Raw genomic sequence first — 72089 nt, 5'->3', positions numbered from 1 at the left:
ATTTTTACTTTCTGCAACCTTTCTTCTACTTACCCATTTACTTACCCTAACATTTTTTCTTCACTTTATTGGGTGCATTTAAGCTAGCAACCCCTTGTCTTTCCTTTTTCTTTTATGAAACAAACTATCTACTTCTAACCTTATATCTTCCTAGGGATCATATTAAACTGATGAGCTCCTTTTATTTCTCTACCTATCTACTGGTCTACCAAGATTAAACAGTTTGGACAGATCTTTATTCTCTAACTATAAACAGGAAATTTAAAGCATGAAGTAGTCAAGATTAAACAATTTGACTATCATGGGTTGTGGCATTAATTACAAGCTGCACACAATGATTATTTTAGACAGTAAAGTAAAGAGTAGTGGCACTTGGACTTGCACACTTTCATGATCTATGTTTGGGGTTCATATTTTTTCACTTTTTTGATCTTTTCTTATTCTTTTTGTCCTTCGATATTTCTTTTAGGACATAACCTCTTTACATTTTTAAATTTTAATATGGAAAACATTTGCAGAAAGCAAAGGTATGTACAATATTACAAGACTTAACCTCAGCCAATTCAAAATTATGAATCCTATCACTATAGGACTCTAACAGCCCCAATGCTCTGATTTCTTCAGTAGTCAACTGCATGGATGCCCCAACATCCTAGACCAACCTACCACCCTGAAGTGTTCACAGGCTCCAACCTGTAGGCGACTTCATGCACCAGTCTAACACCTTCCTGCCACCCTATAATGACTGAAATGAGACAAGAGTGTTGATTCTCATACCAGGGACAACGACTACGATACAATATGATTTACAATGGTTTTGACCAAACACCCAATTACACTATGACCTGTAACCCAACCATGACATCATCCCAATAGAGACTCCTATACCTCCCAATAATGCCTTGTTGACTCTAGGAAGATTGACTCTTTTACAGTAATGACTCTTCCAATGATGACACTTTTACAAATGACTCTTTTACAACTTTACAATGATGACTCTTGGCCTTGACACTTCTTCACAATGTACGGATGGTTGTCATGTCTTCAAAGGATGTACCACTGCAATGCTTCCTTTGATTTGATACTTTTGCTCTTGAATTCTTTCTTGAATTTGTACTTGAATCTTCTTCTACCTGCATGCAAAATTTTCCCGGCGAAACCAATCCCAAAACAAAACAAAATACCCTTCAACTTACCTCTGCCTGCAAAACACATGTACGTGCATAATAATGAATAAATACAAATTAAAATTACAATGTGTACCTGAAGTGTGCTTGTCACTTTTGTTGTTGACTTATTGCAACAGTAGACAAAGACTCCCACTCTTGATATAGGACTGGACTCTATGAAAGACTATATCCAAAACCGACCTAAAGATAAATACAATAAAAACTAATGACAAACCCTAGACTTGTGATGGACCAAGTTCTAAGTACAACCAGAAAGACCATTCTATTTGTTGTAACATGCTTTATTTTTGATAAGTTAGTTTTTATTTTATGAAAGAGGGTATGAAAAAATAAAGAAAATATGAAAATATGAAAAAATAGAAAGAAAAAAAAAACGAGAAGAAATAAAATCCCATCAAAAGAAAATCAAAATATTTGCATGAGTGCACTTGTTTAAATGCCACTTCATGAATAAATTCCATTTGTAATAATAAAGGCGTGTGTGCAACTTGTTTTTAAGCCACAACCTTTTCTTCTGATCTAAATCAAACTGTTTAATCTTGATCAGATCATTTAAAATTTTGTTCTAGATTAGAGAATAAGTTCAACAAAACAATTTAATCTTGGTTGAAAATTAGAAATTAGGTTAGATTAGGACAAATAAAAGGCCTAATATGCTTAAAAATTGGCTTAGAGTCATATAGATTAGGTTTATATTAGTTAAATAGTTTGAAAGGGCATCTAGTCTAAATGCACACTTAGTTAGATTAATTTTCATTATTTTTTAATAACCTTGTTAAAGGGGTGATTAATATTTGTAAATAAACATGTTTTATGCTTTTAGCCAAAGTCATGCGACAAAATGTCTTGTTGGAAAGTGATAAACTTCAGGCAAAGATCAACGGTCATCAGCCTTCCCGCTGAGATCAATGGTGGGAAGCCTCTTCATACCCCCTCGCCACGAAACAAGATAATGACGGGGGCGGGTATGAAAAGTGGTTTTTCCCATGTGGGCCCCTCACGTATGTGTCACCTCCTCAATACTTCACACCCCCCTCACTCCAAACCACTTACAACTACCCCCCACCCCTCCGAAATCCACCATCCACACTCCCGTGCTTCTCGATACTACGCCAACGGTCACTCCTCCCATGTCATCCTCCTCCAATCACTCCATGCCACGTGCCCTCACTCAATATCTCCTAACTGTTCCCGCATATCCGTTGTCGCTATTAATGCCTTCCCGTTGCTCCTCTTCCTTCTCGTTACTGCATTTGTTTCCTAATTAGTCGATCATTAATGAACTCTATTTTAACGGTTTCCGAATTCATTTATAAAAATCCATATCCCCTGTTACAATATATTTTCCTAAACATATCTTCACTGTTTCTATTCATTGTTCCTTTATGCAAATTCTCGATTGAGCCGAGTCTGCAACTATAAGCTTCCTCTCATCTTACCTCTGCATTTTTATGCCATTCAACATTTTAGTCTAATACCATGGCTCCAAAGAGAAAGGATAAGCCCTCTGCCAGCTCCTATGCAACACAGGAAACCCCAAAGGCCTCTGATGCCTTGGACCTGGACCATATCCATTAGCTGATCAATACTTTAAAATTGCAGACATCGAATGTGAATTTGACATGTTCGAATTACACAACTGACTAAAGCAGAGATACTTTGATTCTGAGGATGAAATAAACCTTTGGGAATCCAATCTACCTCTGTATATGTTTCCTCAGACTTATTCCTTCCCTAATTTAGTTATATTGTTCCAATCCAAACATAATCCCTTATAGAGAACTATAGTAGCTAAGAATGGAGAAATTATGATAACTATTTCTGCAGAAACCATAAACAAAATGCTTTTGCTACTTGAGTGATTCCCTTATATTTTTCTCCACTGCAACCTTAATCGACCTATATCAAAAGTGGACCTTCCCTTAGAGAGCTCAAATATTTGAGATCTTTCTCCTTGAAGATGTTGAACTCCAAAAGAAGAATCCTCCTTACCCAACATTTATGTTTCCTGAAAGAGCCAAACATATAATTTCTCTTATTTCTATCTTATTAAGCTACTAATCAAACCAATAGATAGATGAAGCTATCCTAGGCTATCTGTCTATATTTTCCAAAGAAAATAGGCATGCCTTCATGTATAACTACAATCAATTTTTGGCTAAAGCTACGCATGAAAAATTGATGAACCTCACTACTAAAGGAGTGTTTAAATACTCCTCTGCCCTATTTCATATGTTTATTTTTTAGTAGGGAGACAGGTTGCCTATTGCTTTGCACAAGCAAGATGATCAACACGAGAATCAAGTAGTTATTCACTAAACTTCATTGATTAGAAAGAACTCAACTGAGTTCAGTTTTTCAGACTTATAGAATGTTTCATTCACCCAATTTCAAAGCTCCTCAACAGTCAGATTGAACCTAGAATCAACACTGAAATTAAAAGGATTAAGTACCTCAGTGATCACGCCGGAACAAGATATTGGTATCTTTACCAAAACTACACAAAGATCAGAGTATATGGCTGCGAGTTGGCTCCATATAAGGTTCCAAAATATGATCCAATGAGAATTTTGTCTCTGGAATATATTAGGCATATGATGAACATGGATGAGCTCCATTTCATCTCAGGGAAGAGGAGATCACAGTTCAATATAAAGGCGCAGGTTGGATCATTCATATGTAACACTAGATCGACTAGTTTAGAGGCATATGCTATATTAAAATAGATGGGTTTCCAACCCAGCTTCACCTGGTCCTATGATCCATTTATCTTTATTTCAAACTTAAGGGTGGAACTCAAAACCACTACTTTTAATCATACACCTATGCCAAAAATTGAGAAGTTCAGAAATCAGGAACAATGGGAAGAGAATACTCTTCAAGAAGCAGAACATGTTTTACCTCCTTCTACTCTTCAAACTCCTACTTCTAAAACTAATCATGAAAAGAGGCCTAGAGAAGGATAATCATCATCAGCAATTGGAGAAAAGGAATTCATCTACTATCAAAAGAAATCAAGGACTGAATCAAAGGGAACTACTAGTACTACAAATCAGGGTCAAAAGGAGCCTATTATCATTAAATTGGATGATTCACAGGTTTTTCTAGGGAGAAAAGAACCTTTAATTACTACTCCTTCTTCTTCTTCTTTTACTTCACAGAATTTACTATAAAGTACTTGATCAGCAGGAGCAAGTGAAACAGAGGAGTCAAATGTTTTCACTAACTTCCTTGAAATCAAGCAGAAGAATGAAGCTTTGAAAGCTAATGTTTATGCACAATTTTGGAAGAAGACTTCCGCATCACAAAATAGGTAATTGACAACATTTGATAGTGATAAGGGAAGGATGCAAATGGCCTTTTTGCAGGCTCAAGTGCCCTTTCCTAAAGGTTCTTCTGATTATAAGAAATTTTATTTACATTTGATGCTAATCAGATACATCAAATTGATCAAATGGAGATGCATAGATAGTATGGTGGGATGATGTTCTCAACCATGACCAACACTTCTATGGCATTGTCAAAGCTTAAAACTGAACTATCAAATGTGCAGTCACAATTAAAGATTGAGAAAATTTCATCTTTAGCAAAGGGAAACAGCGTTAAGTCATTGGAGGACTTAGTAATTAAAATTGGATATGACCCTACTGATGTCAAAGATGCTGAAGATGTTATTAAAAAGAAGAACACATATATTGCATTGTTAAGAAAACAGTTGAAACTGCCTTCTATAGAGGACCCCCAGACCAAGGAGATAGCGGAAAATGAATAGCACAAGGAATAAAATCTTAAACTCATAATTGAGAAGAATGTACAGATAAAAAATATGGAGGAGCAGATTGAGAAATTGATTAAAGAAAAAGAGAAATTTACTCAATTAGCTATAGCTCCCATCATAACTATCCCTATTACAGTATCTAGAACAATAGGGGAATATACATCAGCCACAGGGAAATCTACATTGAAAATAGAGGTTTTGAACAAACTCTCACATGAGCTCACTCACCAAAAGCAAGAGAATGAAATACTTCATAAGAAATTTCAAAATATGGAAGCTCAAAAATAAAGAATGATAGTTTGTATGTTGAGGAAATTCAGAAAACACACAGATTGGATAGGAGAATTGAAGAGTTACAAAGTCAGTCATTGATGGCTCAGACCTTAGCCCAAGCCAAGGAAAGCATATGGGCAGATATCAATCAGGCCAAAACTGAAGAATGGCCTTCCATTGAGATCATTTTTGAGCAAGAAGAACTCATAAACGGATGCCAAGTGGTCATTGATGAAGTCAAGAAGCTTCTTAAAGATAAACCAAGTGAGGCTGCAGACATGATCAGAGTTCTTAACTCAAAAACTAGGGATGAGTTGGAACAGATTCAAATTCTGGATAGAACATAAACCATCTTGGAAATCAAGAAGGTGTTGTAGAAAAAGAACTTGATGACTCAGTTAGAAACTAAGTGTCAAACCTTGAAGACTTCTATCCAAAGTTTTCATTTTAAATTTATTGAATCAAAGAGGACTGCTAGGATTAGTGGTCCTAAATGACAGGATGATCAGCCTGGAATAATACTACTAGAAGATTTATACCATAGCCACTGATAAATCAAACTTTGCAGGTATAAAGGGGCATATTTCAGGGAAACAAGCATTAGAAGCTTTAGATTTTGATTTGACTATTAAGCATGAAATTAAATATATTTTTGTAAATAAGCCCACTTTTGAGAAATACACCGAGGTTGATGAAATTTACAGAAAATTAGTAAATCTTTCCATACCAAGTGAAGACCAATGGGATCACTTGTGTGAAATTTATTAAGTAACTTTCATCAACAATTGAAGGAAAATTGGGCAACACTTTTTGGGGACCACATCATCAACAAATTGCAAAAGGATAGTGACAACACTTCGCAGTTTTGAAATTCCTACAATTTTGTACTATTTTTTTAATTTTGTTTTGAACATATCTAGTAGAAATTTTGTATAAATAGCTCCTCGTTTGAGTTATTAAGGGTTGAACACTTGGATGAGCGTTGAGAACAGAATTGTAACTGAGTTGGAGATTTTCCAAGTTTATGAAAGGATACGCAATTTTCCTTCTATAGTTCTGTCTTCTTGTAAGTTTTCATATGTGCTTATTTCATTATGTATTGCTTCATATATTTAAGTCTTTATACACAGATATGGGTAAGATCATAGTATCAGTCAGTCTTAAATCCCTTGTGAAGTTGTCAGCAATAACTCGGGACTAGCTTATAAGACTATTTGTTATTATAAACTCCCCTATATTAATTAATTATCACACAAATATGCATTCGTTTAAATATATCTTGTTCTACAGGAAACATTGTTTGCCTGTATTATTTACTTATAACCAAACAAATATTGTGTTTGAATATTTAGCAAGTTATACTTCATCAATATTCTGCTATTCATTCACTTTAAAGCAATTTAACTATAGCTAGACAAATAGAAGCCCTTTCATCTAGCTTAGTAATTGTTAAGGCTTAAGCACCTGTTTTAAATATTTCATATCATTGGTCATCCATAAAATTTAAAACCAACAAAATATTTTAGATGCTTTGAAATGACTAACTGACCTAGAGTCATCTCGGAGGACAACTTCAAACTGGCGCCATTGCTAGGGAGAGAAAATTGAACTATTTTCCTTGGGACAATGATTAATTTCTTTTTTCTTTAAGGTGAATAAAGAAATTGTAGGTTTAAAATAATTCACCCGGTGACTCCACTAGACTAATTTGGCTCCTTCAAAACATACCAGATCTCACTCTGACTCTCAAATTATATCTCCTTTACCTGATCCCGAGAGACTGATGAGAGAGGCCTCGTTTATAAGGAGACTTGAAGCTTCTGCTTATCCTTCTGTGCCATTACAATTTGAAGATATTCCAACTTCTGATCCCTTTAGCTCTGTTCCATCCCAATTATATTTGGTTTATCTAAAACCTAGGGTTTTAGGAATTTGATCTAAAGGAGTTGATCTACAGTCATCTCTCTTAGTCTAATCTTTGGAATCTTACAAACTTCTTGAAATATATTCAGATTCTCCCAAGTTCGAGGAATAACTAGATATACATATACTGGAGCAAAAACCAACTGATTTTGTCTCCCCACTCATTATACATTCAAATCCACTTCTGCCCAACCTATAGAAACTTTCTATGTATATTCAAACCCACTATTTGAAAGTAAAGAGCAGGTTGAAACAAAGGTTCAGAAGTTAGTAAAAAAAACACCTTTGAAAACTTTTAGATCTCCTCTTCTTTCCCATTATCCTCCTCCCACTTTCACACCTCCATCTTCACCCACTACTTCACCACCTGCCTCATCATCCTCCACTACATCATCTCCAACCTCTTCTACTGAATCATCATCTTCTTCATCTTTAGATATGGAATTTCGACCTATAATCCAAGCTAGATATGTTTCCCTGCATCTTCCCAACCAGTTAAACAATTTTCCTGATGGGTATTTGAAACACCTGCCCAGGTTTAATGGTGAAACTGGCTTATCTGCAGAAGATCATCTAGCTGCATTCCTAGATTTTGCAGATAATATGAATATAGAGCATGAGGATGTATATATGTGTTTATTTTTTCATTCTTTAGAGGGAAATGTTAGGATATGGCTTAGGCAACCAGGGGTTGATTCAATTCATTCATGGAATGATTTAACTACTATATTCAAGAATCAGTGGGGATTCAAAAAGGATGTAGTTTACTACCTTACTAAGTTTTAAGAGCTTAAAAGGAACCATGGAGAACTTGTGGTAGATTTCATTATACGATTCAATAAACTCTACCAAAAAATGCCTTTTGGTTGTAAACCTCCTCTTGCAACAACAAAGGTTAGGTTTTCCAAAACCTTTAATGATGACTTTGCGATCATGCTGAGGGAAAGGATATCTCCTACCTTTCAAGATATGAAAACTAATGCTATAGAGGTTGAGGCTAACGGATCAACTTCATCTAAACTCAAAGCCAAGGCTAAAAGGCTGAAAGAAAAATGAAGGCTAAGGAGGAAGGATCTTCCTCAAAGACCAAAAATGATGATAAAAAATAGATGAGATAACATCATTTCTTAGAAACCTATCTAATAGGATTTCTAAGATTGAAACTCATCCTAGAACCATACAACAAACTACTGTTAGACCACAAAATCAGTTTAGAAGAGCCCCTCAAACTCAAATTTTATAGAGGCCTAACACTGATCAATAGGTCGAACGTCCTCTGATGATTGATGACGAAAAACAATATGATATTGGTCCTCTAATTCCTGAAGATATAAATAATTTTGATTCTACATCTATACATAATGTTATTATTCCTCACCCGTCGAATCAGTCTTCCCAAAATCAAGAAGACAATCAAATTTCTAAATACCAGGGCTTCTCTGAATTCCTAATTGGAGAATTGAACAGAAGATACGATCTTAGACCTAGCACAGGGCTTGGTAGACCTCCAAAAGGTCCCATTCAAAATGAAACTCATATAAAATCTATTGAAACCCAGACAACTATCCTTCAACCATTGAATCAAACAGGTGAAACAAGTCAAATGAATAAAACTGTTTTGGAAACCTTCAATGTTAAAAGAGAACTAGAAAGGGTTAAAATACCAATTCCCCTAGATGAAATGTAAAAAAATATAGGGTATAAGAACCAAGTTTAAAAATGGATTCAGTCATCCAAAATGGATGCTAAAGGGGATGTGATAAGCTTGCAGGATGAAAAGCCCTCAATAGTTTTTGGTCCTAGTTCTGAAAAGATATATGAGAATGTGCCACTGTTTTATGTGACTCTGAAAATTCATGATTTCCTACTATATAATTGTATGCTATATTCTAGGGCTTCCCATAATCTAATGCCTAAAGTGATCATGGAACAGTTGCAATTAGAAGTCACTAGAACTTACCATGATATTTACACTTTTGACTCCAATAAAGTTCCTTTCCATGGACTCATTAAAGATTTGGTGGTAACCTTAGTTTAGATCCCTATCAAAAGTGTAGTTTTAGACATAGTAGTCACTGACATCCCTCCAAAATTTGGCATGCTACTGTCAAGATCTTGTTGTGCTAAACTAGGAGGGAGCCTACAAATGGATATGTCTTATGCCACTATTCCAGTTTATGGGGGTGAGCATCTCAGGCTATATAGAGAGGTCATATTTATGAACATTGTTTGTACAGATGATCAAGCTAGGAATCATCCTACTTATTCTATTGACCAAGACTTTGGGTTTTTGAACTATTTGTAAATAATTCACAAAATACTCAACTTACTATTGAAGATATTGTTGATCAACCTAAAACCATTGAAACTGATATTTGGAAAATGTACTTTGATGGTTCTTGCTCAAAGGAAGGAGCAGGAGATGGAATTGTATTAATTTCTCCATATAAAGAAAACATTACCCAATCATACAAACTTGAATTCAATGTAACCAACAATGTAGCAAAGTATGAAGCTTTTCTGCTAGGATTGGAGTTAGCAGGAATTGTTAAGGTGCAAAACTTAAGTGTATACAATGCTTTTGAGCTTATTGTCAGACAAGTTAGGAATCAGTGTCAAACCAAGCACCCAAGACTAAGATCTTATAGGAATGAAGTTTGGGATTGAATTGAAAATTTATTTTCAGAATTTAATATTACTACTATTCCTAGATATCAAAACATGCATGCAGATTCCTTGGCTATTTCTGCAAGTTCCTTTACAATCCCTGATATGCTTGTCCAATATCAAATTCAAGTCAAGTATAGACCATCTATTCCTGATAATCTTAAGTACTGGATTTTTTTTTTATGATGACAAGCAACTAAAATCCTTTTGCAAGTCATAGATGGATTCTAAAACATGAAAGTTGAGGAAGAACCACTTGATAATCTTTAAATTGACTACGAAATTCAAACACCACAATTTGATTCTACAATTGCTGATCATAACATTATTCAACTCTCTAAAATTTTTATTCCAAAAGGTTTAATCCCTCTTGAGAAGATATTTGATCATAATGATGTCCCCAAAAATCCAATTTATGATTCACCTGATGTAAATATTGAAATTTATAACATTTGAAGTTCTAAAGAGGTCAGAAACGTTAAAATTTCTACATCTCTGTCAATGTAAGAATAGACAAATATTTATCCCTACTTAAAGCCTACAAAGATGTTTTTGCTTGGTCTTACAATGAATTAAAAACATATGATACATCTCTTATTAAACACAAAATTCCATTAAAACCAGAGGAAAAACCTTTCAGACAAAAATTGAGGAGGATTAATCTTGTCCTTCTGATGAAAGGAGATTTTGGGGGTAAACCAATTTCCCCTTTCATTTAAAAATTTCGATCCTGAGGCCTGTGGGTTATGGCCCACAAAACTATCAGAAGCATTTAAACATTGCTTTTTCCTTAAAACCATGGGCCAAATATTTATCGGGATACACAGGATACATGGGAAATACATGGAAAACCTCGCTTGAACCCTTGGGTCGGACTTCAAAATCTATAAGCCCACATCTATAAATATTGTCGGGTCCGCGCTTATCCTTCACTTTTTGGCTACGCTTACTCATTCGAACTCTGATCTCTGATCGGCGCTATATCAGCCTATTGACGATATCGCTTATTGAACATCGACACATCGCATGTCGGCCATCGCTATTCCACTGTCCCTTCTCGTTAACCTTTGCGATATGCGATTATCGATAAAATCGTGACTGTTGATCTTGGCTCTTGATCCAATAGTTGACGTTTCATCACATAATCACAATCGCGTTGTTTCAAGGACTGGTTCTGATAATATCATAAGCTTTCCTCTGATGCGATATGAATGAATTACTCCATAGTGATTCCATCTGGGTCGTTGATCTTACAGATCTAACGGTCTATGTGTATTGTTGCATTTGTTCCTCCTTTGCTCTGTTCTCGTTTTATTGATGGACGTTGCACTTTAAAACATGGTTCTTTGCCATACTCTGCCTTCACACAGAACACTCATATATAACAATATTTTGTTAATCAATGGATCACTATTGATCCTATAATGATCAATGGTCAATCAACACACTTACAAACACTGGATTCAGCTCCATATATGAAATACACACAGGTGAACAATTTCACGCTGAACACACACTTTTCTATTATACACAACATAGTTACAATATAAGGCATTTCAGCCTTAGACACAAGTTCCCTCTCGACTACATTTTGATTACTCTCGGCTTACCAATATTTCTCTATCACTCTATCCCTATTGAACATGCAAGTTCATCATCATCATCATATATATATATATATATATATATATATATATATATATATATATATATATATATATATATATATATATATATCTAAGGAAACATTGGATCGGATCACTTTGAAGGATCCAATCACATCCCTTCTTCAAATCTCTCAACTAATCACATACATGGCAGAATACATTTAATTAAGTCTTCTAGAGACTTATCCATTCCACCATTTACTCTGTTTTAAACAAATTTGTCCCCTGTTCAGTTCCAATGGTCCACATCCTCTCATTCTTTGCTTTGGATTCCTCTTTTGATTAAGGGGGGGTTAGATGCTCCCGCATCAGACTCCCGAGGCACAAAAATTTATGACCTCCTAGTCATATGCTTCTCTTTATCCTTAGCAATTCTACTCACATCCCTGTGGAATTGCCTTTATGATCTTATGTGAGTTGCAACCAAACCTCTGCAATAACGTCTTCCTCTACTACACGATACCTCACCAAGCTTTCTCCTCTGAGCTTAGTCTTTTGCCATCCTTCTGGTTCTCTCCTCTTTGGAACCACTTGAGCACTCCATGCTTTAGGCTTGTTGCAAGTCTTCCCACCTTCCGCTGCCACTATCTGCATGACAGTAAGACCACAAACTCTCCAGCTTTAAACAACTATACCTCTTTCTCCTTCTACTTGCACTCTTTCTTCCTTCTCGCAGGAAAACCTTTCCCTTAACCTTTCCCTGCACTGATACCAAATGATGAAAGGAAAGTTTGGGGGTAAATGAATTTCCCCTTTCATTTAAAAATTTTGATCCTGAGGCCTGTGGTTTATGGCCCACAAATCTATCGGAAGCGTTTAAACATTGCTTTTGCCTTAAAACCATGGACCACACATTTATTGGGATACACAGGATACACGGGAAATACACGAAAAACCCCACTTGAACCCTTGGGTCGGACTTTAGGATCTATAAGCCCGCATCTATAAATATCGTCGGGTCTGCGCTCATCCTTCTCTTTTTGGCTGTGCTTACTCCTTCGAACTCCGATCTCCGATCGACACTATATCGGCCTATCAGCGATATCACTTATCGGCCATCGGCACATCACATGCCGACCATCGCTATTCCATTGTCCCTTGTCGTTAACCTTTGCGATATGTGATTACTGATCAAATCATGACTGCCGATCTTGGCTCTCGATCCGACGGTTGACGTTTCATTGCATAATCGTAGTCGCGCTATTTCAAGGATCGGTTCCGATAATATCATAAGCTTTCCTTTGATGTGATATGAATGAATTACTCCGCAACGATTCCATATGGGTTGTTGATCTTATAGATCTAACGGTCCCTGTGTATTGTTTCATCTATTCCTCCTTTGCTCTGTTCTTGTTTTATTGATGGAATCTGTGCTTTAAAACACAGTTCTCTGCCATACTCCTCCTTCACAAAGAACACTCATATATAACAATATTTCGTTAATCAATGGATCGCCATTGATCCTACAGTGATTGATGGTCGATCAACACACTTAAAAACACTAGATTCAACTCCATATATGAAATACACATAGGCGCACAATTTCACACTGAACACACACTTTTCTATTATACACAGCATAGTTACATTCTAAGGCATTTCAGCCTTAGGCACAAGTTCCCTCTTGACTACATTTTGATTACTCTCGGCTTACAAATCTTTCTCTATCACTTTATCCCTATTGAACACACAGGTTCATCATATCTATATATATATATATATATATATATATATATATATATATATATATATATATATATATATATATATATATATCTATATCTATATCTATCTATATCTATATCTATATCTATATCTATATCTATATCTATCTATCTATCTATCGATATATATATATATATATATATATATATATATATATATATATATATATATATATATAAGGAAACATTGGATCGGATCACTGTGAAGGATCCAATCACATCCTTTCCTCAAATCTGTCAACTAATCACATACATGGAATATTACATTTAATTAAGTCTTCTAAAGACTTATCCATTTCACCATTTACTCTATTTTAAACAGATTTGTCCCTTGTTCAGCTCCGATGGTCCACGTCCTCTCGTTCTTCTCTTTGGATTCCTCTTTTGATTAAGGGGGGGTCAGATGCTCCTACATCACCTTCTTCCTGTAATTGAAAAAGAATTAAAGAATATACTGGATGCTAAAATAATACTTCTATTAAGATACTCAGATTGGGTTTCCAATCTAGTTCTAGTGAGAAAAAAGAATGGTGAAACTAGATTATGTGTATATTTTAGGAATTTGAATAAATATTCCCTGAAGGACAATTATCCATTATCTAAGATGTATCAATTACTTCATAAAGTTTCAAGAGCCCAGATAATTTCCATGTTAGATGGAATTTCGGGATGTAATCAGATTATGGTTAGTCCAGAGGATAGAGAAAAAAATGCATTCACAACTCCATGGGGCACATTCATGTATAATCAAATTCATTTTGGGTTAACTAATGTTGGAGCAACATTTCAACATGCTATGGACCTTGCATTTGTAGGTAAGTCCAACAAATTTGTTGTTATTTATTTAGATGATTTAAATCTTTTCTCCAATTCTGATGAAAAACATTTGAAGCATTTGAGAGAGGTTTTTGACTGGTGTAGAAAATTTAGGATTTATCTTAATCCCAAGAAGTCTTAGTTTGCATTCCAAGAAGAAAAACAACTCGGTCACATCAGTTCCAAAGGAGTAGTCATTGATCCTAAAAGAGTCTCAACAATTCAGGCACTCGTATTACCAAGAAACAAGAAGGAAGTTCAAGATTTCCTTGGAAAAATTAAAATTTTAAGAATATTTATCCCTAAATATGCTGAAATAGCTAAGGACATAACTGATATGCTGAGAAAGAACCATGAAATCAAATGGAATTTTCTTGCTAGGTATGCATTTGATCAGATCAAAAAGGCCATTACAAAATCCCCCATCTTTGCCAGTCCATATTACTCTGAACCTTTCAGTGTCTTTTCTTTTGCTTCTGAAACCAAATTAGTTGTTGTTCTGTTGCAAAAGAACAGAGATGGAGATGACCAACCCATTGCCTTTTTTAGAAAGGTTATGAGAGATGTTGAACTAAAGTATGATATCATTGAAAAACAAGCCTATTCTTTAGTTCAAGCTGAGAAACCCTTTAGAGTCTATCTCCTCCACTCTGTTAGGGTCCTATAATTTATAGGATCTCAAGATGATTGAGTATTTTATCCCAGGAATCTTATATTGTAAATAATTGTCAATCTCCAAATGATTTCCAAATAAAAGAAAAATATAATAAAAAATGAAAAGAGGGTATAAATAAAAATAAGAAGAGAAAAAAAAAATTATTTAAAAAGAATGAAAGATAGAACCCCATCAAAAGAAAAAAAGAAAAAATAATAATACTCAAAGTGTTCCAAGTCTAAATGCCACTACTGATAGATAGTTTTCTTCATCATTGATAAATAAAGGTTGTGTGAAGCTTGTTTAAAATGGCACAATGACTAGCTATTTTTTTAATCATACAGTATAATCATGGTTAAACATGTTTAAATTTATGTAAATTAGACTAGAGAATAAAGATTTCTCAAACAGTTTAATCTTGGCAAATCAATAGTTAGGTAGAAAATGACATTGATTCAACTATTTAATCTGAATCAATAGGAGAAATAAGTGATAGGATTTAGATAGTTTTTCATTTTGTCATAAAAGAAAATGTGGGTATGCTAGTCTAAGTGCACCCCTTAGTAGAATAAAATGTTAGTTTAGTTAAGGGTAGGTAAAATAATTCATTTTATATGGATGCTTATACACCATTTTATCCTAAGTTTAAGGGCATTGTAAAAACGCAAACATGCACGATAGGATAAAGTATTTTCATATATTTTATATTTCACCTTTATCCTATGTTCGAAAGCAAAGCATAAAAAGTGCATATGGGAAATGGTTTCTTTTTCGTATTTGGTTAAAGGATAGTGCTGTCAGAGCATCAGGATCCTCTCGCCCTTATGATCCATGGTCCATATCCTTTTTAGGCCCCCCTTCTCCATCCTACCTTTACCACCGGGGGGGTCCGAAAAGGTTGTTTCTTCCATCGGGCTCCATCCTAATGTGGCACCCTCTCCCAATTTCACACCCCCCCTTGTGATACTACTTACCACCCTCTACCCCCTCTAAAACCGCCTTTCCCTTCACCCACTTTACCACATCCCCACTTCCATACCTTCGGCCTCACCTCTCATAGAAACTTAAAATAGATAAATTAAGTTTATTAAACTTACTTAACTTAGGAAATTCGAGTTGGAAGTATTTTGGAAGTCATGTATATGTTCTCCCTACTTTGTAGGAGTCTATTGTGAGTTAATTGTGAGTTGTAAAATTCAAGTTGGAAGTATTTTGGAAGTCATGTATATGTTCTCCCTACTTTGTAGGAGTCTATTGTGAGTTGTAAAATAGAAGACTCAGTTTAGTTAAATTAGTTCTCAAGCTGATTGAGAGAACTATTAGTGAGATAACAGTCAGTGGTGACACTAATGAACTCCACCATTGCTATTCTAGTTAACTCAATATTTACTCATCAGAAACTCATGCATGTCGATTCTGAGAAATACCCAGTTGAGAATAGAGTGCAGGGACAATGTACTATTTGTTTTAGATTTTTCTGAGTTGCACTGATAGTGCATGCAATTAGGAACTGATCCTTGAGGGATTGTGCTATTTTTAGAGGCTTTATTTACCTTTAAATACAAGCTATCCTTGATAGGAATTACACATTGGAATAGAGACTTGGAGAGCTTGTGAAGAGGCTAAGATTTGGCCTTGAGCTTTCTTATGAGTTGGACATTGAATTTGTTGAGTGTTGGGATTGTTCTAAAGAGAACAAGCATTGTAATTTCATCTCTATTTTCCGAATTAAAACAAAATAGATAGTGGGGTTTTGAGCTGTGTCTTTCCCCTGGATATTTATTGTGTTATGTGCCTTTGATTCTCTTCCTCTATTGATTATTTTTTACTCAATGTTTCTAGGATTCCCCTGTAAAGAGTAGAAGTAGATTCTTGTTTCTTGCTTTAGAAAATTGCATTAGCTTGTGAATCTACAGGGTTTTCTACATGGTATCGGAGCAATATTGTTTTTTGGGCCGAGAGTTTGCGGAGACGATTTGACAATTTCTATGCAAATTTTTTAGAAACAAATTCCATATATGGGTTTCTTGGGAAAATATACCCAAACTAAAAAAAAAAAATCTGCCAAATCGAAGTTTGGATGAGGGAGATATATTTGATTTAAAATTATCTCTCTAGAGGAGATTTCAAAGTTTTGAGTTTCTAGGTTATAGGTGAAAGTAAAATTTGCAATACATACTTCAGGATTGGTAGATGACATTCCATGGGTTGAGGCTTGACTATGCCTTGGAAGGAAGCTCAAATTTCATAACCTAGAGGGATAGGATGGAGGCTGTGCTAGAGGACAATGGCTTGAAGGAATTTGTTGAACAAGAAATTCCTAGGCCAACAGCAACAGATGCACAGAAGTTGGCCGAGTGGAAGAAGTGTGTGGCGAAGGCAAGGCAGATAATCCTTGAGGGAGTTTGAGATCATATTGTCTCAAGTCTCCATGGAAAGGAAACCCCGCATGTTATGTGGAAAACATTGACAAACTTGTATCAGAATAACAGTGGTCAAAGGAAGTTGGTACTGAAAGATAAACTTCGTACAATCAAGATGGAGAAAGGCGAGATGATTCCAAAGTACTTGACCAAGTTCACTCAATGTTGGGATGAACTTGGAAGTGTTGGAATCACGATTTTTGAGAAGGATATGGTGAACCTTGCTCTTCTTGGACTCCCAAAGAGTTGGCATAGTTATCAAGACTCTTTCAATGGTCGGGAGAAGCTTCCAGATTGGAAATGACTATGGTCGGATTTGATGCAGGATGAGATCAGGAGGAAAACCGGGGATGACTCTTCATCAAAGACTGATGATGAAGAGAACTGCACCTTAGCGATCAAGGTGAGGAAGGGGAAAGGTAAAATTTCCCATTCCAAATCAAATTCTTATCATGGAGGTAAGAAGAAGGACATGAAGAAAGTTAAATGCTTTCATTGTCACAAGATGGGTCACTTTGCTACAAATTGTCCATTTAAGAAGTCCAAGGAGAAGTCCTTAGGAGGAGCGACGGGTGAGGCTTTGGCCTCACAATTCGAAATGGAATTTTCCCTCATCACATGCATGGTGTCTTCAATGATGGGAAGTGTATCGTACTTAGACAGTGGAGCTTCTTTCCACATGATTGGAGACAAAGAGTTATTCAGCGAATTGGAGGAAAAAGATCTCAAGATGCATATTGATATGGGTGATGACAGTAAGTATAATGTTAATGGTGTCGGCACTATTACTTTTCAGAGGGAGCATGCAACTCCACTCACCTTGAAGAATGTTATGCATGTACTCGAATTGATAAAGAACTTGGTATCCATTGCCATGCTTGAGGATAGAGGCCATGATGTGATATTTTCAAAAGGAAAGGAATTCCTTTGATACATAGCCACCAGTAAAGAAGATATGGATTTGAGTTCAGAATCTCTATAATATAGAGGTAGCGAATTGTGCTGCTTTGAGTTCAAAAACAGAAAAGATGTTGAGCCGAGACGTCGGTAAGTTGTGGCACAGGCGATTGGGCCACTTGCATCATGGGGCTTTGAAGATATTGTAGAAAATATCTACCGTCCTTTTGAAAGGTACGCTTGAGCAAGTTGATACATGCAAGGGTTGTACTTGGGAAAATACACCAATTCTTCCTTTGGAGATAGAGACATTTGAGCAGAGTCTATTCTAGAGAGAGTCCATTTAGATATGTGTGGAACATTCTCAAAAACATCCACAACCAAACATAGGTATTATGTTATATTTGTTGATGACTATTCTCATAAATGTTGGGTATTTTTTTATGCAGGAAAAGGATCAAACTTTCACAAAGTTTGTGAGTTCAAATAATTGGTAGAGAAAGAGTTTGGCAAGAAGGTTGAATCTCTACAGAGTGATAACGATGGTGAGTATGTCTCCAATGAGTTTAAGAACTTCTATGCAATGGAAGGGATTAAGTGAGAGTTGACAACACCCCATAAGCCTCAACAAGTGAGCATAGTATGGGAAGAAAGCGCGATGTTGCATGATCATGGCCTACCACTACACTTGTGGGTTGAGGCATGAAACATAGTGGTTTATGTTCAGAACCATAGCCAACACCAGATACTTGAGATGAAGACAGCAGAGGAGGCTTATTCTAGTAAGAGGCCAGATGTTGGTCATTTCAAGATTTTTGGGTCATCGGTTTATTGCCATGTGACCAAAGATGCACGGAAGAAGCTTGAACCAAAAAAAAAGTTGGGGATCTTTGTGGGGTACACTAATACACCCCACAACTATCGGGTGTACATGTCGACCAGTCGGATGATAGTGGTTCGTAGGGATATCGGGTTCGATGAGGAGAAGGCCATGCGAGTATCCCTTGAGAGGGAGCTTGAGCTACATGTGGATGAGGATATTTTAGCTCCTAAGGTTGAGGGGCCTCAAATTGATGTGGAGTAGCCACATGCAGAGGTTTAGAGAGTGGAGACATCCACTAAGGCAGAGTCTTCCAGAGAGGGAAGAAAGCACCCTAGAGAGGCTGACAGATTGCTGGATGATGCATGGGAGAATGTGGGAGCACCCTCTTCTCAGCACATACTAAGGAGGTCATCAGAGAGGTACATTGGATACATGGAACTTATGGGTTTTTTGTTGTGAAAAATCCATCTTCCTTTCAAGAAGCAGTGTAGTAGCCAGTTTGGGTTGATGCGATGGTGGAGGAGTATGAATCCATAGTTCGAAACAGTGTCTGGGATGTGGTCCCGAGACCAGAGGACAAGTCAGTTATGAGCTCTCGTTGGCTTTACAAGGTAAAGAAAGGTGCAGATGGTAGTGTGGAGAAGCATAAGGCTAGATTTGTGGCCTGTGGCTTTTCATAGGTAGAGGGGAATAACTATGATGAGACCTTTACTCCTGTTGCAAGGTACTCGTTAATAAGATCTATTTTGGCACTATCAACACAAATGTGTTGGAAGATCCATCAGATGGATGTGAATACTACCTTCCATAATGGCATGATTGAGGAAGAGGTGTACATGGAGTAGCCTGAAGGTTTTGGAACCTTAGATCGTGAGTCCCATGCATGCCGACTGAAGAGAGCGTTGTATGGGCTGAAGCAAGCACCCCGTGCTTGGTACACCAAGATAGATAACTACTTCATTGGGTTGGGATTCATGAAGAATGAAGTGGATGTAAACATGTATCACATAGTGGTGGAAGGTAATTTGTTGATCATTTTACTTTATGTAGATGATCTCATACTAACAGGTGATGATAAGCTCACCAAATCTTGCAAGGAGGACCTTGCAAGAGAGTTTGAGATGAAGGACATCGGGCTTATGCATTACTTTCTTGGCATGGAGGTATGGCAAGGAGATGGGGATTTTTTTGTATCTCGGGGAAAGTATGCCAACAAGATACTCAGGAGATTCTACACGGAGAGCGGTAAACCCATGGAGACTTCTCTAGCTGGTAACTGGAGGAAGGAGGACGCTACTTCAGGGGAAGTAGTGGAAGCTATTGTTTACAGGCAGTTTGTGGGTTCACTCATGTATTTGGTGAACACACGACCGCATATGTGCTATGCAGTTAACCAGATTAGTCAAGTGATGGTTAGGTCTACCAAGCTGTATTGGAAGGTGGCAAAGCATGCATTGAGATACCTCAAAGGCACTACTCAGTTTGGGTTATGGTACAGACGGAAAGAGGGAGTGAAGCTTCAAGGATTCACTGATGCAGATTGGAAAGGGAGTCCATCTGATAGGAAGAGGACATTAGAAGGGATCTTTAATATTGTGTCAACAACAATTTCTTGGTACAATAGGAAACAAAGGTCGGTTGCAGTCAGTTCGGTAGAGGTAGAGTACATGGCCGCAAGTCAGGCAACATGTGAGGCTATCTGGTTGAGGAAGATCTTGGTAGGCTTTTTTTGTTAGCAAATGGATCTCATAGTGATTTATTGTGATAACCATAGTTGTACCAAACTCTCTGAAAATCCAGGCTTTCATGATTGGTCCAAGCATATTGATATCTGGTATCATCATCTCATAGATTATGTATTGAGGGGGATCATGTTGCTCGATTAAATTCCCATGGAGGAGAAATATGCTGACATCTTGAAAAAGGAATTGTCAAGATGTAAATTTGAGTTTCATAGAGACAGGATCGGGGTAGTTGATAATCCCTTTCTTGTTGAGAGGGAGCGTTGAGAAATGGCAACAAGAAATTCCAGTTTAATTTGTCCTTGAATTAAACTGTGAATTAAATTCAAATTCTATTCTCATAGCAACTAAAAATAGTTAAATTAACTTTATTAAACTTACTTAACTTAGGAAACTTGAATTGGAAGTCTTTTGGAAGTCATGTGTATGTTCTCCCTACTATGTAGAAGTCTAGTGTGAGTTAATTGTGAGTTGTAAAATAGAAGACTCAATTTCATGAGTCAGTGCAGTTAAATTAGTTTTCAAACTGATTGAGCGAACTAATAGTGAGATAACAGTCAGTGGTGACACTAATGAACTCCACCAGTGCTACTCTAGTTAACTGAATAGTTTCTCATCGAAAATTCATGCATGTTGATTCTGATAAAGACCCAGTTGAGACTAGAGTGCAGGGACAATGTACTATTTGTTTTATATTTTTCTGAGTTGCACTGATAGTGCATGGAATCAGGAACTGATCCTTGAGGGATTGCGCTATTTTTAGAGGCATTATTCACCTTTAAATACAAGCTATCCTTGATAGGAATTACACATTGGAATAGAGACTTGGAGAGCTTTTGAATAGGCTAAGATATGGCCTTGAGCTTTCTTATGAGTTGGAGATTGAATTTGTTGAGTGCTGGGATTGTTTTAGAGAGAAAATGCATTGTATAATCAATTAATTTTCCATTTTAATACAAAACAGATAGTGGGGTTTTGAGTTGTGGCTTTCCCTGAATATTTATTGTGTTATGTGCCTTTGATTCTCTTCCTCTATTAATTATTTTTTTCTCGATGCTTATGGGCTTCCACTGTAAAGAGTAGAAGTAGATTCTTGTCTCTTGCTTTAGCAAATTGCATTATCTTGTGAATCTACAGGATTTTCTACATAGATCACATCCCTTTAGCTGACAAGGATTCTTAGATTAATGAAACCAAGTGTGACTGTGATATTTTTTAGATCTACATTGTTGGCTGGAAAATAAGGATGTAGCCACGACTGATGAAATCAGACTCTAGTAGTCAAACCTTCCCCATTATATCTTCCCACTGACCTTCCAAGTCCCTGAATTCACTAGAAAATGTCAAGTCTATTATGTCCTTGCCCAAAGAGCTATCATGGCCCCATCCGTTGAAATCCTCTTTACCATTACTGTGTTGTCTATAAACCAAATGGTGTTAACTCCCCTTGGTGAAAATAATGTTCATTTCTCCTTGGAAGCCCTAACCCAGCTTTATCAGAAGTTGGATTTCGCTACAAGAGCCAAAATCTTTGAGATCTTCTTGCTTGAAAATTCCCAGTTACCTAAGAAGAATCCTTCATACTCTTCCTTTATCTTCCTTGATCAAGCTAAACAAATTATATCCATAATCTCTTACATTTTGGGTTATTATTTTGATCAGTGGGTAGATAAGCCCATTTTAGGTTTCCTCTCCTTATTTTCCATAGACAGTAAACCATCCATTGTATTCAATTTCAGTCAATTCTTGGCTGATAAAATTCATGAACAGTTTCTGAAATGTCCCATAGAGAAAGTGTTTAATTACACTTCCATTTTAATCTACATGTTCCTTTATTATCAAGCAGAAAAGTTCAATTTTGCAATGCAGAAGCTAGATGATGCAGGAAACCAGCAGCCGATGATTTTTTGGACTTCATTGGTCATGAAAGAGTAGAAAGAATTCTCATACAAGCAATTTATTGAAGAGTTTGTTCACCCAACAATGAACATCCTATACAACTCAATACAACCTAGAATCAGTGAAGATATTCAAAGAATTTTACATCTAATAGATCAAGCCAATACTGGAGAATCGTATTTATACCAAAACTACACATAAATCAGAGTTCATGGATGTGAATTGGCACCATACAGACTCCCAAAATACCTCCCTTTGAATATTTTTGCCTTGGAATACATCAGATAGATGTTAAATTTTGATGACATTCATTTTGTGGTGGCTAGGAAGAAGTCACAGTTTTGCATAAAGACAAATGTGGGCCTATTTATATGCAATACGAGGACAAAAGGTGAAGAAGCAAACAAACTTCTTAAAGAGATGAAATTCAACTTGAGTTTTACATGGTCTTATGACCCTTATGGTATTATTTCAAATCTTAGAGTAGAAATTAAAACTACTCCCTACATCCATACCTCAAGGCCTGAGATAGTAAACTATGAAAATAAGTTGGAATGGGCATAGAATACCTTGCAGGAAGTTGAAGAACAACTCTTTTCTACTTCAAGTTTACAGACTCCCACTCCTCAGGAGAAAACAAGTAAAAGACAAAGAGAGGAGGGATCATCATCAACAATAAATAGTGAGGCCAAAGAATTCGGGATCAGTTACAAGAAAAAGGAAAAAGTGACCCCTAGGACAGATGTTGAAAAGGAGACAAAAGAGCATGTTGCCATCATAATTACAAACTCACCTCCTGCAAGTAGAAAATTTGTAACATCTTCTACTCGACCTTCATCATCACAAGGTAAGAAGGAAATAGACCTAGATTCACAGAATGTCCAAGGAGAGAAGGAAAAGATTGTTTTTGATAGGTATAAAGAGATTAAGCTTAAGAATGAGATTCTTAAAAATAGTACCTATAATCAGTTTTGGAAGCAGACCTCCAGCTCACAGAGCAGATTGTTATCAATTTTTGACACAGAGCATGGAAAGATGCAGATGGCCTTTCTTGAGGCCCAAATTCCACATCCAAAAACATCAACAGACTACAAGAGTACTACATTTGAGTTCAACACCAAATATATCCATCCCATTGATCAAATGGAGATGCATAAGCAGACTAGTGATATGATCTCTTCTACATTAACTAATATTGCTATGTCATTGTCTAAGTTGCAGGTTTCAGTTGCAACCATTCAATCTCAGTTGAAAATGGAAAATGTATCCTCCTTAGCAAAGTAGAATAGGATCAAATCTTTGGAATATTTGGTAAACAAGATAGGATATGATCCTAAAGATATAAATGCTGTAGAGGAGATCATCAAGAAGACAAATCTAGATATTGCAACATTGAGAAAGCAGCTTAAGTTTCCAGCCATCGATGATCCCTTGACTAAAGACAATGAAGAAAATGAGGCACAGAAAGCTGACATGATGAAGCTGATCATAGAGAAAAATATAAAGATGAGACAGATGGAGGTAGAAATGGAGAAGATGATAAAAGAGAAAGAGCAAAGTAAGAAGATGGCCATTGTCCCCCTAGATTCCATACCCATTTCTCAACCTCCAAAAATAGTAACAACCACTGCAGCTACTTCTTTCACTCATACTACAAGTGCTGAACAGGTGACAAAGACACTGGAGAACATGTCAATTCAGTTCGAAGAGATCAAGACTTTGCATGGGTAGCTCAAATCTCTAGAAGAATAAAAAGCCAGAGTTGAAGCTTCTCCTATTACTGGAGTGCAGAAATCATAGAGACTGTTGGAAAGGCTACAAAAAGTAGAAAAATATACCTCAATTGGTCAGACCTTGGCCCAAGCCAAGGAAACCATTTGGATGGGTATTTTGGACTCTATGAATGAGATTTGGCCATCTATCCAAATCATCTTTGAATAGGAAGAATTGATAGAAAAAGCCACAGAAACCATTGTTCATGTAAGGGAAAAGCTTGGAGATATGCCCACAGAAGCCTCCAAAATTATCAAATTCCTGAATTATAAGTCTAAATATGAGCTTGAAGAATTAGGAATTAGTGATAGGACTGCCACTATTTTGAAAGTCAAGAAAGTTTTGACTAAAAGGAATCTCATTGATCAATTGGAGGAAAGATGTGAAACACTAGAGATGGGAGTGAACATGTTTTGTAACAGAATTGAAACATTAATCCAGAAAGGGCTTCCCAACATATATGTGATTAATGATAAATTGATCACTTAGGAAGACTATGTTTTGAAGATGAAGGAAATGGCTAGAAGTAGTGTCAAGTTTAATGGGATAAAGGGTAGTATGATAGTAAGAGAATTTTTAGAAACAATAGAAAATGACTTCTACATCTAGAATAAGGTAAAATATGTTTTTACAGTGAAACAAAATTGTGAAAAATACATAGAGTATGATAAAATTTACCGGAGGGTAATTAAATTAACCATACCAGATGAAAAAATATGGGAAGAACTTTGTGATTTACTGGATTAAAGGGCAATTTGGAGGTAGTAAAAACAACAGCCAACACAAAAGTCAGCACAACAACCAACACATTAATGCAACACAGTTTCAGGTTGATTAAGCGATTGAACCCACCAAAGAAGAGCCACCTTTCCATGCAGCTGTGTATGTGGCTGTTATTGGGAAATCTAGTGTCCACTTGGAGCTGCTAGTCCCACTAAGATTGGTAGCTATCTTAGAAACAAGCAAACTAAAACTACTTTTGTTTTCCATTATGAGAAGTAGATAAGAGTGGAACGAAGGACACCAACCTCAGTCTTGCACTTGGTTCCTTGCTCAATTCCTCTCCCTTTTGACAGATCCTTGCCGCTTCTCCTCCGTCTACCCAGCTTCAAAGAGCACTTGTGGAATCAAAACATCATAATACTATTGAAGAATAGAGATCTACAATCATAAAAAATATAGGACCAGATGTATATTGACCACACAAATGCATATATCATCAAACATATAGGAATTTGGAGGAAAACTTGGATAGATTTATTAATATCAAGAATAGCAAAGAGGATTAGAACCAATTGTTCTGACCCAGCATCATCCTCCAGCATGAAAGCCCTTCTTTCACCTCATGAAAAGCCTAGATCACCCAACACTATGATATTCCAACAAGAAACCAACAACACTTCCTTACAAGATACAAAATTCCAGCCTCTGGATCTCTGGGATAAGGGATCCATATATAGATGATTGCAGGGGGGTGAGTCAGCTTCTGGGATTTTGATTAGTGTCCTCTATCTGATAGTTCTTGATTCCACTTGGAGATTGATGATCTCTTACCCATCCCTGGGCGAATTCAGAGAGACAAGTGTCACAGGAGAAGTTTCTGGAAGATTCCATGATCATCCACCTCGCAAACTGTCTATGCCATTTGTCCACTCTCGCCCATCGCACCCTACAGAAGGGATTTTCAGTATGCATTGCACCCTTTTCACTGGACAGGTGGGATGCATCACACCCTTAGCGCTGAGCAACCTATATGGTCTAGTTTTGACCAGTTCTGAGTAGTTTCCTATGGAGAACTTCTGGGAGATGATGTAATTAGCTGACCTTGTTCCTTTAGGGTATGAAACAACACTTTTAGGGACTTAGGAGCCCTTGGTTTATGGACATGTTTGATTGGGGTTGTAGTATTCAAAAATGTCTATAATAGTTGCCTCCTAAAGCATGAGGTCGTTAATCTTTTGATGTTGGGTGAAATGCTTTATCATGAGGATCCGAAGTTTTTTCAAGCTAGAAGGCGACCTATAATAAGATACAATAAAATACATTATCTTCATAATATTTTTCATGATCTAGCTGAGGTGGGCATTCCCATGCTCAGCTTTATAAATTCATTTTCATGTACATAAGACAGACAACCGTCTATGTGGGAGACTGATGATTCTGATAGAGTCATCATCCTTTGATTCAGATGATCATCTGTGCAGCAACAATGTACGTTTGATGTCTTTATTTTCTTGAATATATCACAGCCTGGATGGATTAAACTAGATCCGGGGTCTTCAAACTCGTTCAATCTTCACTCGGAGTACAAGTCGATCCATGTGAAAGATGTCCTGGAGTTGAACATGGAAAGACATTGCCTGATTACCAGCCAATGATGTAAGCTCTTAACAGGCGCAAGAGGAATCACCGATAATGATGATGAACCTTGAGGTAATACAGTACAATTCGCGTTGTGTGAATAAGGGACTTGACGTCGAACACCACGCAAAATTTTTCGGTCGAAGGCCATTGATGTAAACTCGTCGCCGGAAGTGAGAAACTTGCCATTGAGGCATGCAAGCTTCAAAGTACTGAAAGGGTTGTTCCTAAGTCGACTTCTTGGATAATGAGCTGATGTCAACAAGAAGCGACTCACCATAGGAGGGCCTTAATTAATCCCACATCTACGACATGGAATGGAGTAAATGATTTTGGAGGTGAAAACGATCTGATGATACAGGGTTCAGGGTGGTGGTCATGAAAGAATGGAGCGTGAATGTATTGCAGCGGATGAGACACAGGTGAATTCTCTGAGCAACTTCTCTTGAACATACCGGTGACACTGACATGGATTGGTAGCGTTAACCCAAAATATGGATGGTGTGATGGACCAATGGTGATATGACCAGTGAATAGAACAACCCAACCCGACTCGGATGTGAAGTGAAAGTGTCATGTTCAAGAGCGACTTGCTACCAATAAAGTTTCTACAAGTTTTCTTCCCAATTTTTCCCCAGTCATTGCTGACCAGTACCTATTTATTTTTTTCAATCTTGAGGAGGATAACATATGCTTGTTCTATAATTTTCCCTTCAGGCAAACCCGTCGCTGTATTTTAACGAGCCTAGCGACAGTGAAACTCGTTCTTCTCTGTGTGGAAAAGTTTGTCGCTATTCAGTTTTTAACGAGTTTAACGACAAAGACAACTCGGTCCTTTTCAATTTTAGAGAGTCTGAAAGGGATGTAAAGGAAACTCCAATAATCCTTTTTTTTCATATAATCCCTTAAGTCTGAAAAAGTATAAAATAATATGAAAGGGATGAATTTGTGGTAATTTTAACGAGCCGAACAAGACAAGCGCTTGATCTTTTTGTGTAATAATCCTTTAGGTCCAAAAAGAATAAAATCTAGAGGAGGGATAGCACTTTTGGTCGCTTTAATGAACTGGAGAGGCCAATCACTCAACAATCTTTTCATATTTTACGAGTCAGGTGAAAAGAGCTTAAAGGAGATTCATTTTTGAGGAACGAGTGATAATTTCAGGTAGTAGCTGGTTCCAGGTAAGGTTTGGAATTTTCCAGTCACGGTAGTGTCACAAGGATGGCTAACAGGATCACTCTTCGTAGCTGTTCCTCAAAAGGGGTAAACAATCAAACGGAGGTGAATGATTTGCTAAAATAGAGTGGAGGTGATGATGAGAACACGACCAGGGCTCAAAAGCTGATGATAATGCTTTCACAATGGTTATTTACGGGAAATTGGTTCATTTTTTAATGAGCTTAAACTCTGGGGGAAAGTTTGCTCATTTCTTATGTTTAATTTTTAACGAGCTTTAACTCCACATAAAAACTGCTTGTGCCAGTCGTATAATAAGGATATCTCATCTAAGATTCCATTTTTTTATGGATCTTGCACCTTTCAAAGCTTTGCCCCGGATCCTTTCTTTATGCAAGTTAGGAATGACCAATCCTACGAGTTTAAAGGGTTGAGAAACTACAAACTATGAAAATAAATGGTCACTCTTCGCTTGCATGCAAAGAGGTTTGCATGCCCCCAGGTATAGCGAAAAGTTTCCAGGTTACCATATGAAAGCTCCCCATCTACGTTGCAGACAAAATGTTTCCTTGGCGATGTCTACCAAAATAGACATAGGGGAGTGGTGCGGTCGCCTCCACTCACATAACTTTGACGAGGGAATATTATTCCAGTCTAATCCCATTTTCCTAAATGGATGGGTGTGTCAGACTAGTCATATATCCTCCGCGGAAACCTACCCTATACCCAAGGTTTTCCTTCTGAAACAGACCATGGTGCATGCCCCCTGGGTTTCAGTCATGTCCTCCCAAATCACTCGCGCTCTTTAGGTGGACGGACTGGAGATTAATGAGACATTCCTTGCATGAAAATACCATTTAGGGATGGCATTTGACTATTTTCTATGTGTGAGTCAGGGAACGAAAGCTGGTCTACGAGCTTGACAACTCGGCCTTCATGCGGAAAACACATTACTCTAAAGAGTGAGGAGACAATGACTCCCATGCAATAAATATAGTCATGCCCAAGGAGTAGATTATAATCTAGAGGTCCTCAGACTACCATTACATTCATGTAAATATTTTTCCTTCTCAACGTTATGGGCACATTGGGATGGATTCCTAACGGTCGACTGGTTCCTTTGTCGAAGCCTGTCAGATTTCTCATCTCAGGCAGAAGCAATGGTGAACCAAGCACTTCCCAAGCAATTGAGGAAAGGATATGTTAGAGTCGGTCTTGTCATCCCTCCATCATAGATCATTTCTCTTATTGCATTTCATTTTTAGGCATCTCGCTTGATTCACTCAGTTGCATTCCATTTAGGAGCATGCCATAATCTGACAGAAGGGTTTTGTCATTCATTCCCCTCATGTCTTGTACCTGTTGGCTTAGGTCTTTTCATCAATGTTTATTAAAGCCCATGATAGTCAATGTTTGATCTTTTAATGGGCAAAGAATCATGTCAATCATAGGTCTAGGGTTTCACAAATTGAGTCGTTAAAGTGTCCAAATGCCAGCAGGACAGAGGGCGGTTCTACACATTTTTTATTTCGCGAATTTCATCGTCATATTGATGGATTATGACTGTTCTTCAAAACTCCGTTTTGAAGAAAAGTCAACATTTTGTCTTTTGTAACATTTTCTAAAGTTCTTCAGTTGTTGAAACCTCTAGGAACAGCCCTGGTCTCCTTTGCCAAATTCCATGTCAGCTATCCCTGCAAAAAATTGCTAAGAATTTCATCATTTCAGTCAAAAAATCAAAAAGGAAATTTAAAAACAGAGTTGTATTAAAGTGGAAAAAGTGCCAATGCCAAAACATTACAAAGATCGGTCTTGGAGAGTCAAAAATTAAATCCATGTCTTTATAAAGATATTTTCATGAAGATCAATGTCATTTGCATGCCAAGACCAAAGAGAAGCCACTCAAAGAATATTGGTTGAGTTAGTGCGCGATTTGGGTGAAGTTGGAGGAAACTTGGCCGGCGCGGCACACTGGGAGAAACCATACAGTGGAAATTGAAACAGGCGCAGCGCACTGGGATGGCGCGGCGCATTGGGTATGCGGCGCGACGCATACACCTAAAAGCCCGAATTTGCTTGAAATTTCTCCAAATTTCCCATAACTTGCGTGGATTTTCCAGGTAGGGTTTTTATCTTGCTATTTCATCCAATTTTGTTATAAGTTATGGTGGTTTATGGATGATAGCAATTGAAACAAAAATCTTAAACCCTACCTCCTGTTAGAGTCGGTCTAGTAGCCCTCCATCAGCGATCAAAGCTCTTTGCATCTGCATAAATAGGTGTCTCATCAGTGTCTTGCATTCCATTAGGCATGCCATAACCCTGATGGAGGAGCTGGTGTCTTTATTCCCCTCTTGGCATTGCTGGATCAAGTTGTTTTAGTCATTAAACGTTTTCAAGGTTACTTGTCTTGTCTTGAGGTCAAAATTTCTAGGTCTAGGGTTTAGGTCAAATTTGACTTCAAGGTCATGCCTCTGAAGGTCAATAAGTGCCCAGCAAGCCAGAGGGATGATTTTCGAAGTGTTTCTTCGAAAGATTCTATCTTGTGCAGCTAATTGTCACCTTGGATTTAAAAACCCTGTTTTTAAAGCCAAGGTCATTTCTCAAAATTTTGTAAAAATTGTAAATATTCAAAATGATTCAAAGGACAACATGTAACCCTGGCTCCCTTGTCAAGATCCCTCAGATGCTATCCCTGCAAAAATTATCAAAGAAAAGCATCAAATCAATCAATTTCAGGACAAAAGGAAACAAAAAAAGTCAAGTTTATAAAGTGTCATGGAAAAACATTATAAAGTGGGTTATGACATGAAATTAATTCAAACAAGGCTATAAAAGCCCTAATCTCCCTCCATCAAGCCTCATTGTGCATTCAAGTGATAGAGCAATTGTTTCCAAGAGAGTTTCAGCGAATTGTGTGAGTTGGGAAGGCGCGCGACCCGTTGAACCAGGCGTGCGACCCGTCAGGCGCCCCTTGCCAGTGTTAAGTTATAACGCGCGCGACCTGTTGAAGGTGCGCTACCCGTTGGGTGAGGCGCGCGACCCATCAGCACTCTCTCTGCCAAAACCGCCAGCAAACTTGCCAAGGAACCACAAATTGCCAAATTTTGCAAGGTCAATGCTCATTTGGAGAGGTTGCTGGCCAAGGCCAACCAAGATAAGGACTTGCTCAGGAATATGAAGAATCACTATTGGGCACGGATGCACGTGTGCAAGGCGAAGATGAAAGTGCTCCAAAGGCGGTTGGCCAAAGCACAAAAATGAAGAAAAAGGTCCGACCCCCTCCACATCTTGGCCGAGGCTTCCTTGAAGGAGCATGGCACTAAATAGCTCAGCCCCAGCACAAATTCCAAGAAATTTTGAGCATTTTGGGTGATTTTTGGTTTTTAAGGCAAAAAACAGGTTTTTCCGCTTGACGGGTCTCACCCCCCGCGCGACCCTTCCACTTGGCAACTCTATTTTCAAAAAACTCAGCATTTCTAGATTTGGCATGAAAAATTACACATTCTCACCCATTTCCAAGAGATTTTATGAAGTTTTGGGCCTCCTGAAAGTCAAAGAACAAGCAAAAAATGACTTTCTGCCACATTTTTGACACACAGAAAGCAGTCTTGGGAGATTACAATTTTGGAGGGGCAAATGACAACCAAATTCTGAAATTCCAGTTGGGTTGGAAAGCAGACTCACAGACCTTTCCAACAAGCCTACGCGTACCTCATTTGGACACCTGAAAGTGCCCCAAAAGTTCTCTCAAAGGCGCGCGATGCGTCAGGATTTGGCGCGCGACCTGTCAGGCAAATTGCTCAGGATTTCAACCTACAGCTCAGCAAAACGCAGTTTTGACTGTGTTTGACTTTTTGGAGTTAATTTTTATCCTTCTTATTGTAAATGATGTAAATTTATGACACTTTTACACTTATGTATCTCTTCTGGAAGATTCATTCATGAGATAGGTGAAAATTAAATGAATGAATTGGTTTCCTAGTTTATAGAGGCAAGTTGTTTTGACTGCCTAGTTTTCAGTGCTTAGTTTATAATTGGTTGAAAAAGCTCCTAGGATAGTGAGCTCGACCCCTAGAGGCAGGGAAAGATGTTAGATGATCTATATTATGTACTCTCTTGCTCATTTTCATGGTTGGACTCTTGAGGGAGAAGCTCTTATTGTATTATTCACTGTATCTCTGCAATTTTTGGCAAAGGAAGACCAGGGTTTTGCAGTCCTTTTTGGGATTCTTGTGGTCACATGTATTGATGGTGTGTTTCTCTTTGTACTTGTAAGTGTGTTATGTGAATCATTTCCTTACTTTTCCTTCTGCAAATTAGGCAAATGAAGTGTTAAAGTAGAATTCATGACTGTCATGCTCTGCTTTTAAGTTTTCTTAATATCAATTTTTTCAACTGTTTAAGGGGAATTCAAGGTTATTGCTTGCTCTCCTTAACTCCTCACCAGTCATTTTCATCCATCCATCTCTATCAAAGGCATCAATACTTTTTCCTACCTCCCCCAAAGAACTCCCTGCGAAAAATGTGTCCAATCCCCGCACCCGAAATTGCCATTCCCCAATTTTCCACCAAAACTTTAAAAATCCCAAATTTAAACTTCTTGATCAGTTTACTAGCCTAAAATCAGTTTTTTCCTATTGGTCATCTCGCCCATTGAAGATCTTTACTGAGATAGACCGGAGAGAGCCCTCTCCTGCCCCGTAGGGCTAGCTACGAGGCTAAGTGGTTTGATGTTGCCTTGAAGTTTACCTTTCTCAGCCTGAGGTGAAATTTCAAGCGCTAACACCTCCAAAGTACCTCAAAAGGAAAATTGTTGTGGGTTTCAAAATCAGTGTTTTGTTACCAAAGTCACTCCTCTTTCCTATTCCTCCCTTGTTTTTATCATTCCCTAAATTTCCTACCCCCCTAAGCTCATTAATTCCTTCTCCTAAATGCTCTGTCCCAAATTCTCCAATCTCACACCTTAAACCCTACACAACAATTCCTAACCCTATACATCAAATCCTACATCAAATCCCTCAAAACCCTCCTACATTTCCCTAATCCCTATAGTCCCAATAGTCCCTAATCCCTTACTACTTTCCCTCTTCCTAACAGTCCCTTGTTTCATTTGTTTCCCCTTGGTGGCAGAATTCGAACACATCACTAAAGGAGCAGTTCAGCACAGTTTTCCTACACCAGCATCTTTTTCTCCAAGGTAGTTTGAAAATAGCAGTCATGGCATCTGAGCATTCATTGGATTATGAAATGGAAACCCAAAGTGACTCCCCCATGGAGGAACATGCGTCTCGGAGGCCTCATAGAGGAGGTAGACATATTAGAGAAGAACCAATCACCCTTGCTTAATTGCAGGCCTGCCCTTTTGCCATGTCTTGTTTCTAGCATCAATCATGCTATGAGTTTTGTCAAAAGGTGGCTAATGTTCAATTTCATCATGAGTTGGCTCGTCTATTTGTGCTGCATTTACATAGAGATCAAGCTACCTTAGCTGGTGTCACCTTCACACTTACACCAAAATCTGTCTCACTAGCAACCGAATACCAAACATTGGGTAACCATGGACCAAAAGGAAGAAGATTGACCGGAAGCATTATGAGCCATACATTAGAACCAGTTTCTTGAGGCAGCTCAAGAGAGTATTTCCATTCTGATACCTGAAAGATGAATATGCTCCACTAATGAAATTGATCATGAAGTATTTCAGTTGTGAGGGACGGTTATCTCGTTTATATGCTTATCACATCAAGTTGCTCATGCATTTCACTAGGGTACAGATTATGAAAATTCTGTATTTCATTTGCCGGAACATAGAGAGGATGACCACCCTTGTGCAGCACAAAACCCCTCAGCAGCAACTTAACAGTGTTTATCATTTTTCTCTTATTAAGATTTTGGTGGTTCATCAACTTGGATTACAGGGCATCACATGGGATGATTTCATCTCTCGTGACTTCTTTAGAGCATCACAGGGATTATCAGAGGTTAAGCATGAGACAGGTGGACCTTCTCATCAGTATGAGCACCATGAGACCGCTAGTGTGCCGGTATTCATCACATATCAAGGAGGCACTAGACATTTGTTTGCAGCAGCAAAGCGAGTGTTATCTCCACCCGGTGTGGAAGGGGCCTCACTTCATCCATTAGCACCATAGGTACTGGACAAAGGCAAGAGGCCAATATAGGATGAGGGGCCTTCAGGTGAGCCTTCAGGTGAAAGAGAGACCAACTTCATTCTCATTCATGATGATGATACAGATACGGGCCCACAAAGTGCCAAACTTAGGGAGATCATCTAGGAGTAGCAAACCGAGATCCAAGCCTTATCCCTTGACTTGGAGAGAGCTAGGTGGACTATGAAATACTTGGAGCAGAGGAACAAATAGCTTGAAGATCAGCAAGAAATCATGGAGTTACAAAACATCCGCGAGAATCGTCAAACTGCACAAAGGAGAAGGGTTGAGCTCGCTTCATTGGAGCAAGAGATTAATGAGGATCGGGAGTCTAATCTTGAGAGAGTTAAAATCCACTTGGAGAGACTATTGGAAAAGGCTGATAAGGACCATGAATTGCTGAGACACATGGCTTTCCACGACATGGCACAGAACAAGGTCTGCAAGGCACGAATAAGGAATTTAAAGGTAAAATTGAGGAAGGCAATAAGGAAGCAAAAGAGGCAAAGGGAGCTTGATCATCTTCAGATATTGGTTGAAGCCTCTTTAGCCTAGCATGAAACTTAATGAAGAAGATCCAGCCCAAATTTCAAGAAATTTGGGGCATTTTTGGCATTTTGACAAATTTTGCACTAAAAAATAGAGTTTTTCTCCCTATGTGTCGCGCCATGTGTCGTGCGCTTTTGCTAGGGAGCTAAAAATTGCAAAAAGTTTACATTTTTGGATTTTTCATGAAAAATCATGGTTGTTGGTGCATGGCCAAGAAATTTGGGCAAGCTTTGAGTCCTCAGGAGGTCAAAAACACTCAAAAAATGACCTCACTGCCCCTATTTTGACACACAGGAAGCAGTCTTGGGAGATTGAAGTTTTGGAGGGGAACATGGGCACCAAATTCAGAAATTCCACTTGGGTTGGAAAGTAGATAGGTAGGTATTTCCAACAAGCACACTTGGGCTCAATTTGGACTTCAGGAAGTGCCTCAAAACCAGCTCCAAAGTGGCGCGACACATAGAGGATTTTTGCCCATTTTTCACTGTTCAGCTTAGTAATTCGCCCAGTTTTGACCAGTTTTGCTTCTTGAAGTCATTCTTGACTTTTCATGATGTAATTTGACAACCATGATGTAATATTGGCACATTTTTACTTTTTATAGAAGGTTCATTCACCAAAAGGTGAAATGTGAGTGAATGAATCAGTTTCCTAGCATATAGGGGTAAGTTGTTTGACTACATAGTTTTTAGTTCCTTGTTTAGAATTGGTTCAAAAAACTCCTAGAATGATGAGCTCGACCCCTAGAGGCAAGGGAATAGTTTTGGCTTGTCTATATTATGTAATTTCTAAGTCATTTTCAGGGTTGGACACTTGGGATTGCTTAACACTTCTTGTACATTTCATTTCTGCAATTTTGGCAAAGGAAAGACCAATTTTTTGCAGCACTTGTTTGGATCCTTGGGCTCTGTGTTTGGATGGTGTTTTTATCCATGTATTTGTAAGTTCATGAATGTTTATGTATTCCATTTCCCTTGTCTTGCATTTTTCAATTAAACTAATGAGTACTTAAGGTGGAATTCATAAATTTCTATGCTCTGCCTTTGACTTTGGTTTAGTTTTATATGTTTTCTTAAGTTTGTAGAGGATCCTTGATATAATATTTCCCTCTTCAGATTCTCAGCTATCCTTTCCATCTGTTCATTTAATTTTAAGACATCCCAACCATTGCTTTTCTTGCCCCAACTTGAACTCTGCAAGAACTGGCCCTCATCCCCGAACCCAAAATTTGCCTGTCCCATTTTTCCAACAAAACCCCCAAAAAATCAAAACAAATCCCTGCAATTCATACCTAGCCTAAGATTAGCTTTTATTACAGTCATCTTGAGCCCCATCGATTATATTTTGCCGAGATTGACCCGGAGAGAGCCCTCTCCTGTCCTCGTAGGGCTAGCTATGAGGCTGAGCGTGGTTTGATGTGGACCTAGAACCTTGTATTTTCAGCCTGAGGCAAATCTAGGCTCTAACATAGTGGCGACCGTACTAGGGAATAAAATGGTTTGCTTGTTGATGTCATTGGTTTTATAAGCTACAGACGGAGCCTGAAGTTATGCCAGGTAGCCTTCGAAACGCTTTTGCTTTGCATTAGTGCAAGTAGATAAGCACTGCTTCAGTCAATCTCCGGTCTAGCTTGTAATCGTGACACTTGACCTGTAAATCGCCCTAGTACATTTGAGAATTCTAAGATTTTGGATGATAAGTTTAGAATTTGAAAGGTTGAACAAGTTGTTTATGTCCCTTTGATTTCTTGAAAATAACACGCTGGCTTCAAAGAGATATACCATAGCTAGTCCAGATCCAAATCCTCCCCCTTTCTACGAAAATCCCAATCTGATTTCAAGAATTGTTCGTCAAGAGAGCTTTGTGACTCTCGTGTTTAAGTCTCGTTCATGTCCTGCAATTTTTAAGTATCTTGAAGAGCTTGATTTTGATGAAAATTTTGAACTGTCATTGTTTGAAACCAAATCCGAAAGTGATCTTGGTTCTATAGCTCCAAATCCTGACTTTGCTACAACCCTTGAAGTTGAAAGAAACAATAAATCAATTGAGAATTTTATCTTGAAGCATCTCCAAAGTGAAATTCACGCTTCAAATATCGTTGATTTCCTAGAAGCTGCATCTGCATCCCTTGGATCTTCCGTAACGGAATCCGCCTCCAAAATTCCTACCGAACCTCCCTTCATTCCCACCCTTCCCCCGCAGCCTACTATTTCTGATCAGAATTCTGTTGTAAATTCACCTCCATCTACTCCTTCTACGTCCAAAATTGCTTCACCTCCGCATACACCTCCTCATACACCTCACACATCAGCTACACCTTCTCCCCCAACATCTCCAAGGCCAATTGCAAATCCACGAAGAGCGATGGCCGCTCGGTTTGCACCTCTCGCGCTACCTCAAGTTTTGGGTGACATGCCCGCAGATTATCAGAGTAAAATTCCTTCGTTTGATGGCACTCCTCAAAGTACCATGGCTCAGCAACATGTGGACAAAATGATGGATTTCTTTGAGCTTCATGAGATTGATGCAGAAAACGTGACTATGAGATTATTCGTGCAGACTTTTGCAGGTGAGGTGAGAAAATGGTTCAGATCTTTGACAGCTAGAAGCATTTCTACATTCAAAGAGCTTCAAAGATAGTTCTTGGATCGCTGGGAAGTCAAGAAAGATCCTCTTCAGATCACTTCTGAATATACCAAGATCAAGCGGAATGCTGGTGAGACCATGCAAGACTATTGTATTAGATTTAATGCGGTTTATAATGCAATTCTTGATGATTTAAGGCCAACTAGAAAGTCAACTTTGCTTAAGTTCCCAGATGGTTTTGATCCGGACATGGCTTATCAATTAAGAGAGAGAGATCTAGCTACCTTAGAAGAAATGCAGAAAATCACCGTTAGTGTTGAGGCAAATTTGAATGACAAGAGAGCTAGATTGAAAACCGAGAAGTGAGTTTCAATAAAGGAAGAAGCTTCTACCCAAGATCAGGTGCTCCGCAAGGTAGAAAAGATGATTGAAAGGTTAACACTTGATAATCCTAAACTGCAGATCCAGAATCCTAATTTCTGTGGACAACAACAACCTCAATTTAGGATCAAACAACGTGAGCAGCGAGCACAAGAAACGACATCACAACAACAGCAAGTAAAGACACCTCTTCAGCAGAATTTTGTTGGTCCCGAATCTGATGATGAAGATAATGTAATAGGGGAAGAAAATCGCTTCTTCACTCCTGATGATATGCCCACCTTTATCACTGAAGGTGATGAGTATGCAGAAAGTTTAGCTTTACAAAAAGATGCAGATTTTATCTTGGCAAATGACACAGCTCTTGAAGAAGAGTCGGATGAGTATCAGAGAGGGTATATGCATGCCTTGTCCACCCAGCAACGTCAGTATTCATTAGGAAACAGAAATGTCCCCATCAATTCAATCCAGAAGAGAAAGGAAGGTCTAGCATCTATGAATGAGCCACTTGTTGTACCAAATAAAGGAAAAGAAGTTGCTGATCCTATGCCTAGCAAATCTCCACCAGCAAATGAACGAGTTAATCAGCCAATTGTATCAAAAGATAAAGCTAAGAAGAAATAGGTTCTAGCCAAAGAGGTAGAGAATACTTCTGCTTTTAGTTTAGAAAATGAAATTTCTAAATTGAAGGTATCCATTCCTTTGATTGAACTAATGAGGAACAACAGTTATAGAGATCAAGTTTCCAAAATTTTGAATTTTGATCTAATGTCTGATATGGTGAGTGTGGAAGATGATCAACCTGAATTGATTTTTGGACCAACATTGAATGGTGAGTCTCCAGATAGTGATGTGCCTCCTTTTTATATCAGTTTGAGAGTGCATGAGATTGTGTTGCATAATGCTATGTTTGATTTTGGTGCCTCCCACAATCTTATGCCAAAGGCTATCATGGAGAAGTTGGGTTTGGAAATCACTAGGAAATAACATGATCTTTATTCATTTGATTCTAGCAGAGTGAGATGTATTGATCTTATTAGATACTTGGTGGTCAGTTTGGATCAGATTCCGGCCAAAAATGTTTTGATGAATGTGGTGGTGGTGGATATCCCTCTTAGATTTGGAATGCTTCTTTCCAGATCTTGGGGAGGAAAGATTAAAGGAACCATGCAACTTGATTTCTCCTATGCAACGATTCCTGTGTTTGGCTAAATGAGAATACTTTATCGGGAGTAGAAAATGAAATACATGATTACAAGCAAGGAGAAACCAATTAATCATCTGATTAATTACGTACATACAGATTTAGAGTCTTTTTTTTTGTATTCAGATAGTTTCAATGAGATTGATAGTCAGTTAGTTGCAGCAGATGATATTCCAGAAATAGCAAAGACTTTCAGAGAAGTTTTGAAGAAAGAAAGTCAAGAACAGGACAATATCATTCGATGATTAGAAAAGGATAATGGACAACAAGAAGAAAAAATACAGCAAACAAGGTTTCAACACTTAGAAGAAGAGGAGGATGGCCAGTGGACCATGGATTTCGATGGAGCAGTGGGAAATGATGGTGCTGGAATTGGTATTTGGGTACGCAGTCCTTTTTCTTCTCCAAAAAAAGTGCCTAGTAATGTGCGGGTATGTTCTTACAAACTTGCTTTTGATTGCTCAAACAATGAGGCTGAGTACGAAGCTTTGATTGCTGGCCTAAAAATTATAAGAAAGCTGAATGCTAAGAGGATTGTTGTATATGGTGAATCCGAATTGGTGATTAAGAAAGTTAAAGGTGAATATCAAGCAAATCATCCTCAGATGCGGGCATGCCGGAATGCTGTTCAAGACATTTTGAAGTTGTTTTCTGATTATACTTTAACGTGTGTGCCTCATATTCAAAATAGTATTGTTGATGCACTTGATAAGGCAGCGAGTAATTTGAAGATTCCTATGAATTCAAGTAATAAATTTGAAATCCATGTGAAACACCATCCGACTGTCTCGGGCAATCAAAGATATTGGCAAGTTTTTCAAGATGATGAGGAAATTGATGATTTTCTGCAAAACAAAGGTAAGTTCAGAGATACCTCAATTGATGTAGAACATGATGATGGTAAAGATGATGTGCAAATCAATCAAATGGAAGTGTTGCAGCTCAAGGATAATGTGATTCCTAAAGGCTTGATACCTTTAGAAGAACTCTTTGATCATGATGACGTAGCCTGCAAACCAACATTGCATCCAACAGAGAAGGGAGTCGAAGAGGTGAATATTGGAACAACTAAACATCTGAAGATGGTAAAGCTGTCCAAAGCATTGCCACAAAATGTAAAGACCAAATATATCAGTTTTTTGTCATCCTTTGCTGATGTGTTTTCTTGGGACTATTATGATTTGAAAACATATGACACCAATATAATTCAGCACACAATTCCTATTAAGCCTAGTCAAAAACCTTTCAGACAGAAGTTAAGAAGGCTTAATCTAAAATTTCTGCCATCAATTGAGAAGGAGGTAAACAGGTTGTACAAATCAGGAAGCATTATTCCCATCCGATTTTTTGATTGGATATCTAATTTGGTGCCCGTACGAAAGAAGACAGGTGAGATTTGTTTGTGTATTGATTTTCGGAATCTCAACAAAGTTTCACTAAAGGATAATTATCCGCTGCCAAAGATGGATCACATACTTCAGCGAGTAGTTGGAGAATCTCATATGGCAATACTCGATGGTTATTCTGGATATAACCAAATTTTAGTCCATGAAGATGACCGAGATAAAACAACGTTCACCACTCCGTGGGGGACTTTTCATTACGCTAAAATGCCTTTCGATTTGAAGAATGCAAGTGCCACATTTCAGCGGGCAATGGATATGGCTTTCACAAATGAGAAGGATGTCTTCTTGGTTGTGTACCTTGATGATTTAACGGAGTTTTTAATTCAGATGAAGAACACATGTATCATTTGAAAACTGTTTTTCAAAAGTGCAGAAAATATGGTGTGTGTCGTTGAATCCGAATAATAGCTTGTTCGCCATGGATGAGGGCAAACTTCTTGGACACATCATATCAAAAGATGGCATTCGTATTGATCCAACACGTGTATAAGTGATTCAACAAATTGATCTTTCTCGGAACAAGAAGGAAATTTAGTCTTTTAACGGTAAGATGAATTTTTTATGCCGCTTTGTGCCTAATCTTGCTGAACATCTAAGAGAAATTACAAACATGGTTAAGAAGGACAGCCAAGTGAAATGGACCAAAGAGACTATAAAATCTTTTAATCTAGTAAAATTATCCCTTTCTTCAGCCCCAGTTCTAATCAGCCTGGATTACACTAAGGATTTTATAATGTTTCCATTTGTTTCAGAGCATACTATGGCAGCTGTATTAATGCAGAAAAAAGATGAGCATGAAAGACCAATTGCTTTCTTCAGCCGGACTATAAGAGATGCTGCTTTGAAATACAACATTATTGAGAAGCAAGCCCTTGCACTTGTAAAAGCACTGAAAGATTTCCGCGTGTATATTCTGCATTCCCATATTTTAGCTTATGTTCCTAATGCTACTGTCAAAAATGTTTTAGTACAAACAGATCCAGAAGGAAGACGTCGCAAGTGGATTGCAACTTTGCTAGAAAATGATGTGGAGATAAGGCCCACAAAGCTTGTTAAAGGACAGGGATTAGCAAAGTTAATGGCTGAATCAAATCTACACGTCCTAGACATAAATCTGATTGATGCTATGTCCGATGAAAATGATCAAGGTTCGTCAATTCAGGTAGCTAAAATCTTCGTTCTTTCTCCATGGTATTCGGATATCATATATGTGCTTCAGAATTTGTCTGCGCCTCCTGGTATGGCTAGAAGCAAAGCTAGAACTCTTAAGTTAAAGGCTACTAAGTTTTGTATTTTGAATTCTGCACTTTATTGGAAAGATCCCAGTGGTGTTTTGTTAAATTGTTTGGTGGACAGAGAAGCGAAGCAGGTCATGGAGGATTTCCATAAAGGAGATTGTGGCGGTCACCTTTTTTGGAAAACAGCGACAAATAAAATTCTGAGGGCCGGATACTATTGGCCGACATTGTTTGCTGATGTGTTCAAGACTGTCAAGGGCTGTCATAACTGTCAGATTTTTGAAGGAAAGCAGAAATTACAGCCTTTGTCGCTTAAGCCCATTGAGGTGAGTGCTCCTTTTCAGCAGTGGGGGTTAGATTTCATTGGTGAAATTCATTCTGCTTCTTCAGGCCAACATAGATGGATCCTCACGGCGACAGATTATTTCACGAAGTGAATCGAAGAAATTCCCACTAGGCAAGCTATGGATGTGGTAATAATTTCATTCCTTGAAGATAATATTTTGTCTTGTTTTGGTTGCTCGAATAAGCTAATCACTGATAATGCCGCAGCTTTCAAGTCAAAAAGGATGGTTGAGTTTTGTAGTAAACATCACATTACTTTGGGGCATTCAACCGCCTATCATCCACAAGGCAATGGATTGGCGGAGTCTTCCAACAAATATTTGGTTAATATCATTAAGAAATTGCTGGAAATAAACAAGAAAAGTTGGCATAAGAAGTTGTTCCATGCACTTTGGGCAGATCGAGTGAGTTAGAAGAAATCCATTGGTATGTCCCCCTTTGAGCTATTTTATGGAGTTGATACAGTGTTTCCTACCTCTCTCGCAGCTCCAGTAGTCAAACTTCTTCAGGAGGCTAGTAGTGAAGATGATCCAATGCAGAGAATACTAAATCAAATGATCCATTTGCAGTAGACACGAGAAGATGTTTTTCAAAACACATTCAAGTTGCAAGAGAGAATTAAAAAGATTTATGACAAAAAAGCAAAGGCAGACAAATTTTAGTTGGATGATGTGGTGCTAAAGTGGGATGCAAGGAATGAGGAAAAGGGCAAGCACGGTAAGTTTGAAAATCTCTGGAAAGGTCCTTTCAAAATTGCAGCATATCGGGGTCAGAATGCCTTTCTTCTGAAGGAGATGAACGGAGACGATTGTCCAGGAGGGCCGGTCAATGGTCGGCTGCTCAAGCGGTATCATTTCTAAGTTACTTTTGTTGTTTTCATTGTCACTGTAAATACCATTTTATTTCAGTTTCATTGCGAGTGTGCGCTGTGATCTTTTCTTAAGTCTGGGGCCCGAAGTGAAGGCTATAATTCTGAAGAAAGATTTCAGTTTTGAATTCAGTTTGTCGAGTCAGTTTTTCAGTCATTTTAGTTTCATCATCGAGTTTTTTTAAGTCAAGTTTCAGTCAAATAAATTGAGTCAGAGTCTTGTGTTGTTTGTCGAAATAATGACTCCATAGCCCAATGGATGAAGGCACTGTCTAGCTCTCCCAGAGATTTGCCGTTCTTGGCACCTCCAAGGAGCTACCATCCCCATTGGAGCCAATGTTAGAGTCGGTCTTGTCATCCCTCTGTCAGAGATCATTTCTCTTATTGCATTTCATTTTTAGGCGTCTTTCTCGATTCACTCAGTTGCATTCCATTTAGGAGCATGCCATAATCTGACGGAAGGGTTTTGTCATTCATTCCCCTCATGTCTTGTACTTGCTGGCTTAGGTCTTTTCATCAATGTTTATTAAAGCCCATGATAGTCAATGTTCGATCTTTTAATGGGAAAATAATCATGTCAATCATAGGTCTAGGGTTTCACAAATTGAGTCGTTAAAGTGTCCAAATGCCAGCAGGAGAGACGGAGGTTCTACACATGCTTTTTATTTCGCGAATTTCATCGTCATATTGATGGATTATGACTGTTCTTCAAAACTCCGTTTTGAAGAAAAGTTAACATTTTGTCTTTTGTAACATTTTCTAAAGTTCTTCAGTTGTTGAAACCTCCAGGCACATCCCTGGTCTCCTTTGCCAAATTCCATGTCAGCCATCCCTACAAAAAATTTCCAAGAATTTCATCATTTCAGTCAAAAAACCAAAAAGGAAATTTAAAAACAGAGTTGTATTAAAGTGGAAAAAGTGCCAATGCCAAAACATTACAAAGATGGGTCTTAGAGAGTCAAATATTAAATCCATGTCTTTATAAAGATATTTTCCTGAAGATCAATGTCATTTGCATGCCAAGACTAAAGAGAAGCCACTCAAAGCAAATTGGTCGAGTTAGTGTGCGATTTGGGTGAAGTTGGAGGAAACTTGGCCGACGCGGCGCACTGGGGAGGCGCGGTGCACTGGGAGAAACCATACAGTGGAAATTAACACAGGCGTGGCGCACTAGGACGACGCGGCGCATTGGGTATGTGGTGCGGCGCATACACCTGAAAGCCCGAATTTGCTTGAAATTTCTCAAAATTGCCCATAACTTGCGTGGATTTGCCAGGTAGGGTCGTTATCTTGCTATTTCATCCAATTTTGTGATAAGTTATTGTGGTTTATGGATGATAGCGATTGAAACAAAAATCTTAAACCCTACCTCCAAAGTGCCTCAAAAGGAAAATTTTTGTGGGTTTCAAAATTAGTGTTTTGTTACCAAAGTTACTCCTCTTTCCCATTCCTCCCTTGTTTTTAAAATTCCCTAAATTTCCTACCCCCCTAAGCTCATTAATTCCTTCTCCTAAATGCTCTGTCCCAAATTCTCCAATCTCACACCTTAAACCCTACACAACAATTCCTAACCCTATACATCAAATCCTACATCAAATCCCTCAAAACCCTCCTACATTTCCCTAATCCCAATAGTCCCAATAGTCCCTAATCCCTTACTACTTTCCCTCTTCCTAACAGTCCCTTGTTTCATTTGTTTCCCCTTGGTGGCAGAATTCGAACACATCACTAAAAGAGCAGGTCAGCATAGTTTTCCTACACCAACATCTTTTTCTCCAAGGCAGTTTGAAAAACAGCAGCCATGGCATCTAAGCATTCATCGGATTATGAAATGGAAACCCAAAGTGACTCCCCCATGGAGGAACATGCACCCCGGAGGCCTCATAGAGGAGGTAGACATATTAGAGAAGAACCAGTCACCCTCGCTGAATTGCAGGCCTGCCCTCTTGCCATGTTTTGTTTCTAGCATCAGTCATGCTATGAGTTTTGTCAAAAGGTGGCTAATGTTCAATTTCATCATGAGTTGGCTCATCTATTTGTGCTGCATTTACATAGAGATCAAGCTACCTTAGCCGGTGTCACCTTCACACTTACACCAGAATCTGTCTCACTAGCAACCGGCATACCAAACATTGGTGAACCATGGACCAAAAGGAAGAAGATTGATCCGCAGCATTATGAGCCATAAATTAAAACCGGTTTCTTGAGGCAGCTCAAGAGAGTGTTTCCATTTCGATATCTGAAAGATGAATATGCTCCACTAATGAAATTGATCATGAAGTATTTCAGTTGTGAGGGACGGTTCTCTCGTTTATATGCTTATCACATCAGGTTGCTCATGCATTTCACCAGGGTACGGATGATGAACATTCCGTATTTCATTTGTCGGAACATAGAGAGGATGACCACCCTTGTGCAGCACAAAACCCCTCAGCAACAACTTAATAGTGTTTATCATTTTGATCTTATTAAGATTTTGGTGGTTCATCAGATTGGATTACAGGGCATCACATGGGATTATTTCATCTCTTGTGACTTCTTCAGAGCTTCACAGGGATTATCAGAGGTTAAGCATGAGACAGTTGGACCTTCTCATTAGTATGAGCGCCATGAGAGTGCTAGTGTGCCCGTATTCATCACATATCAGAGAGGCACTAGACATTTGTTTGCTGCAGCAAAGAGAGTGTTATCTCCACTCGGTGTGGAAGGGGCCTCGCTTCCTCCATCAGCACCACAGGTACAGGAAAAAGGAAAGAGGCCAATGTAGGATGAGGGGCCTTCAGGTGAAAGAGAGACCGACTTCATTCTCATTCATGATGATGATACAGATACGGGCCCACAAAGTGCCAAACTTAGGGAGATCATCTAGGAGCAGCAAACCGAGATCCAAGCCTTATCCCTTGACTTGGAGAGAGCTAAGTGGACTCTGAAATACTTGGAGTAGAGGAACAAACAGCTTGAAGATCAACAAGAAATCATGGAGTTACAAAACATCCGCGAGAATCGTCAAGCTGCACAAAGGAGAAGGTTTGAGCTCACTTCATTGGAGCAAGAGATTAATGAGGACTGGGAGTCTAATCTAGAGAGAGTTAACATCCACTTAGAGAGACTGTTGGAGAAGGCTGATAAGGACCATGCATTGCTGAGACACATGGCTTTCCACTACATGGCACGGAACAAGGTCTGCAAGGCACAAACGAGGAATTTAAAGGCAAAATTGAGGAAGGTAATAAGGAAGCAAAAGAGGCAAAGGGAGCTTGATCATCTTTAGATATTAGTTGAAGCCTCTTTAGCCTAGCATGACACTTAATGAAGAAGCTCCAGCCCAAATTTCAAGAAATTTGGGGCATTTTTGGCATTTTGACAAAATTTTCACTAAAAAACAGAGTTTTTCTCCCTATGCGTCGCGCCACGTGTCGCGTGCTTTTCCTAGGGAGCTCCAAATTGCAAAAAATTTACATTTTTGGATTTTTAATGAAAAATCATGGTTTCTAGTGCATTGCCAAGAAATTTGGGCAAGCTTTGAGTCCTCAAGAGGTCAAAAACACTCAAAAAATGACCTCACTGCCCCTATTTTGACACACAGGAAGCAGTCATGGGAGATTGAAGTTTTGGAGGGGAAAATGGGCACCAAATTCAGAAATTACACTTGGGTTGGAAAGTAGACAGGCAGAGATTTCTAACAAGCACACTTGAGCTCAACTTGGACTTCAGTAAGTGCCTCAAAATCAGCTCCAAATTGGCACGACGCATACAGATTTTGGCGTGGCGCATAGAGAATTTTTGCCCATTTTTCACTGTTCAGCTTAGTAATTCGCCCAATTTTGACCAGTTTTGCTTCTTGAAGTTATTCTTGAATTTTCATGATGTAATTTGACAACCATGATGTAATATTGGCACATTTTTACTTTTTCTAGAAGATTCATTCACCAAAAGGTGAAATGTGAGTGAATGAATCCGTTTCCTAGCATATAGGGGTAAGTTGTTTGACTACCTAGTTTTCAGTTCCTTGTTTAGAATTGGTTCAAACAACTCCTAGAATGATGAGCTCGACCCCTAGAGGCAAGGGAATAGTTTTGGCTTGTCTATATTATGTAATTTCTAAGTCATTTTCAGGGTTGGACACTTGGGATTTCTTAGCACTTCATTGTACATTTCATTTCTGCAATTTTGGCAAAGGAAAGACTAGGGTTTTGTAGCACTTGTTGGGATTCTTGTGGCTCTATGTTTGGATGGTGTTTTTCTCCATGTATTTGTAAGTTCATGGATGTTTATGTATGTCATTTCCCTTCTCTTGTCTTCTGCAATTAAACTAATGAGTACTTAAGGTGGAATTCATAAACCGCTATTCTCTACCTTTGACTTTGGTTTAGTTTTATATGTTGTCTTCAATTTGTAGAGGATCCTTGATATAATATTGCCCTCTTCAACTTCTCAGCTATCCTTTCCATCCGTTAATTTAATTTTAAGACATCCCGACTATTGCTTTTCTCGCCCCAACTTGAACTCTGCAAGAACTGGCCCTCATCCCCGGACCCAAAATTTGCCTGTCCCATTTTTCCAACAAAACCCCCAAAAACTCAAAACAAATCCCTACACTTCATACCTAGCCTAATATTAGCTTTTATTACAGTCATCTCGAGCCCCATCGATTATCTTTTGTTGAGATTGACCTGTAGAGAGCCCTCTCCTGTCCTCGTAGGGCTAGCTTCGAGGCTGAGCGTGGTTTGATGTGGACCTAGAACCTTGTCTTTTCAGCCTGAGGCAAATCTAGGCTCTAACAGGATACTCATAGAAGCCCCTTCATCTATGATGGTATTGGCCATGATCATTTTGTAAGCTTGTACAATGATTTGGAATTGTACATTGGCCGGTACCCGGGGTCTGCCTAATAGATTCCAATCGAAAGAAATGACTAGGTTGCTTGGAGGTGGGACTAAATAGACGGCCAGATATGACTCTAACGAACTTTCCTCCTGTGGTAAAGGAACAGGTAGACTGCCCCCATGTTCATCAGAGTCTGTATTTATGAAAAGAATTTGGACGGTGTCGTTCTCATTCTCTTTGGTGATTGTGTCATTTGAAGATAGACCTTCCGAAGACAAGACCGGGTCGACTGCCGCCTCGACCTTTTGACTTTCGTCTGGTATGGATTCAGCGGTTTATCTTCAATGACAGATACTTCGACCGACCACAATGGTGTGTCAGTCAGATTTTCAACTAGCGATGGACTTGGCAAGAGTTTCTTGTATCTAGGAGGAAGCCATAGCGCCGAAGCCGGACGGTTATCCAAAATTCTTTTAGCTTCTTCTAGGAAGGGACAACGGTGGACGGCGTGATCGCCTTCACACAATTTACAAGGAAATTTACTTTTCCTTTTTTGTCTAAATTCTTCGTTTTCACTAGTCGATGGTGTACTTTCAACATGGTCTTCAGAGGTTGATGACACCGGGTTGTACAAACGAGGAGACTAGTCCCTTAAGATCCGAGGGATGCAAGGACAATATTGATGATAGTGGTTTCCTTTGGAAATGACACATGGAGATTTAGGCTTGGATGGTGCAGTGTGTGGATTTTCACTAGACGATGCCTGGTTACCCCTTTTCGCCTTTAGCTCCTTCTTCTTCTTCTCTTTCTTCTCCTTCCCCTTCTTTTCCTTCTTAGTTACTTGATTTTTGGCCTTACCAGCTTTATCAAGTGAAGAGGAAGGAGGAGAGGGAGAATCAGATGAAGTAGAAGGTTGGGGGGTAACTTTAGTATCATCCCGTTGCTACCTTGATTGCTTAGGAATCACGGTGTTCTGAATGACGGAGGTCGAGAAGAGCCATATTGGTAAGCCAATCATCAATCTTGGAAGTGACAATGTGGCCATATGAGGCGCACCAACATCTCCCCAAGAGGAGAAAGGACTAGGATTTCCCCCAAGGGGAAATCCTTGGTTGGTGGACTCCATTTTCCTCAACCTAAGACCAACATGGAAATGGTGATATTATTTCGATTAAAATAAATTTTAGACGCTTTAAAACAACTTGTTTTTTCAATTTTTAAGAGTCGAGAAAAAACAAAATATGACTCTAGTCATCTTCGATTTTTAATGAGCCTGAAGTGACAAGTGCTTAGATGGACCTTTTCCTTTAAGGAGTCTGAAAAGGAATAAAAGAGACTACTCTGGAAATCTAGATAGAGGGATTACCAAACCAATCACAAAACTGCAGAATACTTTTTACGGTACGGCAGTCAATCTTCCCGAATGCTGTGTTCAGTGCATTACGATCGATAGGGCGGCAGACACGGATTCCTATGGATAAAGGATATAGCCTATTGTGGTCTCTCAATATATACTCGATGGTACGTGGGAGCACAAGTCTGTACTGGCACTTGTCGTCTCAAAGAGGAGGAATCACCCAACCAACAGTGAAAGCGACAGTTACCAGGCTTTACAATGCCAGAATACGTCTCTAGCCTAGACTTCTAGATGTTGTGCGTTAGGTTCCAAAGAATTTTTAGGTTCATTAAATTTATTTTACAGTTGATCTTCCTTAAGAAATTTTCCTTTCAGTTTCACTGCGTGATGTAGATGTACAATTCCTAAAATTCTATCTAAGATGATAAACAATCATTTAATCTTCTTTTTGCAATGAAAATCTAGCTACTAAAGAAAGAAAAATGGTATTATTTCAACATAGAGCAGAGAGCACACACTAGATGCAATGTCCTAAATCAAACCAACAAGTAGTCTAAATGAAAATGCACATGCATGTATTTGTTTTCAGCTTTCTTAATGTGTGAATGACAAGAAGAATTCTAAGTACAAATCTGAATTATCTTTTCAAAGCGACAATACTAACAAATTTCTCTTCAAAAACGAAAGGAAGATAATGACGACACTTTACTATTTTGAATTTAAAACTACTTTCAACACTTGAAAAACTACTAATTCAAATCAAATACAAGAGTATCTGTATAATCGACCATCAAGAATAATAGAATTATTTTCTTTGACTGAAAACGACACTTGCGACACTTTCAAATCAAAAGACAACAGTTCGACTATGCTACTACTTTGTAAAATAGAACTGAAAGTGGCGGAAAATACATAAAAACATTCACAGTTCTTTGCACAATGGAGGCGAAAAGATGGAAAGGAATGGGGTTTTGACAGTGGTATACTAATCACAGATATCCAAACTCCTGAATAGAGCTGAAGAGAGTGAACACAAAAACCAAAATCTGAGAGCAGAAGAGGTCTTGTCTGATCAGCGCACCTGTAACACAAGGAAAGTGCAATGCAGCGCACCTACTGCACACGGGAGGTGCAATGCATCCAAATTCCCAAGAGTATAAGGTGCGATGGTCCAGGGACGAGACTTCAACTGGGTTCTGGGTCACAATTTGCAACTCAGTTCAGGGATTTAGGCCGAGCAAGTGATGTACAGTAAATAGAAATCACAGCGGCTGATCTAATGAGGTTCCTAGAGCCACCACTAGGGCAATTAGAAGGTTTGCAAATCAATTTTTCAGTTTATAAACAAAACCCAAAGATAGACTGAAGCAGCATTGATATACTTTGCACTTGCATAGAAAATGCAGTTTGAAGGCTAGCTAGCTTGACTTCAGGCTCCGTCTGTAAGTTTATAAAACAAACAAATATAGACAAACAAACAATCTATTCGCTCCCCAGTGGAGTCGCCATTTTGTTATCAGGAAATCTAGTGTCCACTCAGAGCTGCTAGTCCCACTAAGACTGGTATCTATCTTAGAAACAAACAAACTAAAACTACTTTCGTTTTCCTTTATGAGAAGTAGATAAGAGTGGAACGAAGGACACCAACCTCAGTCTTGCACTTGGTTCCTTGCTCTATTCCTCTCCCTTCTGACAGATCCTTGTCGTTTCTCCTTCGTCTACCCAGCTTCAAAGAGAACCTATGGAATCAAAGCAGCATAATACTATCAAAGAACAGAGATCTACAATCATAAACAATATAGGACCATATGTATATTGACCACACAAATGCATATATCATCAAACATACAGGAATGTGGAGGAAAACTTCAATAGATTTATTAATATCAAGAATAGCAAAGAGGATCACAACCAATTGTTTTGACCCAGTGTCATCCTCCAGCATGAAAGCCCTTCTTTCACCTCATGAAAATCCTAGATCACCCAACACTATGATATTCCAACAAGAAACCAACAACACTTCCTTACAAGATACAAAATTCTAGCCTCTGTATCTCTGGGATGAGGGATCCATATATAGATGATTGCAGAGGGTGAGTCAGCTTCTGGGATTTTGATTAGTGTCCTCTCTCTGATAGTTCTTGATTCCACTTGGAGATTGATGATATCTTACTCATCCCTGGGCGAATTCAGAGAGGCAAGTGTCACAGGAGAAGTTTCTAGAAGATTCCATGATCATCCACCTCACAAACTGTCTCTTCCATTTTTCCACTCTCGCCCATCGCACCCTACAGAAGGGCTTTTCAGTATGCATCGCACCATTTTCACTGGACAGGTGGGATGCATCGCACCCTGTTGTGGGGAAAAATGCCTATGCAGGATGATCCTATCCACCTAAGGTGTGACAGTGCCTTAGCAACAAACAGAGACAACTATTCTGGTTTCTTCCTTTATGAAATGTGAAAGAAGAGAGATCAATAGACTTACCGGTGTCTTCCGTTTGTCCCTTGATCCGGTCTCTCTTCTCTTTGGGAGTTCACAGCTACTTGCCTTCTCACTCGCCCAGCTTCAACAGGTTCATGCAAGATCACAAGAGAACAACTACTTGCCTTCTTGCTTGTCCAGCTTCAACGGGTTCCTGTAAGATCACAAGAGAACAGATACTTGCGGCAAGAGAACAGCTACTTGCGACAAGAGAAGAACACTACACAAAGACAGATATTCACATTCATAACTAGTTTAGGATTAGAAATAAACTAAACATACTAATGCATTCATACATAAAAAATACATCAGCATATAGGAGAAACCAAGATAGCTTTATTGATGAATAACAAGGTTCAGGAAGAGATACAACCCAGAGGGCTCCAATCCAGCATCTCCTTCCCAGCAAATGGAATTCCTATCTTCACCCCCTTCAAAGCATTAAGCACCCAATAATTCCAATCTCAAACCAACAACAATTCTTTGCAATAACAAAATTCCAGCCTCTAGATCTCATGGAGGAGAGATCCATATATAGATGTTTGGAGAGAGGATGAGTCAGCTTGAGATCTGACTAGTGTCCTCTCCCTCTATCAGTTCTTGAGTCCACTTGGAGGTTCTTGCTTCCACTTGGAGATTTGGAACCTCTTACTCATCACCAGTCGAATTCCCTGAGGCAAGTGTCATTTTGGAAACTTCCTGGGTTTTGACACCTTGAGAAATGAGCTTGCCACTTGTCCATTCTCGTTCAGCGCAGGTAGCCAGTGTTCCCTTTGACATTCAATGCAGGTAGCCAGTGTTGGCTTTGACATTCAGCGCAAATAGCTAGTGTAGCCACTGAAATGATCCTGAATTGACTTGTTTTTGAGCAGTTTCTGGTGGAGAACTTCTGTGAATTGCTGTGGTTTGTTAGCCTTGTTCCTCTAGGGGTAGGAACAACATGTTTAGGGACTTTGGATCCCTTAGATTATGGACATTTCATGCTCAACGCTGTAAGGCACAAAAATGTCTATAACACACCCTTTTCACTGGATAGGTGGGATGCATCGCACCCTTAGCACTGAGCAACCTGTATGGTCCGGTTTTGACCAGTTCTGAGCAGTTTCCTGTGGAGAACTTCAGGGAGATGATGTAATCAGCTGACCTTGTTCCTTAGGGTATGAAACAACACTTTTAGGGACTTAGGAGCCCTTTGTTTATGGACATGTTTGATTGGGGTTGCAATGCCCAAAAATGTCTATAACAATGGCCTATTTTTCTGCCTGAGATAAATCTTATTTTTTAGAATTAGGCTAATAATACACTGTCAGTTGAGACAACAATTTTGTAATGATTTTGCGATTATTAGTAAAAATACTTGACTGTTTGATGTATTAAGGGTTGACTTCTAAATGTAATTTCCTCTACATATTGTAATTTTTCAAAGTGGCTGGAGTATCAATAATATAGGGACATTTTCACAGGATTCATGTGGTGTACCAAATGGTGATGTGTTTCTTCAGTTTATTTGTTTAAGCATTGTTTTTCTCTCTATGTTATTCTGAATATCTCAATTACTTAATAGAAATTTTGATGAATATGATATGTTATTTAGAGCACCCTATTCTAGTTGTTAGTAATTTTCATGTTTTCTGCTGAAGTCAAATCAAGGAATTCTTAATTGCTCAATTTCTTCTGAACCTTACACTTCTGCTATTTCACAATCCATTTAATATTCTGAAAGATCCAAATAGTACAACCTAGCTTTCCCCTGTGAAACTCCTCTAAAATTTGATGCAAATATAGTTTAATCTTTAGACTCTATAGCCCAATGGAATTATGATAGTTTAATCAACCAACAATCAAAACAAAACAATTAGTACAATAATAACTGGCCTAAAATTTACATAAACAAAGTTAAATTTTACAGGGAGATCCCTCTCTGAAGTTGGCAGGGGTAGATCCCAACTTCCAAAGTGGTTTTGATGTTGTCCTATGTGTCTACTCCCTCAACCTCAAAAATACAAAACGACAACATAATGGCGACCATACTGGAGAATGAATACTTTTTAAATAAAAAAAATCATTATTTCCTGGTATTCAATCATTATTTCTATAAATTAAGACTTTTATATCATAATGGAATACATGATATGAGGTTTTTATATTGTATATATTTTAATGTGTCATTAATTTTGTTTTTATTAGTTGTGTGATGAATTTTAATAGACCTAGCTCTGAAAATAATTTTCACTAGAGCTCACCCTGATCCCAACCCTGCTGAATTTGTAGATAATCCGGAGAAATTGGTGAGAAAGAAAATTTTTACAGAGAGTTGAAGTAGTAATGGTCCTCTGTCTAGGTTCAATTCTCTTCCTGAGAATAGTCCTTTGTCAATGTCTAACTCTCTTCCAGAGAAATTTGAAACTATTCAAGGTATAGAGTTTGATTTTCCTTTCCAGCATAAGTTTGTTTAAATTAAAATCCAAGGGATTTATAGATCAGACTGTCATTGATAAAGCCATACTACAACCATATATGCCCCAAACCCAACCTTTTGAAATGGATCCAAATCTTGAATCCCTACAAAAATTTCATAAATTACATGATCTAGTTTTAGTTTTGAACCAAGCCATTGATGAAGCTTATATTCAACAATCTGTTGAATTTTTAGCTTTAACCATTGCAAAAACTTCTTTGTCCAACCAATCTTCTGAGTCTGTTAGCCTACAACCCCTAGTCCTACTCATTCCATACTCTCTACATTTTCACTGTAATATCTCAGACTGTTATTCCTATTATCCTTGTAGTTATCACAACTACACCTACCACAGGTCCATATTCCAATCAATCTCTTAGACTAGTTATGGCAGGTAGGTATGCACATTTGGTGTTACCAGGCCTGCTAAATGATATGCCTGGAGATTACCGATTATTGTGGGTGAAAACACCCTAGGGTCTTGGGTTGAAAACCCCAATAGAGCAGAGGGCATACAACATAAAGAAACAGGCAGACAAGTAGTCTAAATGCTGAAACTACTAAAGTAGGAAGAAGAGGTATTACTTGGAGGTCCTACATTCAAGGTTGATCCCACAGGGTCCAAACACTCTGCTCCTTCCAATGCCTTTAGAACCTATAACGTATCCAAGAAAAACATATACAACAGCAGTAATTGTTGGCTTATTGGGGCCTGACCTAGGTTCAAAGTTAAGTTAGCAAAACAAATCTCGGTACTACTGGCCCTTTCGACAACAGTCCATGGAGTGCGGACTGAGGTCTCACCTGAAGTAGTATGGGAGGGTGATGGAACTAGGTTTCTGCACCCTAGAGATGTCTAATGAGTTCAAGTGGTCCGTGGTTTGACCCTGTGGGCAGGTTGCTTTGTGAACTTTTCTGTACCTCGCAGTCTGATATACTTCCTTCGCGCAGCCCTACCTATGGGCTGAATGCCGCCTTCTTCATGATTACCCAAGACCTTACTGATATTCCAATGTTAGTTGATTATCTTAGCCTATTTTCATGCTTTAAGTTATACTTAAAAATATAAATCATTCATACAGGTGCGCGCAGTAAATAAACAGTATATTTGCAAATCATAACAAACATGCATTAATCCGAGAACAGATACACAGAATTATGACAAAACTTCTCTTTATTAATTCCTTCCTCAGTTAAAAACTCAACTCCACCCTGCGCACTCAGCCACAGGGGTCCGTGCACTCAGCTGCGGACTACTAGGCCTCTGTGCACTCAGCTGCAGAGCCTTCTCCTACTCTATGACCCAAAGACACACTTTACACTTGCGACTCAATCTCTTAGATTCTTTCTTACTTCTCTACTCTTTTTTATCTACTTAGAGCCTCTCTCTATTTATATAGTCCCATGGTCCGCAGACCATGGGTACGTCTATCCAGCCGACATTACATTACAAAACTAGGTCGGACAACCCTATGACTCTATTATACTTTCAAGCCCCAAGCCCGCAATTCGCAAAGCTTTACAATAAGATTCAGTCAAAACTTAGGCTTTGAGCCCCAAAACATACCTTGGGGGGATTCCATGCCCAACAGACCCCCAACGAAAACATCGTGACTCACCCTCGAGTCACTCTGTCGTTGTGGTGATCTTTGTGTGGAGTCCCTCCAACTATTCTCGAATTGCACAGAGGTCAGCAATGCACTGAGTTGTTGCTTGCTGGATCTACTGCATACACTGTTCCAAGACCTCTGTATCCGAACGGCTTCTCTGCATCTGTGCTGGTATCTCTTGCATTTGTTTATAGTCCTGCACCTTTGTCCGGATCTTGGGAGCACAAAGACTGTGCTTCCGCCAGTTAGTCAGATAGTTGGGCCACCCGTGTAGGGCTTCAAGCAGCTGCCATTTACTTTTCCTGGGAAAGGCTCTCCATTTAGTTTGACTAGATGTATTGTGCCTCTGTCTATGACCTCCTTAACCATGTATGGTCCCAATCAATGCATTCTGAACTTTCCCAGGAATTTTTCAAGCTTACTGTCATACAACAACACTATGTCATTCACCTTGAAGGTGTGCAACTTAATATGGCAATTGTGCCAAGCCTTTTCACGTTGCTTTTGTACCTGTTGATGAAAACCTGCCAGGAAGAGTGCCTCCTCAAGTTCTTCCAATTGCGCGAGCCTTTATTCCAGAGCTTTGCGGTCCATCATACCTGTGAGTGCTGCTATGCATAGACTAGGTATAATATACTCCATCGGCATGACAACTTCCACGCCATAAACTAACTAGAAAGGTGTTTGTCCTGTTAGTTTCTTGCACATTTTCTAATAAGCCCATAGTACTGTAGGTACGCACAGGTCCCAATCGCTTTGTTGCACGTTGCACACTTTGGTTAGCGCAGTGTCCAGTATTTTGTTGAATGCTTCTAATGTCCCATTGGCTTATGGGTGATACGGTGTGTTTTTCTGATGATACACCTGGATCTCTTTTGTGAGCACGCTGATCGTTTAGTTCAAGAAATGTGTACCGCGATCAATCATTAAGATTATCGGATAGCCAAATTGCATCAACATGTGTTCAAACAAAAACATTGCGGTCTTTGACCGTCTGCCTAGCGAGTCAAATACTCTGTTGCGGTGATGATGTATCACACATCAATTTTTCTCTGAGATTTGATAGGTCCTACAAAGTCAATTTCCCACTTTTTGAATGGCTGCAGCGTCACTTATGGATTCAACGACATCTCATCCTCCACGACAGTTGACCGGTCCTTTGACATATATCGCAGGCCTTACAGTGTGCTTATGAATTCTAATGAAGGGTTGGCCACCACAAGATTGCACGAAGAATTTTTTGTGCGGTCGCTCGTCCTACATTATTTCCTCCTGCAGTGCCCCCATGTTCTTCTGCGACGATCTGAATTCGTTCAAATTTAGGTACGTACCTTTGCAATAGCTCATCATTTCCCATTTTGTATAGGTGCCCCGCGATGATAGAAAAATCCACTACTTGCACCACCAATTCCTTCTTATGTTGGACAGAGTATTTCTTTGGTGCAGTCGCTGTTGTCAAAAAGTGGATTATATCTTCGAAGTGTCCGTCTGTGACGCGCACAACAAAGAGCTGCATGTTAGGTAATCCTTCCGCCAAAATAGTAGGTTCCTCTCCTGTGTCAATATGCGACAAGTGATCCGGTCCTGCGTCCAGGCGTCTAGGTTTTACCATGACCTCAAAGTCATATTCTTGGAACAATAAGAGCCACCTACATATTCACCCCCCCAACATAGTCTTATTGACCAAGTAATTTAGCGCGGAATGGTCGGTATACATCTTGAAATGTCCTCCTAGCAAATAGTGTTGGTATTTTTGGAGCGCGTACACCATAGCCAATCCGTTGTGCTCGGTTGTGGAATAGTTCTTTTTGGCTTTGGACAATCTACGATTGGAAAACATGATAGGGTGATCCAACCCCTCTCCACCCTCTTGTGTGAGCACTGCTCCCAGCATGATACATGATGCATCAACATGGACATGAAACTCCACATCCCATTTTGGGAATACCAGGATTGGAGCGAGGGCCAATTTCCCCTTTCGGACATCCAGGTTCTTCATGCAATCATCATTCCATCAAAATGTGACATCCTTTTTCAATAATTTCTCCATCAGCGTGGTGATCTGGGCATAGATTTTGATGAAATTCCTGTAGTACCCTATGTGTCCCAAGGTAGCGCGCAACTGTTTAACACTTCGCGGTGCTTCCAAATTTAGAATTACTACAATCTTCGTGGGGTCTACCATTAGTCCCTATTTGCAGACCACATGTCCCAGTAGGTTCCCAAAGGGAACGAGGAACGTACACTTCTTAAGGTTCAACACAATCTGGTGTTGTCGGCAAGTATCCAACATCAAGCGTAAGCTTGCTATGTGGTGCTTAACCAATCCAAAGACAGTCTAATCATCCAGATAGACCTCCAGGAATTTGTGGATATATTCTTTGAAGGTGGCAACAACTATGCGCAAAAAGATGGCTAGCACGTTTTTTAATCCAAACGGCATGACGTTGTATTGAAAGCAGCCCCATTCAGCGGTGAAGGTGGTCTTTCTCCTGTCTTCCAGTGTGATTTTATCTGGTCGTACCATGAGAACCCATCGGTGAAGGAATATGCTTCTTGCCCGCTGACATTTTCTAGTACTTCATCTGTGAACGGGGTTGGGAATGGGTCGTGTACACAGGCGTCATTTAACTTTCTTAGGTCCACGCATATTCTTATCTTGCCCTTATGCTTTTTCTCCTACACTACCATAGGGATTACCCAGTCAGATTCTTCCAGTGGCTCAATAACTCTGGTTGTGAGCATTTTGTCTAGTTCTACGCGAACCTTTTCCTTGTACTTCAGATTCAAGCAGTCAGACCTCTGCTTAACCGGATTTGCGTCGGGTTTTAGGGTGATATTCATCATCCCTAAATCGCCAACAATCCCCTTTAAGTCCGTAATCTTGGTTGGGAATAAGTCTTGGTACTCGCGGAGTAGCTCAGCGACCTTATCCATTGTGGCATCATCCCAATAGTCACCGAGTGTTGCATACTTCGGTTCAGCCTCCATCCCAATGTTTACCTACTTTGTTTTTAGCGATGCGGTGATGTCAGGATCTTCAATCAATGTCCTTGAACCTCGTGATAGCCTTCAACATCTGGAATGTTAATTTTTCGTGGATCCTCATCCTCCTCCTCAATATTTACATTGTAACACTCCAGCGTGCAGCTCAGCTGGGTCGCGCATTCTGGCTGAAGAACTTCCATTGGCTCCTAGGGTATTATGAAGATAGCTGATTTTATTGCTTGTAGTGCATCATCAATAGTATCCCACCAACGATCCTCAAACGTGAAGGTTAACAGGAATCCTTCACGTAAGATATCCCATTCACTTGTGCCATGGCGGAGCTTTGTCTTAGTATACCAAATCATGGGTACGATATCCAGGGTATGACAGAATAGGTGCATCCACTCAGGTTGTGGCTCTTCCCCGTAGACCTTGGTCCATTTCGTGAGGTGTGCACATGGATCATCCCATCTGTCATACTTGTTTGTTAGCCACATCTGAGGCTTCGTAAATCGTAGGCGCATCATCCTTTTGCATTTGCGCCAGTGTTCAAAATTCTACTGGTGCGTACCCCACCACCTTGCAGGCATAGCGCGCAGTACCCATTTCAGAGCATCGGAACGCTGTTGTTCCAGTACTTCTCTTTCAAATTTGTTTAGGAGATCATACACCTCACTCAAACCGTCATACATAGGCAGATCTCTTACCTTTTCTGTCATGCAGCGCAACGACCTTGTCATCATGTTACAGTTGAGCATGGTTACCTCGTGTAACCAGTTTTGACATTGCTCTATTTCCTCATCCGAATCTGAGGTGTAGGAGCTTTCGCGCTCCTGTCAGATTCTGCCATCCGCTATTGGATTTACCCAGTTCTGCTCCAGCGCGGTTATCTTGTAGATACAGTTTAGATCATCATCACTGTCATTGTTGCACACTGGTTCTGTGTAGCGCGATCCTTGCGCAGGGTCTAAAGGTACCACTACGCGTAGTGAATTTTTCTCAAAAATCATCTTGCGCTTCTTTAGATTTAGCACTCCATTCATGTCAGTGGCCCAATCTATTCCCAATAGCGTGGGATAGGGATTGCTGTCATCAACAATCTCTATCACTTCGAAATCTACAAGCGCACTCACACCTTCGATATCTACTTGTTATTCCTTGCAATCTTCCCATAGGTAGGATCTTTTGTTGGTTCGCCATTCGCAATTGGATAGGAGACCATTGCAATGCAGGCCTATGCATGCACTCCCATGTTTGCTTTGGCAAGGCATTCGTGTCCTATCCTAGATCCAAAATCACTTGATCCATTTCATATTCCCCGATCTGCGTGGTCAATCTCATCTCTCTTCTTGTTTGCATTGTATGCTTCCCGAGCTTCCGGACTACGTGTGGTTCTCGTGGAGCGGTCCCAACACATCTAGTTATGAGTTCTTACAACCCCTTCACAGCCTTTTTATCGCGCAACAGCTTCTTGCATGTCTCCAAAATGGTAGTGAACATTGATGGGTCCATTTCCGGTTCTAGTTTGTCTTTACTACCTGAAGTGGAGACCTCCGCGAAGCTCTTCTTAGCTTCCATGAATGTCCCCTTAGCGCACTCCAAATCAAATTCTAGTTCTTTTGTTGGAGCCTTGCAAACCTAGGCACTCTCTTCGGGCTGCTTGTCTTTGTCATCTCCTATCGTGATACCACTTCGGAGCACGATATTTACATTCGGGTCTTCCTCGCGCAGCTCAGATCTCATCATTTGCAGGTTCTGGGTCCGGGGAGGTTGGAGTGCTCCTTTGTCACGCAACCTCGCTATCAGTGTGGGAAAGTCCTCTATCTCATGATCAAACTAGGTACAATATAAGCATGATGGTCTCGTCGGATTTGTACAGTCATGGGCATAATGCCCTGACCCTCTGCAATTGTAACAAATCAGCTGGCTGTGACCTCTTACTGGTCCCATTCCACCTCGACCTCATCCGCGCCCCTAAAATCCAGTGCATGCCATCCCTGCATTTTGATCAAGGGCTCGTGTTTTAGTCTGAACTCTGTAGGTAGGAGTCCGATCCATCAGTTCATAACTTCTATAGGTACGTGCATCGTGGCCTACTGACCTGAAGAAATTACAGAACAACTGTTGGGAATTTTGCTTATACTTTTGTAATAGATGGCAATTATTTGTAGCATGCTTCCCTCCTATCTGACAAATCTCACACCATAATGCAAGTGTCATGCTCAGTCATGCTTGTGTCTCTGGCCTCAATGGCATTGGTCCTCATCCCGCTAGGTAGTTCGTGAAGACTAGACAATGGTCCTTGTCATGTCCCTAGCCTTTGCACTTTACGCACTAGACCTCCTCGCGTGCTTCTAGGTGAGTTGTCCTATCTTGTTTCAAACTCTACATCTCAAGCCACAAGTTTTTCAACTCCGTGTGGATTTGTTGAACTCCCAGGTTAGGAACTTGCATCGGGGTCTCATGTAGTCTCATTGTGATCTCCAAGGCCTCGGCCTAAGTGGACAACTTCTGTTGTGACAGCGCGTTCCTTAGATGCGGACTTAGCGATGCTACAAACCATGCACGGTGTTGCCCATTTGTCAAGGTCATGTTGGCTTCATGAATCATACACTTCAATCTTTGATCCAGCTCCCAGGGGGTCTCGCCGGGAAGCATCATGATTTCCTTAAATCTAATGATCGACTATGTCTCCGATTTTGGCTTGCTAAATTCCTTGTTTAGCACAACTTAGATATCTGCAATTGCTACATTTAGATTGTCATTGGAGTGCTTGATGTACCACGTCAGTGCGCGATCTTACAAAGCACTGAACAGCATTGCTTTCTTTATATTGTCATCTATGACTCCTTGCGCTTCCCATATAGTCCTTACCATGAACCAAAACTGGTCTGGATCTTCATTCCCTACTCCTTTGAACACCAGAAATTTTATTGCACTTGCCATATTGAACTGTGGTGGTGGCGGAGGTGGGGTGGGTGAAGACGGGGGTGAAGATGGTGAAACTGGTGATGGTGTAGGTGGAAGTGGTGTACGTGGAATTCACTGCTTTATCAGACTGATCGCACTTCTTGGTGAAACCTTCGCAAGTTCTTCCTCGCTTTCTCATGGAGGTGAAATCAAGGGGCTAGTTTCTAGTTCTGCGCTACCTTCGTTTTTGTAGATCCTCCCACTTCGCATAAACCCAAACATCAATTTATTTGCATAACCTTTTTTTCACAAAGTAGCATTTTAATCCAAGTTTTCAAAGATTTAACGTACTTACCTCGTTTTCCTTTGAGGAAGCGTCGTTCCGCCTCGCTATAGCTGACTGAAGTATCTACCGCGAACTCAGTGATAAATCCTCCTATAATTCGATCGAGCCAGTGATCCACAGCACGCACGATCTTATCTTTCGATGCTTCTAGTTTGCGCACCAACTCTGGAGTCCACATAATAGGTTTGTCAAGCCTACATCTTCCTTGACTATCTGCTAGCTTCACAATCCACTCGTACAGCTCAGAGGGGAAGGATGCAAAGAAAATTTCGTGGATTTCCGTATGTAAGTAGCAATCTAACCACTCTTCCTTCGATAATTGTGGATTCCTATTTTCCTGTGCCACGAACTCATGAATCTTCCTGTCCAACCACTCTTCAATTCCTTTCTTTGTCGGATTGCAGTGATACGATATCAGACATATCTATGTAGATCTCAGTCCCATCAACATAACCATTTGTTGGCTTCTTGGGGCCTGATCCAGGTTCAGAGTTAAGTTAGCCAAACAAATCTTGGTACTACTGGCCCTTTCGGCAACACTCTGCAGAGCATGGACTGATGTCTCACCCGAAGTAGAATGGGAGGGTGCTAGAACCAGGTTTCCACACCTTGGAGATGTCTAATGAGTTCAAGTGGTCCCCAGTTTGACCATGCGCGAAGGTTGCTTCTCGCACTTTCCCGTACCTATCAGTCTGATATACTGCCTTTGCGCAGCCCTACCTAGGGGCTGAACGCTGCGATTCTGTGTTATTACCCAAGACCTTACTGATATTCCAATGTTAGTTGATTATCTTAGCCTACTTGTGTGCTTTAAGTTATACTTAACAATATAGATCATTCATACAAGTGCGCGCAGTAAATAAACAGTATATTTGCAAATCATAACAAACATGCATTAATATGAGAATAGATACACAAAATTATGACAAAACTTCTTTTTATTAATTCCTTCCTCATTAACAGACACGACTCCACCCTGTGCACTCAGCTGCAGGGGTCCGCGCGCTCAGCTGTAGACTACTAGGCCTCTGCACACTCAGCTACAAAGGCTTCTCCTACTCTACAACCCAAAGACACACATTACACTTGCGACTCAATCCCTTAGATTCTTTCTTACTTCTCTACTCATTTTTATATACTTAGAGACTCGCTCTATTTGTACAATCCCATGGTCCACGGACCATGGGTAGGTCTATCCAACCGACATTACATTAAACAACTAGGGCGGACAACCCTATGACTCTATTATACTTTCGCACCCTGCGCTGACAATTTGTGGATCTTTACAACAAGATTCAGTCAAAACATAGGCTTTGAGCCCCAAAACATGCCTTGGGGGGATTCCATGCCCAAGAGTAATAGAAAGCATGTTCATGATATAGGTGTTAAATCATATAAGCATGTGAGCAAAATGAGCATTAACATAAGATTTCATATGTAAATCATAACATAAATTTATGCACAAACACAATAAATATCAAGAACATAACAACATTTCTTTATTGATATAAGTGAAATGAAATGTGGAAAACTACAACCTGAGTCTTCCTCTAGCTCCAAGCAGAACCGTCCTCCGGATTCGTCCTACCCAAGACTCAGCAATCTTCCTCCATTGGTATACAAAAGGATGTCATAAAAGGGATGAAAGACATCTCAAAGAAGGAAATAAAGGTTTCCTATAACTTGGGAGTGCAGGAAGAGTAGGGATTTCTTCAGAATTGATCAGGGATTTAATCAACTATAATATCAATATCTCATCTCCCCCCCCCTCTTAGGCCTTCCCATGGAGGTTTATTTATACTTCTCCAAATTAGTTTTTTTTTAGTTGGGAAATAGTTGGGCCACGAGCTATAGTAGGTGGGTAATAGGTAAAACCTGTAAAATCCACCCGAATTTAAGGAGATTATATATTTTTTAGTGTTTAAATCCATATACGTAGGTTGGTTATATACTAACCCACATGTACATGTTTTTTATATAGAGAAAAATAGCGTATGGGAATTAAAACACTATTTTTTGGAAATTGGATCAAGTCTGGAAAGGAAGGGTTTCCCTAGGCCATAACCAGAGCATCAAATATACCAAGAGTGGTAAATGGTGCTATAACACTAGTCCAAAATTCTAACCTTTGATAATATTGGTTCTCATACTACTCAACAACATGTGGATAGAATGAATGATGTTTTTTACCTTCAATAAGTAGATGAGGCTGATGTAAAAATGATATTTTTTGCTCAAAGGTTAGGAGGTGAAGTCAAGAAATGGTTTAGGAGTTTACCTACATGAAGTATAGCTAACCTTCATGAATTCCATCAAACTTTCCTAGCTAGATGGGAAATCAAGAAAAATCCACTTCAACTCCTAAATGAATACAAAAGACTAAAAAGAAAGCTAAATGAAACTGTGGAAGAATACTGTGAACGGTTTAATACTATTTACAATGTAATTCCTATAGACATCAAGCCCTCCCCTAGCCTAGCTTTAATTGATTTTCTTGATGGTTTTGATGTAGACATGGAATATCAACTTGGAAAGAGAGAGAGACCCGAAAAATTTGGAAAATATTCAAGCTAATGCTATAAAATTTAAAGCTAACATCTTAGCCAAGAAGGCCAAACTAAAATCTGAACGCAGGGTTACCATTAAAGAAGAACCTTCCACTTTTACCTCTGATCACAAAATTGATAACCTAGTGAGTGTAGTGGAAAATATGATGCAAAGAGTAAACATGAATGATCAAGATCAAATGAGAGAAAATCAAACCGCTCCTCAAAATAGGAACCAAAAATTTAGAAGGAATGTTCCCCAAATCAAACAACGAGAACAAAAGGGTCCAGACCAACAGGTCTGGCCTCCTTTTCAGGAAAACTATACTGATGATGAGGGTAATATTATTGAATATTTGGATGATAGTCAAATGAATTTGATGGGAATAAATGATGATGAAACAATTTTTGTCACTCAAGAGGAGCAAGAACTTTTTCTCCTAGCTTATACTAAACTTGAATCTGAGGAATCAGATCATGGAAGTCCATAGGTAGTATAACCTTAGGAGAAAAAAGAATTTAGACACTCTCAATAGCAAAAAATTTGAAAATGCTGTTAAAAAATCCTATAAAATTGATCCTAGGAAAACCACAGAAAGTCTTCCTAAGAAAACTGTTGACAATTATGGTAAAAATAAAGTAGAAATTCTTGTCAAAAAGATAGTTGAAAATGTTTCCAAAACTACTCAAACTGATATCCCAACCACTAGTCAATGAAAAGAGCCTATATCAAGAGAAATTATAGATCAATTTGACCTTCCCAACCTGATTAAGATTCAAACATCGTTCAACATTGAGAATGAATTAGCAAAACTAAAAATTCCTATTCCTCTAACAGAGTTAATGAACAAAAACATGTACAATATACCCCAAGTGATGAAAGCTCTAAATATAGGGGAAAAAACAGACTCTGTAAATATAAATGATGACTAGCTTGAACTCTTATTTGGGCCGGAAGTTGAGGGAAAACCATAGGAAGGAGCATTTCCTCCATTCTATTTTAGCCTAAATATTCATGACAAGATTCTCCATAATGCTATGTTAGGTTCAGGTGCTTCCCACAATTTAATGCCTAAAGTTGTTATGGAGAAACTAGGACTTGACATTACCAGACCTTATAAAGACGTATTCTTTTGATTCCAGCAAAGTAAGATGTCTAAGTCTCATCAAAGACCTATGTGTTACTTTAGCTCAAATCCCTGCCAAAAGCCTAGTAATGAACATAGTGGTTGTATATATTACCTCTAAGTATGGCATGTGTTACACTAAAATTTGTCACCATGACTATTTGCAGCCAGTATGGCTCCATCAATTGTCATACTGTCCTCCTTGGCAAGTCTTATACCTCTGCTCCTCATGTCAAACTCCAAGAAAGAGAGAAAGTCCTTAAAAGTCAATATAACTCTGGTTACGCAGTTTCTCTTACCCTTACCTGCGTGTACGCACCTCAAGTTCATAATACCTGCATACTTGTACGCTCTGTCTGTAAAGGGGTGGGTGCGTACTCCTGTAAAGGTCAAAAGGCGCAAGTTTTACCTCAAAAAAGTTACTTGTGGTCGAATCTAGAGCATTCTAGAAGATGGTTTGATGTGGATTGAGCGCCTCCAGATGGTTCATGCATCCCAAAGAAAGAGGAACTTATCCCATCAAGAGGGGAGCTATCCCATTGAAAGAGGGGCTTATCCCATTGATGGTGGAGCTGATTAACTTCCTCCAAAGCATTATAAATACAGGCATTGGGCCAGAGGGAGGGGAGGTTGAAAGCTGAACATTCCTAAGGGTAGATGTTGCTGAAATTAGGACTCCCTTTTAGAGCTTGAGAGGAGAGATTCCAATCCTTTCTTAGCTTCATTTGGAAGTGGGTGAGCTGATCAAAGTAAAGGAGAACTCTTGTTGGACCCTGGGAGGGACCTACACAACACCAAGGCATTGGTTGTAATGGTTTATTTTGTTTCCAATTAATACAATTAAGTTCATTTTTCTCAACAAGTTGTTATATATAATTTTTTTCGTAAACTCCTTGGTCTTTATGATGAATATGTTTTATTATATGAGTTATTCAGGTGATATGTAATTGTTTGCTTGTTAGTGAATGCAGGCTTCAAGGAGAAGGAGGAGCTCATCTGGATCGGAGAGGCTTGGCTGCTACAAACAGCGTTGGACTAAAGGTATGCTTTAAACACCTGGTTGCTTGTATTTTAAATGCATATTTAGGGAAAGATAGTGCTTGATTGTTTTGTTTGTCACTAGAAAGCCTTATCTTCTAGGGAGGTCGGTTTTGTCCGCAAAATTGACTCTTTCCGCATGACAACATGCTATTTTCACGCTCATGGGGAGAAAAATTATAAGGTACCCTACAGATGGATATGACCTTTGCCACCATACTAGTTTTTGGTCAACAAATAATATTATATAGCGAATTAACTTTGATGAAATTGATGGTGAGCAGTCAAGAGAAGCCTCACAACTACCCTCTTTACTCTATCCACTCAGATTTAGACTCTTTCATTCTTTATAATGATGGAGACATCAACAGTCAGGTGATCAAAGTTGAAACTGTGATTTCTAAAATAGATCCAAACCAAACACAAACAATAGAACCAAATACTCCTCCTTAACCTCTTTGTAACATGAGCTTTGATGGCTCTTTTAGCAAATATGCTTCTGGAGCAAGAATATAGGTGGTAAACACAAGAAACAATCATGTTGAGGGTCACTCATACAAACTCAATTTTCAATGTACCAATAACATAGCAGAGTATGAAGCCCTTATATTAGGATTGCAATTATTGAAAAAATTAGGTGCCAAGAGAATCTCCATCCAAGGAGACATTGAGTTAATTATAAAACAAATTAAAGAAGAGTATTCAGCTAAACCACCTTGAATGAGAGCCTACAGAAACGTTGTGCTCGATTTTCTAGAGTGTTTTCTGGAATATGACCTTTCTGCAATTCCTAGAAAACAAAATATCATTCCAAATAGTCTGGATTTTTCAGCCAGCTCTTGTAAAATGCCTTACCCTAACCAAGAATATACAGTGGAAGTGAAACATCGACCAGCTGTACCAGATAATATGAAGTATTGGCAAGTGTTTGGCAGTGATAATCAAATTGAAAGTTTTCTGCAATCTAAGGATGAATTTCAAGATGATAGTATATATTTTGAATCTAAATTAGAAAATCAAATAGTTGTACATTCTAATCTAGAAAGGCAGTTAGAAAACTCATATGTAAATACACCCATAGATAAATTTGTAAACAAATTAGAATTGCTTGAGATAGATCCATAAAAAGAAGAGTTTGAAACACTTCAGTTAAAGGATAGAATTTTACCTAGAGGTATAGTTCCACTATAAGAATTATTTGATTTCAATGATGTGGCTAAGATGCCTAAAATTGAGCCCACGGGAGCAATAGTAGAAGAATGCAATACAGGCAGTGAAAAAGATCCCAAAATCATAAAAGTATCCAAATTACTCCCAACTACTGAAAAACAAAAATACATTGCTTTATTAAAGGAATTCAGTGATGTTTTTTCCTGGAGTTATGAAGATCTAAAAACATATGATACAGAGATTATACAACACATAATTCCAATTAAAGAGGATTAGAAACAATTTAAACAAAAACTTCGAAGAATAAATCCAGTACTAATGCCATTAATTGAGAAAGAAATAAAAAGAATGTATGACTCTAAAATCATAGTTCCTCTTAGGTACTCTAAATGGGTTTCCAATATTGTGCCAACTAAGAAGAAAATAGGTGAAATCGGGTTATGTATAGATTTTAGGAACGCTAATAAATTCTCCCTAAAGGACAACTACCTTTTACCAAAAATGGATCATATTCGAAAGAAGGTAGTTGGGTCTTCTAGGATTTCCTTATTAGATTATTTCTCAGGTTATAATCAGGTTTTAGTTCACCCCGATGATCAAGATAAAACAACCTTTACTACTCCATGGGGTACCTTTATATATGAGAAGATTCCCTTTGGGTTAATGAACATTGGAGCCAAATTTCAAAGAGCAATGAATATTTCTTTTGCTAATGAAATTGACAGGTTTATTGTGATCTATCTAGATGACATCAATGTTTATTCTAAAATTGATCAAGTACATATGCTACATCTGAGAAGAGTATTTGAGAAATGTAGAAGGTTTTGGATTTCACTAAATCCTAAGAAAGCATTGTTTGGACTTGAAGAGGGAAAACTTATTGTTCATATCATCTCTAAGGAAGGTATTATAATTTATCCCAAAAGGATTGAAGCTATTTTGAAAATCAAACATCCTAGAAACATTAAGGAACTTCAATCATTTATTGGTAGAATAAACTTCCTAAGAAGATTTATCCCTAACCTTGCAGAAATTCTCAGAAACATAACAAATATGCTAAAAAGAAATTCATAAATTAGATGGAACATTCAATCTAGGAAATCATTTGATAAAGTTAAACAATCATTGACAAAAGCACCAGTCCTAATCAGTCCGGATTTCACTAAGGATTTTATAATATTTTCATTTTCTTTGAACATACTATTGCAGCTTTCCTCTTACAGAAAAACGATGATGGATTTGAATAGCCCATTTCTTTCTTTAGCAAGGCTTTAAGGGATGCTGCACTCAAATATAATATAATGGAAAAATAGGCCTTTGCATTGATAAAAGCAATTAAATATTTCAGAGTGTATATCCTCCATTCTCACATAATTTCTTATGTACCAAATATTATAGTTAAGGATATTTTAACCCAAAATGGACTAGATGGTAAAAGAGGAAAATGGATTGCCATCATTCTTGAGTATGACATGGAAATCAAGCCCACCAAGCTTATCAAAGGACAAGGGTTAGCCAAATTGATGGTTGAATCTAACTTTAATGCATTGGATATCAACTTTGTAGTTGCATTAGATGATCAAGAGGAACATGCGACTCCACAATTAGATGAGGCTTTTATGACCTCACCCTAGTATGCAGACCTCATTTTTGTTTTATTCAATTTAAATGCTCCTCCTGGTTTAACTAAGACAAAGGCTAGATTTCTAAAATTGAAAGCAGTGAAATTTTTCATCATAGATAATGTTTTATATTGGAAAGATGTTGGTGGTATTTTACTAAAGTGTCTATTGAAAGATGATACAGAAAGAACAATGCAGGAATTCCATGAAGGTGATTGCGGTGGACATTTATACTGGAAAACCACTGCTAATAAGATCCTTAGAGTTGGTTTTTACTACCATACTCTTTTCCCTGATATTCATAAGAAGGTAACCTCTTGCCACACATGCCAAATATTTGAGGGGAAAAGAGAAGTATTGCCCCTTCCTTTGAAACCCATATATGTTGAAAGTCATTTCCAACAATGGGGATTGGATTTCATTGGAGAAATCCATCCACCATCCTTTTCCCAACATAAATGGATCCTCACAACTACTTATTACTTCACCAAATGGATTGAGGCCACACCTTCAAGACTCGCTACTAATGTTGTTATTATAAAATTTCTAGAAACCAATATCATGTCTAGATTTGGCTGTCCAAACAAGCTCATTACAGATAATGTTGCAACTTTTGAATCCAAGAAAATACCATATTACTTTGGGACATTCAACTGCTTATTACCCGTAGGGTGATGGTTTGGCTGAATCTTCAAATAAGAGTCTAGTAAACATTATTAAGAAGTTGTTAGAAGAGAACAAAAAGTCATGGCACAACAAGTTGATAAATGTGCTTTAGTCTGATAGGCTCACAACAAAGAAATCAATTGGCGTGTCACCATACCAATTGGTTTATGGAATGGATGTTGTTTTTCCATTCGCTTTAGGAGTACCAGTTATGAAGATAATTCAGGAATTGTAGGTTGAGCCAAATGAAATCCAAAGGAGAATTGATCATACAATCCAATTGTAGCAATCCAGGGAAGAAGTCTATAATAAGGCTCAGGTCATCCAGGAGAATATCAAAAATATTTTTGATAGAAGAACTAAAGAAGATTATTTCACCTTGGGTGATAAAGTTTTAAAGTGGGATCCCAGAAGAGAGGACAAAGGAAAGCATGGAAAATTTGACAATCTATGTGTTAGTGTCAGTCTTGTTAGCTTGTCACCTGGATCAAATATGCTTTTACTATGTTTTTTTCCAGACTTACAAAATCAAATTTTTTTGTTACTAGGTTTACACAACAAAATTTGGTCATTGTTTGGTTAGCCTAAAGATGAAGTCATTCTCTGGAAATTCACTCATGCTGGTCACCTATCACACTTTATGAAGGTGTCACAATAAAAATGGGCCAGTCATCATCATCATTCCATTTAGTCTCAGGTCATCCATTAGGTCACTAGGGTTTCCAAGGTCCTTCATTTTCATGAATAAAACTAGCAGTGAGTAAAGCATGACAAAGAACTTTTGGGAGTTGATTTTGATTTTTCACACACTCTTCATACTTTCATGTTCCAAAAGTTCCAGAAAAAGAAGCTCCAACACTTAAGAAAGTAAAGGACATCTCAGGTTTACAATGGTAAAGGTAACTCTATTTTCATGAAGTGAAAATTAGTTTCTAAAGGACGGTGGGTCCCATTTCTTTTTGAGAAGTGAAGAAACTTTCCCTATATAAACTCAAAAGCCCCCAAACTCCTTCATTCACATCTTATTCACTCTTTGTTACTAAGCTATCCTGTCCAAGAAAGCAAAAAAGTCATTTTCCTAGGTGAAATTGGCAAAAAATTTCAGGCGTTGTGCTTAGAAGCACTGCGTTGCGCTTAGGAGGCCAGAACTGTGCTTAGAAGAATTGCGCTACACTTTGGTGCTGCGCTCAAGAACACTGTGCTGCGCATAGGACAGAGTGCCCCGAAATCCTTCAAAACTGTCCCAAAATTCATTGTTTCACTTGCAAGATTGATTTTACTGAATTCTAAGCTAAGGAACAAGTAAGTACACCATCATCATCCCTCTTTTACTTTTCCAATTTCATCTCATGTCAATGATTCTTCAAGTTAGGGTTTGTAGCGAAATTTGCATGGCAAATGATAGGGTTAAAATGGCCATCATTATTTTTTATTTCTAAAACATGTAAAATGATATCCTACACCTACATACATGTTTAATGATCCATTTTAACCATTTTACCCACCTTAAAGAAAAGTTTAAACACTAAAAAATAAAAATCCTAGCTCATTCCTAGAGGTTTTTGGGCAAGTTTCATCATAAACCCTCTTGTTTCCACCTGCAAGAAAATCAATTTTCCACTATTTCTTCACTCATTTTCATCAGATTTCAAAGTCCTTTCACCTTTCCCAAGACCCCTCCAACCATTTTGTTAAAAAATCACCTTCATATCACTTCATTTCCATTCACACCTCACATTTTATTTTCGATGCCTGCTGCTAGGGCTTTGTGTTATCATGGAGGCTGAATCTTTGCCAGAAAGAAAAAGAAAACATAAAGGGGGGGAGATCCTCAGATATGAACCATCAGACTGCAATACAATGAATTCCTATCCTTCCATCAAGGAATGCTTTGAGGATGTCCATTTCCTGGAATTTTGCAAAAGGGTGAGTGAGGTGGGATTTCATGAGTAACTAACAAATTGGGTGGCAACTCAACTGAAAGGAGAAACTGTTGTCATTGCTGGTGTTGAGTTTAGTTTTTCAGTGGCCTCCATCTCAATTGCAATTTGGTTACCCAACAATGGTGAATATTGGTTCAAAGGAATGAGCCTAGATCTTCAATACTATAAGCCTTTCTTGAAGACGCCATATAGAGAAACACATACTCACCTCATGCCTTTCAGATATTTTTTGGAGAAATATGCCCCTTTGATGAAAATTGTCATGAGATTCTTCACTTGTGATGGTAGATTCTCCAGGTTGTATGCCTATCATATTCGCCTCCTGATGCATTTCACCTCTCAAAAGCCACTCAACATGTGTAATTATCTATTTAGGAGCATCTCCAAAATGTCTGGAAAAATACAATTAAAGGATAAAGAGCACTCCCCAAGCTTGTTCCATCACAATCTCATCAAAACC

This window comes from Pinus tabuliformis, chromosome 1_2 (genome assembly GCF_031772625.1).
Source record: "Pinus tabuliformis cultivar Carrire ecotype Pingquan chromosome 1_2, CPIR1, whole genome shotgun sequence".
NCBI lineage: Eukaryota > Viridiplantae > Streptophyta > Pinopsida > Pinales > Pinaceae > Pinus > Pinus tabuliformis.
This window is presented reverse-complemented; position numbering follows the sequence as displayed.